We start from the raw sequence: 66,954 nt of genomic DNA, 5'->3' as shown, positions 1-66,954 counted from the left end.
CCAACCACATGGCAATAGATTCTGAAATTTTACCACAGTAATCTACACTCATGGTGGATAATTTCATATGAAGAAGTCAAAGGCTAAATCTGAGTTCTTAGTGGAGATAAAAATTAAAAGAATAAAGGAAGAGAAAGTGCTCTCACCTAACAAATCCACTAAGTGTTTAAGTGCTCTCACCTAACAAATCCACTAAGTGTTTAAGTGCTTGACGCGCTAAAAGCAAGCGCATAATTTAACCCTGAAAATATCGTTAGTAGTATAAGCAAATAGAGATCGTTCTATTCCGGGGATTGAGGGTACACCTGTCATTGTCAAACAATTAAACAATTAAAATTAAAACAAAGTATAATATTCACAAATATATTCACAACTATAAACATTATTTACGAAAAAAGGGGGGATTTTGTTTTTGGATTTTCGAAAATAAAACTAAGTTAACAAAATAATTAAAATGCAAAAACATAAAAATATGAATGGAATGAGAGAACAAAGATCAAAATTGAAACATATGATTAAAATTGATTCAAACCCTAATATTGTTCACCTAAGTCATGAGAAAGGAGTTGATCATGTGAAACGTTAAAAGCAAACAATTTCCCATATTTTACTTTTCAATGCTAATTAACCTAAGCGAAAGCACCTAGATCAATCCTATCAAACATGCATTCAAGCACTAGAAAGCTAGTTAATCACAACATGTTTAATGCATTACACATAAAGAAAGGCTATCAACTCAAGTGTACAACTTAGTATGGAAAAGTCCACCTAATTGCAATCCTCGTTAATTAATTTCGATCTTTGTGCAAAACCTTTACTACTTTGATTTAAGTTTACACAAAACGAAAAGTCGATTTCATGTTCTTAAACCTAGCAACAATTATGCATAAACCCTATAAGTGTCGACCCAAATAAGATTAATACACAAAGGATATCTATAACGCAAATTTAATTAAGCAAACCCACATAAGCAACTCTCGAAGAACAATGATATGAATCTGAAAATATCAATTAATCATAAAAATTCCAAAAATAATACTTTGTTCATACATATATGTCAACTAGAACAAAACCAACGAAATCAAAGCAAAGGTTACAAAGGAGAATCAGATTACACCGTGAGATGGAGATGAGATGAACGAATTGAGGATGTAATCTCTTGAATCTCGAAAGCAAGCTTCAAGGATGATGATGGAGGATGATGCTCACGGCAATTCTTCTTCTCCCTTGGCCTTGCTTGAACTCGTGGCTTGCTCTAGAGGGTGGAAAGGAAAATGGAAAGGAAATGGAGAGACAAGGAGATGGAATGGATGAAGGAATGTGTTAGAATGAGAGGAGAATGTGTTTATATAGGGAAGAAAAAGAAGAGTGAAATGATGAGTGGAAGAAAAATAATAAAAGTGGATCTAAGTTCACTTGTAAAATATGGAAAAGATAGAGAAATGATGAAATGAAAGCAAAGTATGAAGGTGCAGCAACATGGAAGTGATGATGATCTATTAAAGAGATTGTAGAAGAAAAATATATCCAAGGAAAAAGAGAAAAGCATCTAGCTTTCTTCATGTGGGTAGGAAACATGAACATGTGAATATTGAGCTGGTTTTAGGTCAGTTTTTGCCCCTTTATTCCTTCAATTATTTCTCTAACAAGACTTCAGAATGAGCCTTCGACTTCTTCATAAAAAATGTTCCACTATGAGTGTAGATCATCCTGACAAATTTTCAGAGCTTTATTCTATGTGGTTGGGCCGAAAATGCTGCTGGACCTCTTACAGGTCCAGTTTTCCGGTTTTGCTTTTGTAGAAAATTGGGCTGATTGTTTGAAGGCCTTCCACTTCTATTTGGATCTTGCACTCTTCATATGAAATGTTCCTTTGGGTGTCTAGAATGGATCTGGAAGGTTTCAGCTCATTTGAAGTTCATTTGGTCGGGCGGCCGCTCCTTCTTCTTTGCTTGGCTTGGTTTCTCCTCGGAGTAGGAATATGTGTAAAATTGATCTTTTAGTACATTTCACCTTCATCTACTCCAATGTACCTACATCTTAATTTGCTCCCCTTGGTGTTCACAAGCTCCTCTTTCCATTTATGAGTTCATTTCCACTTTTTTTTTTCGGAGGTCCTGAAAATAGAAACTAATAAGAAAAATAGAAACTTTCCTAAAATGAAAAAAGGCAACTTTCCTAAACTGAAAATGGAAACTAACTAAAAATGATAAATAGAAACTACAAAAATATAAACTTTCTACAAATAGAAACTTTCCCAATCAAAGAATGGAAACTTTCCTAAACAGGGTTTTAATAAGGAAATAACGCAAGAAATGTAGGGAAATGCAGTTAAAACGTCGCATTAAAATGCTCCTATCAGTGCTCAAACCTAACCCATTATGATTTGTTTAAAGGCCAAACAGTGTTGCTTGGAAGCCTATAAATAGAGGCAAAAACAAAGACACAAGGAATTCCTTCACCCATTTCATCTTCTTTGTCTCTCCATTTCCTCTCCAAATTTCTTTTTCATTCTCTAGTTTTCTTGTTCTTCATTTTCAAGCCAAGAGAAAGAGAAGCCATGCAATACATCAATTTCCTAACCGCCATCCACCCTTGTGTCGTCCCTAGAAGATTGCTTGCTTTCAAGGATCTTCAAGTTCTTCGTCTCAAGGCTTTATCATTCATCTTTCAAGGTGTATTATATCCTTTCTCTTGTTTTCTTTGTTTGATTTTGTAAGACTATGAATTCTAGTTAACAAATAATGTTAAGGGCAAAGTTTAAAGCCCGTTTATATGTTTTGAAATAAAGTTGTAATTTCTTTGTGTTGATTTCTATGTTGCTTATGTGAGATTGCTTAATTGATTTTGGTTTATAGAAAACTTTTATATGTATGTGTTATTTGGTGGCCAACTTGGGATATATGCATGTAATTGGTGCTAGAATTAGGTAAACAATTCACCTAATAGTTTTGTGAACCTATTTCATAAGTAGTAAAAGCTTTGGACAAAAGTCAAAATCAATTAAGGAGGATTGCAAATAGATGAACTTTTTCATACTAGGTTGTGCACTTTGGTTGACATCCTTTCTTTGTTCTTCATGCATTGAATGTGTTATTGATTAGCTAGCTTTCTAGACTATGATTGCATGTTCAATAGGATTGATTTAGGTGCTTTCACTTAGATCAATTATTCAAGGAAAGTAAAATATGGGAAATCGTTTTCTTATTAACGTTTCACATGGTCAACTTATTTCTCATAACATTAGATAATCAACTATAGGAATTGTAATTGGATTTCATTCATATGGAATTGGTTTTGATCTTTGTTTCTTATGTTTCATTCTTGTACATGTGTTTTTATATTTTCTTTATTTTATTTATTTTAATTTTCAATTCTATAATTCTTAAACCCTCCCTTTTTATTTCGTTACTTGTATATATTTCTATTCTTTATTTTATTTTTATTTTTGTAAATAATACTTTTCTTTATTTGTTTCACAATTACAAGTGTACCCTCAATCCCCGGATAGAACGATCCCTATTTACCATATACTAACGATGACATTTTACAGGGTTAAATTGCGCGCTCATTTCGAGCGCGTCAGTTGTTGGTGTTGCAAGTATATATTGGTGTTTTAAATCTCTTCCACTATACAAAACTGATTATGTTGCAGTTGTTACTTCTTTATAGTTACTCCAGTTCAAGCCCAAAGTTCCCATATATTATAAAAAGGCTTGATTAATTCCCAAAATATATGCCTATGCCGCGTGTTACAATAATAATGACCTAAAAAGTGCAAATGAAATTCAACAGTAGCCAGAATGACTATGCGACTGTGTGGCTACGCCCATATGAGAGGTAGGAGCTTTCCTTTGAATCCTTTTGGCCACATTGTTATACCAAATAAGAATGAAAGCAATTACAAATCAAGATTGTAAGCCAGCAGAGCACATAGAAGAAGCATGTGACACATTTGAACCACAGAGGAAATGGAATGGTGATGGAGATGAAGACTGCAGTGACTCCAAAGAAAAGGCCGAATCGCTGGAGCACCAGAGCTGCTTGTTCGAAGTTGGAGCGAATACATTTGTCTACAAAGAAGCAAGTAAAGGCAAGGATGATGGTTAATCCGAGGAAGCAAAAGATTGCAGGGAGCTGAGAGTGGATTTGGGCGGAGAGGAGAGCCATGTCAATAGCGGATGCCAAGCAGAATACAACAAGTACCTTTGACCAATAATCTGGCAGGTGGTTGGGTTGTCTAGGCGCTGCTGCTGGTTGAGCCATTTCTTGGTCAGGAAGATCAGGAACCCAACCAAGTTTTTTAATGACTCCGACGACAGATACCTTTGCCTTCTTTAAAGTAACACTTCATTTTTGAGGTCTTCTTGCTCTTTGCTCTCGGTTGAATGTGTCACTCTCTTTTATAGCTATAGCTACTTCGGTTCACATCAGGGCTTTTTTTTTTGTAGTGGCTTTTCTTTGCACCTTCCTAAGGCTCGCACAATCGATAAGCAGGGCTGCATATCATATGAGCTTTTCTTTGCACCTTCCCTAGGGCCGTAAAATACTAAAATATAATGCAGATAACTGTTCATTGCACTCTATACTCCTCATCCTGCGGTTCAAAATGCTTTCCAACCTTAACTTCTCAATCACGTGCTGGTCCACAGTTGATAAGCAGGCCTGCATATCAGAATTTTCCAAATATAATAGCGTGTTCTTCTGGTGTGGAACTGGAACTTGCGTTGTTATCAACAAAAAACTGGATCATGCGTTTACAAAGGATAAAAGTCTAAGATACCACGAGTGCAATAGCCACCCGCCACATCAGCTCAGGCAATGGTATCTGCTGCACCCTATTGTTAAGAAAAGAGAGAATTTTACAAATAGTATCCTAGTTAAAAGCCATTCATCACTTTGATACATCAATTTAAAAAACTATCATATTAGTACTCCAATATTAAAATTCACAGCATTTTAAGTATAGTAGATGACATGACGATGTTAAACTCTATTTTTGTTGGGCTATTTTCGTCACTCCAAGTCTCAGTCTTTTTTTTTTCTTCCACTCCACAACTATCATCTTTCTCAGCTATTCTTAAGGTTATGTTTGGTATGGCTGAGCTTTTCAGAAAAGCTAGCTTATGCTTATTTCTGAGAATAAGTGGCTGAAAAACAAAGCAGCTGAGTGTTTGATAAACTGACTTTTTATAAGAGCTGTCAGTGGTAAAAGCAATGGCAAAGTGTTTGGTAAACTCAAACTGGCTTGTGCTTTTTGTTTGTGGAATGACAAATTGGACATGAGAGATTATTTTGTCTTGATTATATTGTTTGGTAATACAATGTTGTTCAAATGCTCTTGTTATTATTTTTAATCTTTATTATGTCCTTATTTAGTTTTGTTAACTTTTAATTTTTATAAATCATGGTGACTATATGATTAATATTGAATAATTTTAAAACTGTTGTAGTAAATAGGTAAATGTCTATATCATGGAGTATACACTTAGGAAAGTGGAGAATGTGTGGTTTGTATGGAATGCACATTGAGAGGTAGAGAAATTGTGTAGCAAATATACTAATGTATGTAGGGCAATTTACACTACTTTGTAACCCTATATAAACCCCCTCAATATGAGAGGAAGACTCACCAATTCACTCTTCAGTTTCTCTGAAACACGTTATCAGCACGAAATTGCTCTAGAATTAGAATCGAAATCGATTAGAGTAGTGAAAGTTCATGATCCGAACTAGGTCATTTTACCAACCTTACAAGAAACCCCTAAATCCTATCACATATCAAAGCCCTTGATCCCAGAAGCTCAGAACCGGTCTCAGAACCTCCAAAACCGGCCAAAAACAGCCTGAACCGGCCTCTGGAATTCCTGAACCGCTGCCGAACCGCTGCCGAGACCCCTGCACACCACCTGCCGAGACCTGCCGAGCAGCTGCCGAGAGCCCTGCACACCACCTGCCGAGCAGCTGCCGAGAGCCCTGCACATCACCTGCCGAGACCTGCCGAGAGCCCTGCAGACCCCCTGCCGAGCACCTGCCGACAGCTGCCGAGCCCCCTGCCGAGCACCTGCCGACAGCTGCCGAGCCCCCCTGCCGAGCACCTGCCGACAGCTGCCGAGCCCCCCTGCCGAGCACCTGCCGACAGCCTGCCGAACACCTGCCGAGCATCTGCCGACAGATCTGCCGAGCCATTTTCCGGCCACTTTTTCGGCAACTTTTCAGGCAACTTTTCGGACACTTTTCCGGCGAATTTCCGGACACTTTTTCCGGTCAATTCTTAAGGTAAACTTTTCTAAAAGTTCCCGTTTTTTAAAGTTTTTATTACTTTTCTCTTCTTTTCACGGGGACTTCCAACATCCCTTATTCTACCCCCCTTTCTTCTTCATAGGGGAGACCAAAAGGCCGAACTGTGGGGGTTCGTGCTCACTCCAAGCTTGGAGCTTGTAGAGTACTCCAAACTTAGAATTTGTTGAGAAGAAAACAATCGACCACATACATCATTGTTTCGATTTAATCCAAAACCCCTCTTGGAATCAAGATTTTCTTGGAAGCGACTACACTCAGAAAATCCCTAATTTCTTGAAAGCGATTACGCTCAGAAAGTTTATAGTTTTTCGTGGTAGCCTTTTTCGCTCCGAAACTAACCCTATTTTCTTGTTGTTCTTCAGGATGAGTAACCTGAACAAGTTGAGCTTCAACCCACTAGGGACAACAGGCGCAGGATACCACAGGTGGATCCGTGATATGCGCCAGCATCTTAAGGCTGATGGGATCCTGAGTACGATCCAAGAGCCAAGTCAGGACGTGCTTACTCCTCAACAAGCTCTTTCTTTTGAAGCAAATAGAGCAAAGAGAGAGGCTAATGAAGCAAAAGCCATCATTCTCATGACAAGGCACATGAATGACGCGCTCCAAAATGAGTACCTCAATGAGGAAGACCCAAGAAAGCTATGGGTAGAACTCGAGCAGCGTTTTGGCAACGTCCGTGATTCCCTGCTTCCCGACTTAGAAGAGAGATGGCAAAGCCTCCGCTTCTGTGATTTCAAGACAGTTCTTGACTACAATTCAGAAGCACTTCGTATCAAGTCTATGATGGAATTCTGTGGACATCAAATCACTGATACGATGTTGATCGAGAAAACTCTCTCTACCTTCCCTGTCTCTGCATTAATGATAGCTAAAAACTATCGAATTGATATCAATGCTAGACGCATCACAAGATTTCATGAGCTAATTGGTGTCATGAACGTAGCTGAAAAGCACGACAACATACTTGTGAAGAACTATAACTCTAGACCCGTGGGAACCAAATCAATTCCGGAGTCTAATTATAGTCGCACCTCCAAGGGAGGACGCAAGGAGCGAAACCCTAAAAGAAGGGATAATTATGGACGTTCAGGTCCATATTTTCGCCCTAAAGAGGAAGGAAACCGCCAAGATAGGCGTACACGGAACCGTGGAGGTAAACGTGTGAAGAGAGAGCGAGGCCAAGCCTCCGGTTATGGTGGTAACACCACCAATGGAAACAACCGTTTTCAAAGTGCTCCTAAAGCACCTCGATCAAGGGAACCTGACCATAATGATGCTTGTCTCCGATGTGGACTACCTGGACATTGGGCAAGGGCATGTAAAGCATCCCAGAATGTTGCAAACGCGTACAAAATGTATCGTGAAGCAAGGGAGGCAAATTACATGGAACAAGAAGATCAAGATGGCAATCTCGATCTAAGGGTGGAAGACGACAAAAATCAAAACCCAGAAACTGGCGATTTTGATTAAGTCTTTCATTTTCCAAGAGATGTAGGCAATCGCCACATTATCCTATAGTAGATGCCAATGGGATTAATCTTTCTTCAAAGTAGGCGTACTCAATGTAATTGTGATGTCTAGGAAGGTTTTGAGATAATTGGTACTTAAGCGAGCCTTTGCTCCACCAACATCTCTCTACTCACCTGGTCACCTTTGCATTGGAATTACCGAAATAAGTTAGACGACTACCATTGCTTTGCATTAACTAAGTTTATTGGATTACGCTTTCTTTGATGAAATAAATGATGATGTAATTCCGTTTGGCTTATTAATAAAAGTTGAGTTCTTTCCTTTATGACTCCTTTTTAATTACGAGCTTTTCTCTTAAGGAATTGATGAACTACAATGTCTCGCAGATAGTGCGACTACGCACACCATTCTACGACATAGGCAATTATTCTTGGAGATGTTGCCTACATATTCCACTGTGACTACGATGGCTGGGCCATCAGGTTTAGTTCAAGGACATGGAATGGCCCAATTCTTATTGCCAAATGGCACCTTGATTAAAGTCACTGAAGCTCTCTATGCTCCTAAGGCAAATCGAACCTTATTGAGTTTTAAAGATTTAAGAGCCAACGGATTCCATGCGGAAACGCATACTGAGAACGGAAAAGAGTTCCTTTGCATTACCTCTAATGATTGCGGACGAAAGCGCATCTTAGAGAAACTTATGTGTCAATCTAGTGGACTTTATGTCACTACAATTCGACCAATTGAATCCAATAATGTCATAAGAGAAGATCTCTTGGATTCTGACACATATTGGCTTTGGCATGACCGACTAGGGCACCCTGGTCGTGATATGATGCTCCGTATACTAAAGACTTCACACGGACATCCATTCTTCAGAGTGAGAAGAAGCAAGAATCGAAAATTGATTCCTGGACTTAACAAGACCGCATCAATTGCAGCATCTGGTGCTGCAGCCGTCTTGGGGCGCCATAGGGCTGCCCAAGTCCCATGTAATGACACCAACCATGAGCATAACGCCATGATTGTTCCTCCCAATGGCTACAATGCCATAGAAGGAGATGTAGTCACACATTTTGCTTCTAATAGCGCTACAGACGCTCAGGCCCAACCAAAATCCTCATTGGTTGCTTCTAAGGCCCCTCGCTCATTTTGCAAAGCCTGTTCCTTCGGGAAATTAGGACCGAGACCATCCTACGCAAAGGATCCTAAAATACTCATTCCGTTCTTACAGAGAATCCAAGGGGATATCTGTGGACCAATTCAACCATCATGCGGACCTTTCAAATACTTTATGGTATTGGTTGATGCGTCGACACGCTGGTCACATGTCGCGTTGTTGTCCACTCGAAATGCTGCTTATGCTAAACTCCTCGCCCAGATTATCCGTCTACGGGCTCACTACCCTGACCATCCAATTAAGTCAATTCGACTTGATAATGCTGGGGAGTTTACATCGAAAACATTCGATGACTATTGCATGTCACTGGGGATTGATGTAGAACATCCAGTTCCCCATGTTCATACCCAAAATGGTCTCGCAGAAGCTGCTATCAAACGACTACAAATGATAGCACGGACATTGGTAATGCACACTAATCTTCCTGTTTCTGCTTGGGGATATGCAATATTACATGCAGCGACGCTAATTCGTCTACGACCCACTGCAACCCAATCTTACTCTGCGTTACAGCTAGTGACTGGGTACGAGCCTGATATCTCGCACTTACGCATTTTTGGGTGTACTATTTATGTGCCTATTACGCCGCCACAGCGTACTAAGATGGGTCCACAACGACGAATGAGCATTTATGTTGGATATGAATCTCCAACTATCGTCCGCTATCTTGAACCCTTGACAGGCGATCTCTTTACCGCTAGATTTGCGGATTGTCACTTTGATGAGACAGTCTTCCCATCATTAGGGGGAGATAAGAACACAAATGTTCAACAGGAACGACAGGAATTGTCGTGGTCTGTCCCCACTATGTCTCATCTCGATCCCTATACCGCACAGTCCGAACTTGAAGTGCGAAGAATAATCGAGCTCCAGAACGTAGCAGACACTCTGCCTGATGCGTTTTCTGATGTTGCTAAAGTGACGAGATCACACATACCTGCTGCAAACGTGCCTGCAAGGATTGATGTCCCAAATAATGGACACAACGCCACTCCTATAACGCCAGGAGATGGCACCATTGCTCAACATGGCAATAATGTGGCATCTATGGCTGCAGGTCCCGCAAGGAAGCGCGGTAGACCGATTGGTTCGAAGGATACTCGCCCTAGAAAAAGAGCGAATGAGGCACAAATAAATCCTTTGATCATCGATACTCAAAATCCATCCCATGAGAATGTTCCGGATTATGGTTATGTCCAAGAGACATCATTGGGGGATGCCTCAGTGTCAGAACCTATCCATGAGAACATAGAGATCTCTGTAAATTACACTAGTGTACATGGGACGTGGGAAAGAAACTCCATCATCATTGATGATGTATTCGCGTATTCAGTGGCGCGTGAGATTATTGAGACCGATGACATCGTACCACGCTCCGTTGATGAATGTCAACGTAGAGCTGATTGGCCAAAATGGAAAGATGCGATCCAGGCAGAACTTGATTCTCTAACGAAAAGAAAGGTATTTGGCAAAATTGTACCAATACCACCCAACACCAAACCAGTTAGTCACAAATGGGTATTCGTTAGAAAGCGTAATGAGAAAAACGAGATTGTAAGATACAAAGCTCGTCTTGTGGCGCAAGGCTTCTCACAACGCCCTGGAATCGACTACGAGGAAACCTACTCTCCCGTAATGGACGTTATTACGTTCCGCTACCTTGTCAGTTTGGTAGTTTCCGAAAAACTGAACATGCAGCTTATGGATGTGGTTACTGCATATCTATATGGGGATCTAGATACAGAGATATACATGAATATTCCAGATGGAATTCAACTACCCAAATCAAGTGGCTCTAATCCACGGAGCGCGTTTGCAATTAGATTGAAACGCTCACTATATGGATTAAAACAATCCGGACGGATGTGGTATAACCGTCTAAGTGACTACTTGATTGGTAAGGGATATGTCAATAACGAACTATGCCCATGTGTGTTCATAAAAAGGACAAGTTCCGGATTTTCAATAGTAGCGGTTTATGTCGATGACATGAACATAATTGGCACCCTTGAAGAGTTAAGGGAAACCGCTGAACACTTGAAATCCGAGTTTGAGATGAAAGATCTTGGGAAAACACGGTTTTGTCTCGGTTTAGAACTTGAGCACCGTAGAGATGGTATCCTGATTCATCAATCAGCTTATACCCAAAAGATGCTTAGGCGCTTCAACACTGACAAAATTAAGCCTTCAAGCACCCCAATGGTTGTCCGTAGTCTTGATCCAAAGAAGGATCCATTTCGTCCAAAAGATGACGATGAAGATGTGCTAGAGGCAGAAGTGCCCTACCTAAGTGCAATAGGTGCATTATTGTACTTAGCACAATGCACGAGACCAGACATCTCATTTGCTGTAAACTTGCTAGCTAGATATAGCTCTGCGCCAACACGACGCCATTGGACTGGTGTTAAAGATATCTTTCGATACCTAAGTAGTACGATCGATATGGGCTTGTTCTATCCCTACAGAAAGAAGATGGATTCGAACCCATCAAGTGTCAGGAACGCCACACATGGTGGATTGCGTTCCCTCTCCCCATCCCAAAACGATATAAGTGTTTTGGAAGGTTTTGCTGATGCTGGGTACCTCTCTGACCCACACAAAGGTCGCTCCCAAACTGGTTATGTTTTCACCATGGGAAAAACCGCGATATCTTGGAGGTCTACAAAGCAGACCCTAGTCGCTACCTCTTCAAATCATGCAGAGATTATTGCTCTTCACGAAGCAGTTCATGAATGTATATGGCTTCGATCCATAGTTACGCATGTTCGAAGCAATTGTGGTTTGAAGTCTACCACAGATGAGCCAACAAGCATTTATGAAGATAATGCTGCTTGCATTGAACAAATGAAGCAAGGTTACATCAAAGGCGACAACACCAAGCACATATCGCCCAAATTCTTCTACAATCAGCAACAACAGAAGCTCCTCAAGATCAAAGTGAACCAGGTTCGATCTGAGGACAATGTAGCAGACTTATTCACTAAGTCATTGCCCAAATCCACGTTCGAGAAACATGTGGCAAGAATTGGCTTGCGGAAATTATCTGAACTCCCATGATCGTTGTCATCAGGGGGAGGCACAGACATCAGGGGGAGATGTCTACATGTTCGTCTCAAAAGCGTGAAGGGTGTGTTGTGCTCTTTTTCCCTTTCGACCGAGGTTATTTTTATCCCACTGGGTTTTTGTTACTCGGCAAGGTTTTTAATGAGGCAACAAGAGAAGCACCATATTATCCAGAAACAAACTCCACACTCAACACGCGTTGTGCTCTTTTTCTCCTTCGACCAAGGTTGTTTTTCCCACAGGGTTTTATTACTTGGCAAGGTTTTTAACGAGGCAAACTTAGAAGCGCACCTCCAAGACAATACTACTGACATGAAATATCCAAGGGGGAGTGTTGTAGTAAATAGGTAAATGTCTATATCATGGAGTATACACTTAGGAAAGTGGAGAATGTGTGGTTTGTATGGAATGCACATTGAGAGGTAGAGAAATTGTGTAGCAAATATACTAATGTATGTAGGGCAATTTACACTACTTTGTAACCCTATATAAACCCCCTCAATATGAGAGGAAGACTCACCAATTCACTCTTCAGTTTCTCTGAAACAAAAACCAACTTGTACAAATATATTAGTAACAAAATTTCCTGGAGAAAAAGCACTTATCAACAGATTTTCTGGCAATAATTTACATCATCTAGGCGTTCCATGTGAAACAAATTACAACAGAAGCATCAAACACTGCTTACAGGACATACTTGGTCTTTTGGTCAATAGTTTTACATGCTCAGTTTTGTCACCAGTGAACTATATCTAACAAAAGCTCCTACTTCTCGTAGCATCTCGGTCTTCAAGGCCTCTCAAGAATGATCCAGTTGCAAGTTGCTCCGACGCATATCTCATGAAAGATGCCAAGATTAGGCATCTCATAACCATTACACCTAACCTGTCAAAGATTATATAAATCTGTCAGTTCTTGCTGCTTAAAGTGTATATGAGCCACAAAACAAGCAACTGGATAATGCACCAACTCATATACACACATTATACCTATCATATGAAGCATAAGCTAAAAATAACCAACTCATGTATATATTGTTATATTAAACATAAACTTCAAGAACATCATGCTTATTAAATTTTCGCCAATGCAGTCCCAAATCATTGAAATTCTGAACAGAGTGCATAATTCCCAATCCATTCGCAGCATCAATGCTTCCGACCATCTTCACTATTCAAGTAAATCACCAAGACCTGCAAGAGCTATACCAACAGAAGGAATAGAATTTCAAAGTTCTACAGTTCAATTGTGAAGAGCTATGACACCAAACCCACACATGATGAAACCCAAAAACAGCATAAATTCTCTTATTAAATAGTATTATGATGAATTTGAATTCATATTCCATGAAACATAAATAGGGGAACTAGAGGGATTTGCTGCAGCTGAAGATTCTCAGAACATACACTCAAGAATCTTCTTTATCAACACCGAATTCATATTTCATCAAAAATTACTTCTTTATCAACACCAAATCTTATTTTGATACACTCGATTCTCATCCATAATTCTAACCAACAATAATTTCAGTTGCACCAACTTAAGACCAGAAGGGAGTGTTGTGGAATGTGGACTAGTTAAGGGATAGGATTGATTCCCTTCAGGTGCAGTGATCATAAAGCTCCTCCAACTGGAACCTAATTGTTAATTAATTCATGGATACAATTCAGCTCCATTTCACAACAAGATTTGTGATCCCCTCAAAGCTGCCATGCAAACAAGGAAAATCTCGATAACCAAAGATCAATAGGTCAATAGGTAATGCATCCCGAAAAGATGAAGCCTCAGCTCAGTTATTTAGTATCCGATTCCATATATATATAGTTGTTATAATTAAGTTATATCTTGCTTGCAGCACAACTTTGTCTCCAAAATGATTCAAGAAGATATCATCCTCTTTGAGTTTTAGTGACGTTTTTCATGGTCTTTAAGCAAACATTCATCACCTTATCATGGTAGCATATTTGATTAAAACCTCTCTGAACAAAATTATAGTATTTCCAATCAGTCATAAATCATGTCATTAATCTGTGGAGGCTAGGGTACTTTTCCCAAATAACCTCATCACACTCAAACTACAAACAATATATCTAAGGACTTCTTTCTATTTCTTTAGTCTTTGACACCGAGACTAGCAACACTTCTCAATCTGCAATGTTATACTCATTTTATTTTTCAGAATCAAGCCTCATACTTTTGAGTTTAGACAATTATACAAATAACAAAGATGTTTTTGAGTTTCAAAAACCAAAAGACACACACATCAGTACCATTGGACTGGCAACAAATTATGATCACAGCAGCAAGAGAAGGACCAACAAGAGAGGCATCAAAGAACCCATACGTGCACACATTTTAATTGCATATGCTAAATAAGCTCAGTAAAGACCCCTGAAATGCAAAGCACAACCTTGAGTTTCAAACATCTTTCCCTCTTAACCACTACTCAAATCTTTCCACTCTCACTCTACATTCCAAAGCTAATGCTTCTCCTCAAAATTTCAACTCTTCATACTAAAAAACTCTGTTCCATACTAGCCATAACATCAAAAATTCGGTGGCTTTCCAATATTGATTTAGTAGCTATTATACCTAGACTTCAAAACTCAGGTAGTTAAATAACTATTTCCTCTTTTCGATTGTCATTGCAATTCAAACTTATGCATATATTCAAAGTAAAATATCACCCAATCATACTGTCCCAAATCAAATTTTACAGAAATATTCAAAGCACATAATAACTGTGCAAAACGTAAAATTTGATGAATTCCTGTAGAATTTTACCTGGGTCGGACTCAGTTGTGGACCAAGACAAGATCAAAAACACTCAACCTGAAACGAAATTAAACAATTCCACAACTTTAGATGAAAGAACTAAAATCAATGGTAATAGATTAAAGCAGTAGAATCCCCAAACTCAACATTCTATTAGGTCAAGAACAGCGCCGTTTGCATGGCTTGGGTGCGAAATGGAGTAGAAGAGAACTCACCAGAAAATCAAAATGACGTCAGTCCATCACGTATCTCTCTTCCAGTCTTCCTTCTCAGATTCTGAACCAATACTAATCCTTTTTCTCAGGTTTTCCTTCCTTCTCTACTTACTCCGACAACCATCCTGGGGTTTTGATCGACGTCTATGAAGGAGAGTGGCAGAGATGAGGGAGAAGACGCGAATGGAAGAGTTGGAAGAGCAGCGTTTTCACGAATGGTATTGGGCCATAATTACTCTTAATCCATGAGGGTACCCATTGGTATTTCAAAAGATTCATTAACTCAGCGCTACAGTAGAGACTGAGATTAAAATCAGACAGGGTGAGAGAGATGCTATTCAATTTTAGTTTGGAAGTATATATTGTCTCTGCCATCAATTGCTACGATGTCCTACTCCGGAAGGTCAAGGTACTACCTCTCAGATTACAAGGAGTCAAGGAGAGAACTTGAGAAACACTTTGCATCAAAGGGAAAAGTGATTGATTTCCGTCTACTGGTCGATCCATGGCAAGAGAATCTCGTGGATTTGGATTTGTTACCATGGAATTTTTTTTATGTTGCTGTGTTTGATTTGGCTAATTTTCTGGCTTTTGGTTTGAATTCTTGTTTTGCTTTCTGGGTTTTTGGTATCGCATGGATTGAGAGAGAGAGAGAGAGTCGTCAGCCATTAATCTCAGAAACCCAGGAGCCCCAGTGGCGTTTCCTGACCCCTCTGAACTTCTTTGATTGTACCATGATTCATTATTGACAGTATGTTAATTAACAAAATTCTTGTGTGACCATGCTATCATGGAACTTTTACCATATAATCAATAACTATAAGGCCTCGTTTGTTTCACGGAATTAAGGGCTTGGGAAAGGAAAGTTATTCCTTTCCTATGTTTGGTGTGCACAAGGAAATGAACAACTTTCCTTTAAGAAGGGAAAATATGGGGGAAAGTGAATCCTCTCATCCTCCAAAGGATTCATTTTCCCTTCCACTTTCCCTGCATTAATTACATGGTATAAGTACATTTATATCCTTGTTGAAAATTATTATTGACAATTTTATTTAAAAAGTTTTTGACATTTTGTAATTATATATGAGGATAAAAATGGAATATTAGTATGGTTTTGTTTCCTTTCCTTACACAAACCAAACATTAGAATGGAAACAAACATGCATTTTCTCCTTACTTTTCCAAAATTTCCAAACAGCGGAAAGGAAAGTTAGTGGGAAGTTCGTTTTCCTTTCCCATCAGATTTCCTAAGGAAATGATTTCCTTTCCATGAACCAAACGAGGCCTAAGACTTAGACCCGCAAGACATAGAGAATCTAACAATTATGTTGAAATTGTGTAAATGAAGATGTGGGATAGTTTGTTGAGTATAATATATATGGCATGGAATTAATGGATGGTTAGGAGGAAAAGAAGAACAGATAGCTAGAGTGAGAGTATTTTGTGATTAAGTGGGGGAAGAGGAGAAAAAAAAATTTGAGAACATGAAAAGATAAAATTGTCCATGAAATAGTTTATGTTACAATAGAGTTGACACCGTTATAGATGGAGAGTATGAAAATTGTGTCAGGTTTTAATGTTGAGGTACTAATATGATAGTTTTTAAATATCATGTACCAAAATTATGAATGGACCTAATGTAAGGTACTATTTGTAAAATTTTCTCTTAAGAAAAAGCCATTGAATCTGCTATCTAAACAACCAGATCTCAATCTTAATATTATTCGACCTCATCTCAATCTCTCTCTCTCCCTCCCTTTTTTTGTTTTTTGTCTTTTTTTTCCAGTCAAGCCCCGGAGGCGAAATAATATATTCATCACAAGTCAGAATATGTCGTTATATACTCTTTTGCTGTCATTTAAGGACATAGGCAGGCTAGAAGATAGTGGTAGTACCTATAGTGGTACATAGAAATAGACCTACTAATTACACAATCAAATACATAGAAGTAACGGGAATCTTCCATTGGTACTACGTTGAAGGCACTAGATATCTAGATTCCTAATGCAAGGAAAATTATTGTAATTAGACAGCAAATCTAAAAACATAGGGTTGGGCTAAGAGCAGAAACCCAGCCCAACAATTCGCGGCTCAATAGGGTAGTCACCAAGGAAATTGCTCTAAGCCCATCATCTTGGTTCGGTCCAGTCTACCATCTCCTCCTATGGACCCCGTCATACAGCATCGTCCGGCCAAGATCCGTCTAACCCATGTCGCCACGATTCGCAGGGCCATGCCATCTCATCTCGGCGATCCAAACCGCCACGACCTGCATCACCACTTCACCCAAGCCACGCCGCCGCGACTTGCATCACCACGGAAAAACCTATCCCCCTCACAAACCACACCGCCATCGATCAAGATCCATGACGTCGGCGATCCAAGAAACCCATCAGTGGGGATCGATTACCCCGTACAGCACGACCACCGCCGTCACCACCATCTCAGCCGAACCATCTGACAAAACCCGAGAAAATGCCTTCGACGGAGTCCCATAGGCTATAGATCTCTAATCCGACAGCAAACCCTATGACGGCGGTGAGGCCGCAGGCCAGCCTCGACGTCCGAGCGCCGCCGAACGAGAACAAATTTGCAATTTGAGAAGGACTTAGGGATTCTCTAGGTAAGAGAGAAACTCGTGAGAGATTCAATTGACCGTTTGATATCATCTCAATCTTAATGATTCAGTTACTGATTATATTGACAATGGAAATTGAAAATAATACTAGCTTTTTATTTAGACAAGGATGTGGTTAATTCCATTACCAATATATATTTTTTTGTCTCAAATGATTTTGTCTTGGGGCCAGCCTCTAATGGAATTTTTTTTTATTAGATTTGCTACTTGGTTCCAAAATAACTGTGTTTCTCATTTTAGAACTAAAATTTGGTGACTTAATTAATATCCCCCAAAAAGTCAAAATATTTTCCTGGCTCTTGGTTAGGGAAGACTGAAAACTCGAGCTAGAATTGCTTTATATATGAATAATATTGATATTAAGTGTGCTTTCTGTAACTCAAGTGTGGAGGATTCTAATCACCTCTTCCATTCCTGCATGGTCTCTCGAATATTTGGAATTTCACTAGCAATATTGCAAACCTTGCTTCTACTCCAAGTTTGTTGGAGTGGATCCAAGCTCTTTTCCAAAATGAAACCTCTTCAACTATTGAAGATTGACTGCTCATCTGCTGGTAGATTTGGAAGGCCCGAAATAGTCTTGTCTTCAAGTCTGCTATAGTACTAGATCCTCCCTCAGTTATTCATGTTGCTGCTTCGATTAGCGTTAGTTATAGACATCACAACCCTTCCTTTGTTGTGCACCATTCTTCAACAGCTGATAACAAGCGTTAGTTATAGACATCACAACCCTTCCTTTGTTGTGCACCATTCTTCAACAGCTGAAGTTATCAAGTGGAAGCCTCATTCAAGGCAATTTTTGAAGTTAAATTTTGACAGATCTATCTCCTCAAACAGTCATGCTGCTGGTGGTTTTGTCTTAAGAGATGATAATGGTCTCCTGATTATTGTTAGGGCTTGGGATCTTGGCCACTCAAATGTCCCCTTGACAGAATGCTTAGCTCTCAAAGATGGCCTGCTTGTTGCTCGTCGCTTCAACCACAAGCATGTCCTAGTTGAAGGTGGCTCCCTTCTTGTCATTAATAGTGTAAAAGGGATATGTGATGTTCCTTGGAAGCTCAAGTGTCTTATCAGGCTAGGGATATCCAGATTTGCTTCTTCCATGAGTATATCTCATTCTCCCATATTTTCCATATTGGGAAGCAAATTTTTTGGTGGATGCTATTACTTCTTGTGGTTATAACCTTCTCACTCTCTGTTGATTTGGATCAATCTTGTTCCTGCAGCAGTAGTTCCGGCTCCCAATGTAGATCTGCAAAACTTTAGTTACTCGAGAGGCTGCTCGTTCTAGTTTTCCGTTTCTCCTTAAAAAAAAAAATGTACGACAAAGAACAGGAAGAAACTGCATTAGCATGTTGGGCATCCATTAACATATGTTGGGCATCCATTAGCATGTTGGCGATGACCCTCTCTCTCTCTCTGTCTCTCTCTCTCTCTCTCAGTTGCCAATTTTCTATTTTTGTTAAAAGCATAAATATGTAAATTTCACAATTTCCTTTCAAAAAATAAATGTCACAATTTCTATTTATAGGAGTGTTTCTATTCATACCTCTAAAATTAGTATTTAGACATCTCAACTAAAATATCCGTAATGCTCACTATACCTCCCTAAATTTTCTAAAAAAGCCATCAACATATGAAATGAATGGTTATACTTCTGGAAATATCATAAAAGTGATTTCAATTCAACTCAATAATGAGGAATGTTGTTTGAACATGGAAAACAATAGAATGTGTTGGTCGAACCCATTGAATTTTTTTTTCTTTCATTTGTGTCTTAAATGGTAATTTTATATAGTTGACAAAAGTGAACTATCAATTATCACTAGCAATAGTTGCCCGCGCGTTGCTGCGGGAGTATGACTTGATTCTTTTAGTTTCTTGTGGGAATTACTGATGTATAATCGTAGACATGAACTTGTGGAAGTTGTTTAGGTTATGCAACTCAATCTCGGAAACTCACCAGAACATGGAAAGTAGTTTGATGGATTTCTCTCAGACAGAAGTCAGATTTTGTGGGTTTGATTATATTGTTATCATAAATAGGTCTATCTGTTACTGTAGAATACTGTTCCGTCCAAGTCAGGCGGCAAAATTTTGGTAGGATTGCCTCATAATCGTACCCAAAATTACCTGGCTGGTTTGGATGGACCAGTCCTCAATTGTTGGAGATAGCACTATTGATGAGAACGATAATCTGGAAAAGCAACAGATAAAGTGAACAATGAAGAGATTTACCAATCATACTTCAGATTTCAGAATAATAGACTATACAACGAACAGAACAAAGGACAGAGATAGAATATGGAATAATGATATCTAAAAAGCATACCAAGATTGTAGTGGCAAAATACACACCAGGCGTTTAATGTGATATGATATGTAATAAAGAACTGTATTGTAAAGATGACAGTTTATGAAGAAATGGAATTTAAACATTACTCACAAATTACTACATATAGTTAAGTCAATACAGTACTGATAGAGTATTTGATTCAAAGGAAGCTAGTACAACCCAGCCAGAGTAGCTGACACTGGTTGTCCAAAAAATTAACTGCTTCCATTGTTCAAAGATCATTAGATCTGTTATCACTGCTGAAACAACTGGAGCTAATTATCAAAAAATTGGACTGGAGTTTAACCAAAAAATTAATACCTCCAGTTCCCAAAAGATCCAGTTGTTTCGCTGACTATAGCTGTACACAAAATGGAGTCAGCGCAGGTATAATTAGATAAATTAAGTTACAGCTGTACAGAGGAGCAATTTAGATTCAGTCTGCCTTTTCTTTCTGAAGTTGTTCTTTGCTTGCTGATGATGACACTGATGATGCCAATATCATTGCTCCACGCTTGGTCTCCTTCTCACTTTAAATCAAAGAACACGTCGTTATTATTTGTAGAAATTGAAGATAGATCAAACAGTATAAGAAAACACAGGCACTACTGCAGAAGGCAGATTAATGCAATCACTTTATCAAAGTCATTTTATCTATGTAGAGTAAATTAGTTAAGTATTTAGTTGTGAGGAATTAATTATAAGGTGTGGCACGTTGACTACTTTGAACAGATTATAAGGTTTTCATAATAAAAAATGTTAAAGAATTAAATCACGAATTTATAGCAGATTTATAAAACTGTATGCAAAAGTTATTATCACACGTAAAACAGTGAAATTGAGATTGACTAATGCTTACTTCTTGGCTTTTTTCTCAGGCTCTACGATGCACAAAGATTTTCCACTTGCTTCAATGTTTCTTTTTCCTTCAGTTGGAAGCCGCTTCGGTGTTATAGTGGTTGGGGTTTGTTCCACCATTGATACAAATAATTATATGTTGTTGTCAGCTGTAAAAATAATCAGTCAGCTGTAAAAATAATCAGTATCATTGTTTTTAATTAATGTTTACCTTGGAATTTGGCCAACCTTAAACCCGTGAATACAGCGAGCACTGGTGGGGATAACTGTTTAACTCTTTCCATATCAAACTCTCTAGCTATGTCACCCCAGAAGGTAATTCTGATATCCTCCCTCCTGCATTTTTCAAAAGGTGGTTTTCAATTTCTTGTCAAAGCATTGAATATATGTAATGGATCAAGTAATCTGGAAATAACGTACCTCAAATTTTCTACAAATATTTCACATTTTGATTCCAATTTTCCAGTGTCTTTGACAGTAACTTGATGTTCTGGTATCAGTGATTTGATACAACCGTAAACATCCTGCATAAAAAATAAAAATAAAAATTGTTAGCATGATTTGACTTTTAATATAATGTATAAATTTAGAAGTTGTTTATTTAGAACTGATAAACAAACCCTTAAGTACTGTCTGAGTCCTCATCTGGTCCTCCAAGTTGTCAAAATGAAGTAAGTTAAATGAATGCTCTGGGATTGGAGGGAATGCATCCATTACAGGCTCAAACTTTGTTGACTCATTGAAACACACTTCTACCATGTGACCAGCAACTTTATATTTTGATACAGGTTTTCGGTTATAGAAATTGGTAATGTCATACACCTGTCCTTCTTCCATTTTGTTGGACATGTAAGGATAAGCAGATTCGGATATTAAACCGTGAATAGCATGTGCCTGCACAGACTTAGAAATGAAGAAAGTTATGTTAAGAGTTTTGAAACAATTATGGTAATTGTAAAAAGAAAATTGTAAAAACCTTGCCTCTTCGTCGACTAACAGATAATGGAGGCCATCGTATATGTCACTGTTATACTTTTTCGGTCTCCACAGTCTGGATGCACAAACTCTGATTTTGAAAGTAATCTGATACAGTCTTATGTGACGAAGCAATGTATGCTCTATGTTTTGTTCAAGCTGAAAATGAGAGGGAAACTGTATTAGAAGAGAAGGTATAAGTCGTGAAGGCACTTTGTTTCAATATTGTTGACATTGTTCATAGATTGATATTTTTGAAAGGAACTTACTTCCATGATTCAACTGTCTACAGTGGACCTGCAGAAGTGCATAAATAAGGATCCCATTGAAATAAAATAATTGTAAGTGGATTCGAATGAGTTTGCATTTAAGGTTCAAGTACAAAAAAAGAGTCTCGCTGTCATCGAAAAAAAAAAAAAAGAGTCTTGCTAATTTGAAGGCACAGAACATAAAACAGTTCAAAGTGTATCCAAATGTCAGTAAGAGTGTATAATATGTCCATGTACGTAGTTCAGAGGTAAAGTTGAATTCAGGAATCAGAGGTAAAGTCTACATTAGGACTGAAAGTTGATTCAAGTTGAAAAAAAAAAAAAATTTAGTTCTATGCAATTAATTGTATGCAAAGAATCCTGATATGTATAACTTTTAGGTTTTCAGTTCCATTTTACTGCTTCAAAAAAGAAAGTGAAAAAACAAAGGCAAAAGTAGTACTATAACATCAGAAAAAAAGAGATCAACCAAAAAGAGCAGTCTTAGCCCTCTTCCTTGTTTCATAACCTTAAACCATATATATTACTCTTACACTTTTTAAAATATTTTGATTGAGTCAGAACAAAAGAGTGTTCAACAAAGTAAATTATCTGCAGTGAACAGTCTGTGGATATAAAGGTCATACCTTGTGTATAATGCACCAAGTTGTTCAGATCCGAAACTGTAGAGCGAACAAAGTCTGTAAAATGTAAAAACTAATATCATCTAACAGAATCAAAATTAGAACAGAAGAATATTGACAAAAAAAAACAGGGATAAAATTTGTTTTTCACTGCAACCTTGTTATCTCAGATTAGTAGGCAGATCCAACTTTCGGAGCTGTTTCAAAACAAAAGGAGAGATCAGGATTGGGACTCTCGGAACCCATTAGTTTATCAACAAAGATGACATTAAATAAACGAAATCTCACCAAGCCTGATGTCGATTTTGATGAATAAGGATGTTGTCGGCTGAAAGTGGGTGTTGACGTTCGCAAAGGCTTCTCGAATTGGAATGATACTGCAGATGCTTCTTATACGCTGAACCATTCAGGGCAAAAACGTAATCCCAAATTGAATCCCTTTTGAATACTTCATTTTGTCTGGATGCAGGAACATCATTATCATCTGCACATGGTATTCTAGCTTCAATCTACTTTGTAGTTGGTATTAGCTTTCTCATTCTGTACAGAATGTCCAATTTTTACTTCAATTGCATAAGTGAATGAGTTCTAGGCACCATAAGAGATTGACGTTGCTTTCAATATGTGGATTGTCAGTAGATATTTCATTATGTTCTCCCTTCTTATATCATTTAATTGATAATTAATAATTATATAACAGAAAAATGTGAATAAGAGTTATAACAAAGTCAATTCTTGTTATAATGGGATAAATCGAGGTCTACTAATATATAATGGGATGAGTAAAATGTAAATCATAAATTATAAATTTTGGAATACATCTTTGTAAACTATATTTTTAGTATACTTATTTTGCATGTCGCTATTATTATTTATTAAAATTTTTAATCCATTTCTTGATGTGACTCTTGAAAGCGCTACATATAACTGTCCATGCGTAAAAACAGGTTCTGGTAAATATATGCCAACTTGATTCAACGATTGACCTTGACTTTTATTGATAGTCATAGCATAACATGGTCTAATAGGAAATTGTCGTCTTTTAAAAATAAATGGCCATTTATTCTCAGATGCAGTAAGAATGATTCTAGGTATCAAAAATTTTTGACCTACATTGTTTCCTGTTAATATTTTCGCTTCTATGAGCCGATCAAATAAGTTATTATTAATCTTGTACCATTGCATAAGCCAGATATTTGATTTAGATTTCTCAATAACATAATAGGCATTCCGATTTTTTAAATTAATTCATGTGATGGTAATCCGTTAAATTCAAGTTTATTCAAAAATTCTATTGGATATAAAAGATTAATGTTTTCATTATTTCCAGAATTCAATAAAATACTATCAGCACTTAAATAAGTTGTTTTGTCACCTGGTAATAGATTAATTGCGTAATCATTTATGTCTCGAACTGTGGCATTTCGCGGTGTAACAATTGCGCGCTCTCGCAAGTAATTGAAATTATTATAATTAATGTTAAAGTGCAAATAAGTTGCGAAGAAAATTGTCTCTATCGGATTTGTATAAGTATTAATAAGCAAATCATTTGGAATTTCAATCCAAGATGCATCTATATCATTTTCATCATTAATTGAACATATACGACCTTCTCCAATTTCCAATAACCAATTTGCAAAAGTTGAAATATTTATTTTATCTTCGTCTGTTAAATTTTGTCTTAATAATCTCATATTTTCTGTGAGATGAAATGTTTTAAATGCTGGCCAAAGATATGAACTATTCAACGAAGCTTCAATTATTTGTTCTTTGGTTCCTCCTGTAATCACTGATAATATTTGTCTAAAATCTCCACCTAATAATATAGGTTTACCACCAAATGGTTTGTTAACTTGTGTATCATTTGAATTAGACATAATATCACGTAAAGATTTATCTAGTGCTTCAAAACAGTGTTTATTAGACATTGGAGCTTCATCCCAAATAATTAATTCTGTTTTATCAATTAGTTTTGCGAGATGCGTACCTTTTTTTATTGGACATATTGATAAATTATTGATTGTCAAAGGTATTTTAAATCGAGAATGAGCTGTTCTACCATTTGGAAGTAATAATGAAGCGATTCCAGATGAAGCAACAGTTAAAACAATTTTTCCTTCAGATCTTAATTTACTTGTTATCGTGTGCCACAAAAATGTTTTACCAGTTCCTCCATGTCCATGGACAAAAAATGTATTACATGTCTTCTCTTCAATAGCCTTAATAACTTCATCATAGACAATTTTTTGAAATGTATTTAATTGAGTCACTAAATTCGCGTGTTCATGTTTTAACTGAAGACGATCATAATCTAATTCTTCTTTTAATAATCTATTATTTAAATCTAATATTCCATCTAGATTAGGCATTGGTAATTGATACTTCTTTAATGAACTTGATGATTTGTTAAGCATTTGTTCTAATTCATATAACAATTTATTTTTCAATTCAGATTCTGGCAAAATTAGATTTGGATTCCCAACTTGAATTCTGACATTATGTAAAATGTCATCACACATATTTAGCCAATATGAATTGAACAATGTTTGAGGACTTGCTACGTCACAAAATAAAATTATTGTAACAAAAAGTTGTCGAATTTCAAAAGCTGTTGCAGTATGTAAAGAATCTGTTAATGCTTCAGTCCATTCTTTGTCATCGCCTAATAAACCCAAAACTCTACAGGCTTCTTGGTAAGAAGTATATGTAATGCCATTAATAGTTTTTATTGCATCATAATCACAGCAACCTTTTTGAATATTTAATAACATTCTCATAAAATATAATTCACCTAATGTAGGCTGTATAGACGCAATCCGACCAATAGTTTGATGATGTTTTCGTGGGGTCCAACAGTTGTTCTTATTGTTCCAAACAAATTTAGTTGGAAATTCTGTGTAAGTTAATCCAGTCGCTTCTGGATAAGTTGAATTTGCTTTAAACCAACCAGTAAGCGTAGTATCTTCTGTACTTTTTTGATTTATTATTGATTGCAGAGATTGAAACTCATTAAAAACAATATTCTGTTCTAAAGGCATATGAATTTGCAAATGCTGCACAGCAGGATGTCGAGAATGAATTGAATACTCAAATAATCTCCATACAGATTCATGAGGAGTCAAATATCGACAATTAAGATAAGTTGTAATCTCATCATTTAGATTTTCATATAGTAAAACTCGAGCTCGATCTGGACCTTTATTAATGTATTTAAACAAATATTTAATCAACATTGACTGAGAACACCATTCAACATTAATATGAGCATTATATCTTAATAATAAATTTGAATTATAAGGAACAACAAAATTATTTCCAATATACACGTTATTTCTTTTTACAAATTTTGTATCATCATCACGGCGTCTATACACTGGAGGTAAATTTGTTTCAAGTTTGGTATTTATATTATATGGTTTTGGAAAAAATTTGGAACATTTTCCATCTCGCATGCAAGGAGATTTTGAATTTATTTGTCCGCAAGGTCCATGAATCATAAATTGACTGACAATTTCAAAAAGTCTTGGATTAACATTTTTATCTGGTAATTCCGCTGAGATAATAGAATCTACATCAGTCGTTGTATAACATTTATAATCTTTTTTTAACCAAAATAACATGTGAGCATGAGGAAGTCCTCTCTTTTGAAATTCTATAGTGTGCACATGTGCTTCAATTTCTCCAAAAGGTTCTCCAGACTTAATATAATTAATCATATCTTGTAATTTTACATTAAACATTCTGGAAATGATGTCAGGTCTATCTTCAACTTTATACCCAGGTTTCGTCTTTAAATATCTTTCTATTTCTGGCCACTTAACATTGCATGTAAAAGTTATAAATAAATCTGGATTACCATATTCTCTGCAAATTGCCATAGCATCTTGATAATTATTAATCATATCTCTAGGACTTCCTGTATGAGAACTCGGTAAAATGATTTTTTGTCCTAAATCACGACCTTTATTAATTCCTGCTGAATTAGCAGCAAAAATATCTTTATAAATTTCAGTTCGAAAATTCTTTTGATTTCTTCTGATCCAATCTAAACGATCTTCTTCAACTGTTGCATAAGCATCAACTAAAAATTGTTGAAATAATCGTCCGCCTTTTAGTATGGTATTCACTTCATTATTTCTATCTTGAATTTGATATGCAATATAAGCACGCATTGAAATTTTCTGTCTTTTGTTTGTATTATTTCCTGCAATTCGTTGCATCAATAAATCTATCTTATATCCATCTTCACCATATGGAAAAAGTATTGGATATTGCAATGCCATGTACTTTGGATGAATTTTAGAAATACGTTGTAAATATCCGTTATTTGACTCAATAATTATATCTTTATTTGAATTGTGCTCTCCAATATCACCAACTATTAAACCACCAATTTCTTCAGTCATTGGTTCTTCGTATTGTTTACTATCAATAGGTTGACGATTAAGTATACTCATATTTAATGAAGGTATAGAATGACTTTCAAATTTATCTCTCATTGTTCGAAATTCTTTCACTAATTCATTAATTTCATCAAACATTTTAATCAGTCCTCCAACAATGTCTGCTTTGATATTTGCATTTACATGACCAGGATCAATTGCATCCACACGATTTGAGACCTCATTTTTTGTATCATACACGTATAATTGAGCATATTTAGGACTTTCTCCATCAGAAGGTAATACAGAACCCATTAAATGATGTACTTGACCACTAATTTTAAAGACATAAGGACCTGATCCAGTGTTTATTTTACGATCAATTGTAGCTCCCATTGATGTAAAAGAAAACATTGAATTATAAACTCTGATATTTTCTCTAAAAACTCTGCTTTCTGGACCATTATTTGGATCTAATAATGTATCAAGAAAATTTGGCACTGGTTTGAGTTGCTGAAGTTTGATTTGACCTTTTTTGCAACAATTTGGATAAATCAGAGGCGCATTTGAAGATGTTTGTTTATTAGCTTCTCCAAACCAGAAACTTGCGTTGCAATAATATCATACATGATTATTATCACCTGAATCTTCATACGTGACGATCAATCCTGTGATCAAAATTTCACTTGTCATAAATAATTTATATTATAATCGTTGTCTCCAAACAATAACTTAAATTTGATAGGAATAACCTTCTCTACTTTTTTGATACACTGCCTGACCAAAACGATGCGACGATTGACCTGAACATAGAATTTTGTAAAAATTTATCTGCCTATGAATAAAAATCTTTTACATTTCGAGCTCTTAACTAATCATTAAATGCAAAAATTAGACCTTCAACTTCATCACTGTTCGGAAGTTGAGAAGAACTGCCTCTGTCTAAACATTGTGAGGTCCCTGCACCCAAAAATCAAAATAGATAAGCGAATCGTATACAAACTTTATCCACTGTTTTCAATTGCATTATAAATATGTAAATTTGCATCACCAGAAAAACTTTGATTTGAAATTGCAGCAGTGTTTTGTTGATTGCTTATAAATCTCTTGCGACATTGTTGAAATCGACTGGCATCATCATTCCCAGCACTGTATTGAGTGTCTAAATGTCGGTCCCTTTTTCTCATCCTCAACTCAGATGCTATAAACAAAATGCAAACAGTATTACTTATTTTGAACTTAAAAACAGAAAGCAGATAAACAGTTTAAATTCGATCCATGCTCACCACGCCTTGATCTTGGATGAATTTGATGGTCTTCGTCCCTACCAGAAACTGCGGTTCCAGTTTCAGATATACTACCAATTACAATTTGGTCATTAGATATTTCTAGGACTTCCCTTTCAGCATTATGATTTTCATCTTCATACTCCTGTAACAATCTCTTACTTCTTGTCCACCTCGTCTTTGGAGCCATAACTGCTTTCAAAAAACTATACATTAGCTTTAAATTGAAATAGTTTTGTTTTGAAATTTGAACATCTCAAATACAAACACTGGAATATCTGTTTCTCTTTCAATCGGAACAAAAATAAAACAACAAATAACCTAACGACACGAACACTTCCAATCATAGTTTAGCAATCATATGTAGTCATTCAAACTGTTCTCAAATTTATACCTGAATTCAAAGCAGTTGAACAACCTGACTGCACACTGTTCCAACAATCTGAGAATCAAGTGACAGAATTTAGAAATCCAACAATGGTCATACAAACTATAAACCGAGTACAAAAAAGACAATAATGAACACAGATAAAACCAGTAAATAAGAATAAGACTGTAGCATTTATTACCTGAATAAGAATAAGAGATCAAGATAGTGTTAACCAATACACAAAGGAACAGTGGCAGCAGAACGATGTGTAAACGCTTTTGCATATAATCTGTAAAAGTGATAGAAAATAACAATAAAATCTTGAAATTAATCACAAAACTACCAAGAGATCTTCTCTTATAAGACCGTAGTTTTAAAATAAACTGTGCGAACTTAAAACAACATACAAAGTGAAATTATAGAAACATTGATAGCCCTGCGTCACTGATCTAGAAACAAACATCGATAAAATAAAAGTCTCTCACACTTTAGTTCTAACCTTCAAAACCCAAAAAAAAAATATATATACACACACACACACACACACACACACACACACACACACAATTTAGTTCTAACCTTGAAAATCTTTCACTTAAAATTTGACTGCACAATTTAGTTCTAACTTTGAGGAAAAGAAAAAAAAATAGACCACTATATGCATCAGTTCTAACTTGATTAACCTTTAGAGAGAGGGCAAAAAAAAAAAAAAAACTCTTCGACCAAAATTCCCCTACAAATCAAAAACTCTCTTCGACCAAACTGTCTCTGCTGATCCTAGATTCTAGAAACCCTCACAAAAACCAGATTCTGTCATCTAACATTCTGAATAAAGCTGTTGAAAGACCAATGCATATCTTTAGTTAGTAAAGTTTTATTCTAGAATCAGATGATACTAAATTCATACCATTCAATTGCTCACTTTAAATTCATACCCATTTCCTAATTCATAAAAGCAGATTCGTAATTCGACACAACAAATGAATAGAAAACACATGACAAATCAATGATGAGCTTTTTCTTTTACTTTCCATATTAATCTAATTACAAAACAGCTTACAATGTTCGCATAAGAAAAAAACAGACCCATACACAAAGAGGAACTGTTGTATGAGAAGTTTAAAATTCAAAGAACAATGCACAGATAGAGGCTTTTACCTGAAGCTTTAGTTAGCTTTGGCAGACAGCAGATAAATGATTGTTTGCTTCTCTGTTGCTGCTAAGTAATTTGCACTTTTGAAATAGAGCTGAGGCTGCATACAAATAAATGAAAAGAGGTCTTCAATAAAAGAGAAAAGAATAGTGTATAAGCAAAATGTATCCCCCATCACTCCTGTTTTTTACATTTGAATAGGTAGAGTGAATTTAGCGATGATCAACTCTATTGGTATCCAGCAGCTAGAAACAGAAAGCAATAGCAACAGAGAGCAAAATCAAAGCCAAATCTTGATCAGGTAGAAACATGTAGATCTCAAAAATTGCATCAGAAATCATTAATCATCTAGACGAAAAATCAGAAACACCTACATCAACTTCCCTAATCTAATTCTCTTGAATCTTAAAAGATCTATCAAGGCTTGTGGCAATCAGCCAAGGGAAAAAAAAAAGAAAAAGAAAAATAGAATTATAACATGAACTTTCCTCAATTGATCACATTGAAGAACATGCAACAATCAAAGCATAAACCCATCACCTGATTGATCTAACACGTTTATCTTCTAAACCCAGGTACGATGGATTTACTTGTAGCAGATCACCAACTCAAAACACAATTATCCTGAAGTCAAACACAATGCAAAATTAATATAGCAAAAGAGAAACCCAACAACTAATGAAGACAAACCCATGCACAAATCTCAATCAGAACACAAAACCCCTCACCGATTGGTCTAGCACGATTATTCGAAACCCAACGACACCGAAACCTGATCAAGCCCCTTCTACATCGCATCAAAAGACAACAAATACCGTCAAATAAAGCCCAATTGCATCCATCTAAATCAAGCACAACATGTATTTCAAAGAAAAGATCCAGGCTTACCAACGACACCTCAAAACAATAAACTGAGATTTTGAGCAGGAAACGTATCTCTATCTGTTTGGTTTTGGATTTCAGTGCAAGGAGAGCGAGAGAAATTTGTTGATTCGAGTGGAGAGCAAGAGTGATTTGGACTGGGTTCACTGCGACGGGGAGAGAGAGGAAAACAGATCGATGAAAGTTTCGTGAAAAATCTTCGAGAGAGCTTTTTGGAGAGTCTGACGGGGTTGAGGTTGACCTTAGAAGGACATCAAGCTCGATAGGTGTATGGTAATTGATCACTACACGTGGAAGCTTGGACAAACTGATCAATACGTGTACAAAGCAATGGCAGCCTGAGATTGTAGGTGAAAAGCAAGAGCAAAAACGTCCTTTCCACACCCAATGAACAGGTGTGAACAGTTAGTTTGTCTTTCGTATATTTAGAATATGGAAAAAATGAGATGTCTAAATGCCAAGTTTGGATATTTGAATAAAAACCCTATTTATATAGAGATTTTGTACTGAGAATTTTTTACATCAACAGAAATTTACACGTCACAACGAAGAAGCTTCCTCCCCCTTTCCAAAAAGCGGCTTCGGCGCTCGAATTCACACAGCAGCCAAAAATCACCACCTTGGGCTTTAAATAGAGAAAGGCCCATAGCAGTTCACAGGCAGCTAGGTTGGGCCTACCATCTCTATTCTGTACAAAGACTTCATTCTTTTTCTCTCTTTTTGATTTGTACTTGACACAGAGACTGACCCTAAACAAATCAAAGACTGTTGAGTAGGTATTAAAAGCATACAATGTTTACCGGTAATCGGAGACAAGAAGAACGAACTGGAAGATATGGAACTTCAAGGCTGCAATACCTTCAGGTTACCTCCTCCTGCTATTTGTTCTAATTTTACACAATTGGTTTTTGCTTAATCTTCTTATTGAATGAAATTGTGCAACTAATTACATAAGCTGGAGTTGATTCTAATTTATTTCACTTGCCCGTATACTTCCCTTTTGTTCCAGGAATTGGTGACTCAATTTCAGAGTAGTACTGGTCAAGGTATGCTGTGTTTGGTAATCAATTAATTAATGTCTTTCTTGTTATTTCATCAATACTTGAAATTGATGGTGCATTTCTATATCTCTATAGTTGCGATGCATTGGCTTTAGCCTTTAGGTTCCATTGCATCTCACCGTATGGAAGGCTTCTGTTGAAAGTTGAAACCTACAGCTTATGTACTGATATGTATTTTGGGAAGTATGTATAAGAAATGGCTTGTTCATTCGGATTGTATAATCTTTGGTGGTTTGAAAATTGTGTCCAAAAATAGTCAGGCTGAGGCTATCTGTGTCATAAATTTTTTTAACGGCCCCTTATTCATCTGTTGGATATGTCTATCAACAAACTTCAGTTTTGTTCTTCCCTTGCAGAAACAGGTTAAGAGAAAATTGTAGCTAATCTGGCAGACTTTGCTTCTGATCTTTACAACTATACCTATTTGGGCCTGGTTTAAGATACTTGCTTTGATGTTGAATTGATTTAGCTATGAAGGTCAAATGTTCTGCATACCAATTGGAATTGGATCCCTTTATCTTCTATGCAACACATCTAATAAGGAAGAGATTATTAAGTACTTGATGTCATGAAGAGATATGCTGTTGCTGAAGCAGTAAATGTCAGCTTCAGTAACCTAGCAAATGTATTTTTGTACAAACGTGTATCTGAATAGAAATTTGATTCAGAGTAGTCTGTTATTAGATGAACCTATCAAGTCTGTTCTTTTTGTTCAGGAAGATAGTTCTTTGGTTTGGCTTTGTCCTGCCGTCCTCAATGTAATATGTAAATAGATCGAGTTTCAAGAAAAAATACAGTAACATGGTAAATGCATTTCTTTAATTGATGAAATTTTTGATTAGCTATAGACATTCAAGTTATAGGTTTCTTTATCAAATAGCATTCATAAACAGGATCATTGCAAGTTTTACTGGTTTGTTTATAGACCTTGCCAAGTCAATAATTTTAAGCTCATTTTTATTCGTGGTTATATTCTTCCTGAGAATAGGAGTTACAAAAGAAGATTGGTAAGTGATGGCATAGATGAAGCCTGTAATGCATTTGAACCACACGGCTGGAAACGGAATTGTGATAGATATGAAGAATACCGTGACTCCAAAAAAGATGCCAAGTCTTTCGAGCACCTGAGCAACTAGTGGGCAGTTGGAATGAACTGAGTTGCTAGTAAAGAAACAAGTAAGGGCAAGCAAGATAGCAAGCTCAAGAAAGTAGAAGACTACAGGGAGCTGAGAGTGAACTTGGACTGATAGGAGAGCTATGTCGATTGCTGATGCTTAAGCTAAACATACAAATGATCTTGGCCCAATCTAGGTTGCGGTACTGTGGTGCTTGATCAGGCGCTCCTTCTGGGTCAAGATGGGGATCCTGAAATGGGCTGATACTAATATTCTGAACTAGCTGGATCATTTTTCTGATAGCTGCAGTAAAGATCATTTCGCAGCCTACCTATTTTGAGACAGAGGGGCAATGGTCAGACCGTCAGAGATATATGAGAGAGCACGCAACTGAATATGAAGGAAAGAGTTGATAGTACCTAGCTTTTATAGAGAAGTGGACTTGACCAAGTTAACAAACCAAGCAGCCAAGCTCTTGTAATGGCGTCGATAATGGTCCTTCTAATGATAATGGTCCAAAAAAAATAATGGTCCTTTTCAATGAAAAGCTTTATGTTGCTACAGTTGCATGCCAGAAAGTGTTCTGATCCAAAGAAGTCAAGAAAGCAATGATTACTCAAATTCTTTCGGACGAAAGAAGGCCTGAAGCTGAAATTGTCGGATACATGCAAGCAGGCGACACCCAAACAAGATCCCACAAGTGGAAGCCCAAATAGTTTGATCAAGTTACAATGTGACTACGCTGAGTACACTGGGCCGTTAAACCTCGGCCCAAAATGAAATCTAGAGCTTGATGCATTTCATTGGATGAGACTGAAAATGCTAAAGCAGAATCTAGTAGGGCTGGGCACGGGCCGGGACGGGCCGGTTACTAAGTGATACCGAACCCGGTACCGAAAATATGATTCGGGACGGGACGGGACTTCGGTTTTTTAAAGTTGGTACCGAAGGTACCGAAACCGATCGGGATCGGGTCGGGCCCGGGCCCATTTCGGGATCCCATATATATATATTTTCCTATACTTACGTAATACCAAAAAAAAAAAAAACTGGAATGAAGTATTGCAGATTATGCAGTAATGCAATATAGCAACCAAGTCAAAAACTGGAATGCTTGTTTGCTCCTTGTTTTATTGATTTCTATCTCATTGATTCCTCCAAACATATGCTTGTTTGCCTCTTTGGTTTGCTGCCAATATGTTCTTCACTGGGTTGCTTCTGCACTTGGATGGCCTTATAAATTATTGGAGTGCTGCTGCTGCATTATTCTTCTATTGTTGGTGCTGCTGTTCTCTGCTTTTGCTGCTGCAACTTTTCTCACATTATGCTGCTGCAACTTTTCTCACCTGGTGCTTGGTTGCTACTGTCTTGTGCGTGTGTCCTACTGGAATTTGCATCATTTTGCTACTAGTTTGTATGATCATACAGACTGGAATTTGCATCCTTTTGCTACTAGTTTGTATGATCATATGGAAAACGTACACATGCACATGTCTATATTAATATATGCATATAAGCAGACCAAAAACTAAATAAAAAATTAAAGATTTAGTTTAATTAATTTAAACGGGACGGGACGGGATCACCCGGTATCGATTGGGTTAGTACCGGTACCGGGCCCGTTTCCACGGGACGGGACGGGACGGGCCCAAACAGTAAATTTCAGATTTTGATCCCGGCCTGTTACGTCCCGAACCTAGAATTTACGATTTACTTTCGTGTTGGACGGTAAATTGTTAAATATTTTCAATTTTGAACTTTTTGGGATGTTTTAGTGACCCTAAAAGTTGACTTTTTGTTCGGGTCAAAATTTGAGAAAATGTTCTTCACGAAAGTTGTAGGGGACGTTAAACCGAGCGCGGGCATATGTGGTTCGTAAAAATCGGACTTCGTATGCGAGAGTTATGGCCGAAATTGTAAAGTTACTGTTCATGGTAACTTTTTGATAAAAGTGGAAAGTTACCCGGGTGGGTTTCCATTTCTGGAAACCACCCCAACTCTTTCTCTCTCCTCTCCCCCGATCTCTCTTCCTCCGGTTCGGCCCTTCTCCCTCTTCCATCAATTCCGGCGATTCCGGCCACCATCCGGCGTGCAACCGGTCACCACAGGGGCGCCTCAACCCGCTTGTGATACCAGTGACCTGGGTTTGGGGAGTTTTGGACGGAAAAGCTCGATTTCACGCCGGGAAGGTAAGGTTGCAGTTTTGGGGATTTTGCCGATTTCCGGCCATTCCGGCCACCTCCGGCCACCATATTCACATCGAAGGTTCGGTTTTTGCAGGAGATCATTTTGCCTAAGGTCTTGCTTCTCAATTTGCAGTGTGGAGGTGGAATCGATCGAACCCGATTCTAGGGTTCTTGAGGTTTTCTGGAAAATTTTCCCCGGTTCGATTCGGCCACTTAGAGGTAAAATTGATCAATGTTGTAGTTGAGAAGTTGATTGGGTCTGTTGAGTTGATGTTGTTGCCGGAATTTGGTGGTCATCGGAGCAGGTCGCCGCCGGCGCGTGGTCCCCACGTGCCGCCACTGTAGGTAGCGCGTGGAGGCGCGTGTTGTAGGGTTTTAGATGTCATTTTAATCCCCTATACCAGTTAATGGTTGTAGGATTTAGTGTATGAAGTTTGGTTGACATCGGAGGATTTTCGGATTGAGATTAAATGGTATAATTATCGGATTACGTGAATTCGAACGTCGGAATTATTTCGAATTCACTCAAGAATTTATTTATCGATGATTGAATATTGATGGAGTTAAGAATGTGGTAGATTGTTGAGAAGTCGAATTTGTAGGAAGGGGGATGATTTTACCTTTTCAATTATAAGTATCGTAAAGTTAGAATCCGTCCTGTAAATTATATTTATGATTGTTATTCGTACAGGACGAGAGGAGTCTCCATACGAGGAGAATCACGAGCGACGTCAGGATTGACCGCATTTTGTGAGTGGACCTTTGATTTTAATTGATGCATGCAAATTAAATTCCGCATGTTTTAAGATATTGATTTATCAACTTAATTATCGAGCATTTTATTTTGGTTTGGTTTATGATTGATTTTTTGGTTTGGAACATTTGAATTAAATTTCGTTATGCTCGATTTGAGGACTTTGACTCATGCGGATCAATTTATACTATTTATTTATTTCTACTCGACGATTTGAGATTATTAATGAGTTTTCGAGGAAGTATAATTTTATACTCATTTATACCCTATCTATATTTGAACTTGAGATGAGCTTGGCGTGCGGGGCCACGTCTTTATACATTTGGATTCGTACTTTGTGAAATAAGTGGGGAAATGATACAGTTTTGCTTGGCTTTCGACTATCTTCTTTTTCACCATACGCGGGTCATGTGCTTAGGTCTCCTCCTCACTTACTTTGTGTTTGTGGGTGGCAGTGAGGTAGCTTTCTCCTCCTCACGTGGGTGGTAGTCGAGGTTATATTCTCCTCCTCGCACAATCTATGTGCGAATGGTAGTTGAGGTTATTAGTTCTCCTCCTCGCACAATCTATGTGCGATTGGCAGTCGAGGGTAGGTAGAGCCTGAGGGGCTCCATTCCCGTATGGTGAACCCATTTCCCCTATGTTCTTCGATTGTTTTTCTTGACTAGCGGGGCTAGTCGGTTTTTCTTAATTATTGCATGCATCAGGAGTTTTATGGAAATAAATGTGGAAAAGTATAAAACCCTTTTTCTTTCAATTATTTATTTTTGTCCACTCACGCTAACGTTTTTATATACTTTTCCCTGGGCCCTTCGGTTTCAAATGCCCAGATTGCAGTACTGTTGCTCGGTGTACGAGAGTGAGCCATAGTTACCGCACCTGCTTCCGCCATCACATTCTGTAGGTTACCTGGTTAACCTACTGTATTCCTTGTCTTTTTATATTCCTAGAATGCTCTGATTACTAAGGGATGTGTGACCCAACTTTGATGTATTATATTTGAGGTCTATGACCTAAATTTGGTGATTGTAGTAAATTGTATCTTTCGGAGTTTATGTTTGATGTGGGTAGCTGTGAGTTGGGTTGTTTAAATGTGGGAGCAGGGTGGCTCCAGGAGTTGTGGTTGGATTATTAGAAGTGAATTTAGCTTTCAACAGGATTTTGGGTTACCCATTTTTAAGGAAGGTTATGCCGAAATTTTTGGTAAATCTTCTTTAAAGGTGGGTCCCGCAGGGCCACTTCGGATTCCAGGGTGGAATTCGGGGCGGGTCCTGTCACGGCCCATACCGGCAGATTTCGGGACGGGACCGGGACTTCGGTTTTGGGTGCCCACCCCTAGAATCTAGAGGAAGAGCTAAAACAAGAACACAGTTACATCAGTGACAAAGACGTTTATCATTTCCTTCCCACTAAGAATGGAAGTAATTCCAAACGGAGTAGCCATTTGTCCACTTTTTGTTAATTGATGCTTGTTAGAATACATAGATTTTGTAGAAAATCCTGGTATCATTTCATTATCTGAGGTTCAGGCTCTACGTCCCCCTTGTATTATGTAATTTCATTAATCAAAAATTAAAGACAACCGCACCGATCCTTTTCAAAAAAAAAAAATAATAATAATAATGAAAGTAATTACAAAACAGGATCATAAGCCAGCAGAGCATATAGATGAAGCAGGTTGCACATTTGAACCACAAGGGAAATGGAATAGTGATGGATATGAAGATTTCCGTGACGCAAAAGAAAATGCCAACTCGCTCAAGCACAAGAGCAGCTAGCTAAAATTTGAAGTCAATAGATTTGCTCAAGAAGAAGCAAGTAAATGAAATTATGATGGCGAGTCCAAGGAAACAAAAGATCACAGAGAGCTGAGAGTGAATTTGGGCGGGGATAGGAGAACCATTTCAATCGCGGAGGCCGAGCAAAACACGACAAGTAACTTGGGCCAATCTAGGTTGTGGCATCTAGCTGCTGATGGTTAAGCCATTTCTTCATCGTCTAGATAATGAAGCCAGCCAAGTTTTGCTAGAATTTGGAGGGCAAATGCTTTCAGATAACTTTTAGTATACTTCATGTTGTTGGGCTTGTAATGTTCTTCAATCATCGTCTCCTTTTATATTGGGCCAGAAACAGTAATAGCTGAATTCACAGATCACCCGTCCGCACAAACCACCACTTTTCCATATTCCCAATCAGTCCCCTTCTCTATTCTCTCTGGAAACGCAGAGGCCAATAGGAATGAAGGGCTCTTTCTTTTCAGAATTTCTATCAAGGTAAAGATTTAGTTATGATGTTTATATGTATGAGCTCAATCTGTTGTTTGACTCAGTTTCCCCAAAAGGAAACTCTCTGCGCGCAAGTGTAGTAGAAACAAAAGTTCTCAAACTTTATGAGTAGGTACAAGTGTACAACAGCACACAATGTTTACCAATGATCGCAGACAAGAAGAGTGAACTGGAAGATCTAGAACTTCAAGGCTGCAATACCTTCAGGTTCACTCCTCCTACTGTTTGTTCTAATTCTGCACAATTGGTTTTCGCTTAATGTACTTGATAAATCGAAATCATCAATCTAATTACGTATGCGGTAGTTGATTCTGATGTTTCACTTGGCCATGTACTTCACTTTTGCGGCCGGAATTGGTGACTCAATTTCAGAGTGAAGGTATGTTGTGTTTGATGATTCAATCTCTTGTCTTTCTTGCTATTTCGATGATACCGGAAGCTTTATGATGCATTTTTACGGCTCTTTAGTTAGGATACATTGACTTTATGTTCCATGGCCATGTGGATCGCATGGCTTCTGTTCAAGTCTTAAACTTTAGATCTGGTTTTTTCCTTGCAGAAACAAAAGAGAAAATCGTTGCTAATTTGGCAAATTTTGCTTATGGTCCTTACAACTATACCTATTTGTGCCAGGTATAAGATACTTGCTTTGATGTTGAATTGATTTGGTTAAATGCTCTGCATACCAATTCGGCCTGATGAGAATTTCATAAGATTACATACGGCTCAATGTGGTGGAACTTTTTCTGGACTGCATAAAACAACCATATGAAAAGCTTGTGGAATTTAGGGTAGTTGGGATCTGCAATTGTTGCCACGGTGAGTCTACTGTCTACATGTTATATCCTTTTGCTGATCCTGTCAGTGGGCTGCAGCTCTTAGTTTCCTTAACTAACCATAAAGTTAGTGTTAAAACATCAGTGTTTGGCATCTAATTTAACTTCAGTATCTTAAGTGATGCAGATCTGGCCGATGAAACAATTATCACTCTGTGTGGTGGGATCCCTGTTGTGATACAATGTTTATCAAGCGCAGTTAGAAACACTGTAAGTAGGAAATTGTAGGCAACGTCACTTCAATTCCATCTAAAAAGTACCTTATTTTTTATATGTAAACTTATGTGTGCATCTTATACTAAACTTTACTTGATTTGATGTGTGAATAATTGAAAACTTATTGATTAGTAGGTGAATTATGCAATTGAAATCACTTTATTATCTGTGCAACGCATCAAACAAGGAAGAGATTATGAAGCCAGAAGTGGCTGATGTCATGATGTATGCTGCTGCTGAAGCAGCAAATGTTGGCTTTAGTAGTCTAGCCCAGGCATTTCTGGACAAACATGTTTCTGAAAATGAATTTTGAGACAGAGTAGGTCTGTTAGTTGAATGAACTATTGAGTCACATCCTTTGTTTGTTGTTTTCCCTTCTTTGGGCTAATGTTTTTTCGTGAATAAAATAAAACATCCTTTGTTTGTTATTAATCTTTCTGTTTCCTTTTTGGCATCAGGGTACTTGTAATATGAGAATAGTCTCAAGAATGGTACGTACAGTAAACTTAAGAACATCTATACGCAGAAGACAAAATGATGGTGCATGTATTCCTAAGCTTCAAAGCAGAGATAATGGTGAATGTATTTTTTTGATGAGATTTTGGAACTATATAAGCAGATGACTGCTTATACAACAGTATAATTCTTTATTAAACAGTATATGTGTACAGGTTCTGTGTTGAGTTTATTGTTGTTACTTCACTTACCATTTCGGCAATTACAAAAGAATATTGCAGACCAGGAGACCACATAGATGAAGCAGGTGACAAACCTGAACCACATAGGAAATGGAATGATAATGGCTATGAAGAAGGCAGTGAGTCCAAAGAAGATGCCAAGTCGCTCAAGCACTTGAGCCGGTGTTGGGTAGTTTGAGTGTATGAAACTGCTGACAAAGACACAGTAATGGCAAACAGGATTGCCAAGGCGAGAAAGTAAAAGGTTAGAGGGAGTGACGAGTGAATGGATTGTAATGCCATGTCAATGGCGGCTGCCCAGCAATACACTGCAATAATCTTAGCCCAGTCTGTGTTGCGGTGTGCACAGCTGGCTCGGCTACCACTGCTTCTTGGTCAGGACTCAGGAGGACCATCAAGTGGGCCAATTTTCTGAAGTACTAGGATCAGTTTGGTAAAAAACAACTTTATGCAGTTCATTTTGGCCCGGGATAAGTCTCCTTTGCCTATGGTGTGACTAATTGTGGGAGTTGCTCACTTGCTATATATAATTTCAAACATACAAGGACAAAGGAAAGTGAATGGAAATGGCCCCTGCTAAAATTGCAGCTAAAAAATTCATCAAGGAAAGACAAGAGCAAAAATGTACGACGACCTCATTTGGACATGATTCATTCTATAGGATCATACCTATGTGCCGGTGTGCCCTTTATTTCTAAAGGAAGAGGATGCTAAAGCCAGAAAGTACTACGTTGAAGGACAGGAGTTTAAAGCAACAAAAGTACTACATAGAAGAACAAGAATCTAAAGCCACAAAGGTTAATTGGTTGGCTGAGATTGTCTACAGCAAAAATATTTAAGAAAACATTCTCTCTTAAACCTTAAGAAACAGGCTAATCACTCTTTAGCCTAGAAAGAAATTTTAGACTCTAGGGATCTAATCGTAAAAGATATGAGGTGGATTTCTGGCAATGTTAAGGATGTCAATTTCTTGACCTTCAATTGGGCTTTTCCGTTTCTTTTATTGAATGTTGTTGATCAGAATATTATACCTCATCTCAATCTTAATGATTTAGTTGCTGATTATATTAACAATGGAAATTGAAATATTACCAGCGTTCTCATTATTTAGACAAGGATGTGGTTAATTCCATTACCAATATTCCTACGGTCCTACCTGCCTTGGCTATCACTGCTTCTGTGTCATGAGGACCATGAAAGGGGCCAAACACTTGAAGTACTTATTACACAATTACAGCAAGAAACGTCACTGCCGTATTTGACGACAAAAAGATTAAAAACCCTTCCTCTCGACATAAATCATTAAATCATATCTTACCCAAACAAACACGAAAACGCCACTAACAAAGAAAACTCACAGAAACGATGGATTGGAGAAGGAAATAATAGTGAAAAAGATGGACTAATGGGAAAGTACAGACATGGATGGGGAAAAATGTAGGTATACGTACAGTAGCCCCATATAGCTGTCGACGGTCGTCGGGCTGCAATGAAATCCAATACCTCTTTTCATTTTGTCAGAAAAAAAAAAAAATTATAATAATTCAAAAGAGGGAGAAGAGAAGTACTGGTGCGCATTTATGGTGGATGAGGGATTAGCCAATTAGATTCCTCCCAAGTTTCAGGAGACGACACGTGCACGTACTTTGCATCTTGGGTTAATTTAGGACGTGGGACCCTCGTACGCACTCAAAATTAGGATGACAACTGTTCTTTTTATAACAACCTCAATTTAGAGGAGCCGCTGATTAAATCATGTTCATGGCTGAGTTTTCTTTCTATAACTAATAATTTGGAGGAGACTTTAACTGCTATGTGGAAACAAATTAATTTGCCTCATCTTAATTTGATGGCTATTCTCATTATCGGTCTTTCATTCAAGTAATCTTCCATCCTTGTAATTCCAGTGGTTAAGGTTTGAAGGATTGAATTTGCCAAAAAAAAAAAAAAAAAAAAAAGAGGAAGGAATTAAAAGTCATATATTCACTTATTCAGGTTGACAGGATTTACTGATCACTCAAGTAGAGTATTGGATCAGATCTGAGTCTGATAGAGGTTGTATATTATATCCAAGAGAGAGACGATCGAGTAGCTCTATAACTAACTTTTGAATGCAGAAAAGGTTGCTTTTCCTTTAGGCTTCAAGAGTAGCATGTTTTATCTTTGTAATGAAAAATCGCTTTATTTTTTGCTGAGATGGGATTTTTTTTTCTTTGTTGTTCACCAGATTCTGCCAACTTTTGAATAAATCAAAACAATTATGTCACTTTTCTTATCTAATCTTATAATTAGCTAATATCAACAACGTACGACTTTCTTCTTTGCTTATGTTTTATGATGTAAAATATAAACAAGAAACTTTGGGTTTTGAAGAAACATTCAAACAATGTAGCCTCACACCCCACATATATATCTAATTCCTGAAGCAACATCGATCCTTGCTTGCAATGCGCTATTACATCGTCGGATCGGATCCTTCACCCCTCTCCTGTCTTTTTACAACTCCTATTTTTCCAATAATATAAACCAACATGCAACAATGAGGAAGTGAACTTGCATGTAAGATTGTTATGCCATCTTTCTTTCTTTCTTTTTGATGAAACAGGCTATCTTTCTTTTGGGTTCACTAATTATATAAAACAAGATGCGGCACTTCGTTTCCTTCAGTATAAAACCCAATCCACTTACAGGCCGGAAGTCAATCCTCTCCCATTCATTTATTTCTTTTTTCATCCGGTCACTACTAGAATAATGTTAATAGACATCATGTCATAGACATCAGTCAGGAATTCACGCGATGTAAAAGAGATTTCTAACATCAGTTCTTGAAAATTCGATTTCTATTTGTATAATTAACATCGTTTATCATTTTGGACCGATGTCTGTGTTTTTTTTCTAAAATTTTGAAAAAGCGCGGAACGATTAAGTTACAAAATTGATGGGGCGGGGGAACACAATTTTTGTTGCCTCCAACACTCACTCAGTTTCCCACTTGACTACACTTGGTCAATTTTCTCTCTCAAACCCTAAACACCACGACACCCAACGAACACCCGTCCTCTTCTTCCTCATCCTCCGTCTCCGACCAGCACCCGACTGCTCTCTGCCTCAGCCTTCGCCTCCACTCTCCTCCTTCTCCTCCTCCGCCTCTGCTATCATCCTCCTTCTCTTCCTTTGGCACATGTGTTATCTCATCTCTCTTCTCAAATTCACCATATCCGCCAAAGACGCAGTCCACGCTGGAGCTCCGCCTTGCTCTTCCTCTCAATTTTGCGCGCATTACCGCCATACAAACGGTGCGTTTTAACGAAAGGACCAGCACGTCCTGAACGACTTCGCTGCACCCACCCATTTGACAACCCCGAACCCAGTAGCGACTAAGAGTAACAAGTAACAACAACAGTCCCAAAGAGAGGTGCGATCTCATGTTGGCCACTCTACGCTCCCGATCGTCGTCCTCACTGCCTTCTTTGACAATGGAGGCTAGGGTTTCCATCTCTGCACCAGGCCTTCTCCTCCTCCTCCGCCGCCGCCGCCAAGGAATGCCTGCTTGATCTCCAGGAGGTCGAGACGGTTCTCAGCGAAGTCAAGGCCGACGACGTCAAGGTCATACAGACGAACAAGCACTGCAAGTGGGCCGATTTCATGGTCCTCGCCACTGGAAGGTCCACCTGGCACGTCAAGAACATCGCCCAAGCCCTAATTTACAAGGCAGGTAATTCGACTTCCAACTTACTAATTTTACCTATTTCTGATTGAATAGAGTAGAAATTGAAGCTTTAGTAGAAAAAATTTGAGTTGTGAAATTTCTTATATGAATGATGAACTTGATCACTATCTGATTGGGATTCCATTTGTTTATACGAGTAGTCTATGCAAAAGCAGAAAGGAGCTCAGCGCGTGGTGCTTCCCACTGTTGAAGGGAAAGAGGGAGGCAAGTGGATTGTCATTGACTTTGGTTTGTGCTCTGCTCTTTGGTGTTTCATCATTCACTACTAGAAAAACTAGCCAATGCACACAGATGGGATTCACACAGATAAGATTCTGTGTGAGAAACACTGCAATACACACAGATATCTGTGTGAAATATATCATAAAAGTGGGGTCGTAAAAATTCACACGGATTTTCGTATGAAATTTACACGAATTTCCTTATAAATGATGGTATACACAGATATCCGTGTGAAAGTTTATTTATATTTTAAATGTGTGTCAGAAACTCACACGGATATCCATGTAAATATTTATAAAATTGAATAAGTGTATTTATGTTTAGCACATAATTTCCAGCAAAAAGTGAGCTTCACACATACCTCCGTGTGAATATTTTTCAATTGTTTTTTGCAAATTTCAGTATTATTTTCAATTACTTAAAATTGTGGAGGCTGACCATAGTCAATCCAATAAATGGTTATTTATTCTTAAAAAAAAATAAATCATAAACTCGTCTCTCTCCCTCTCTCTCTCTCTCTCAAATTTCACTTTGAATTTCTCTCTCCTCTTCCGATTTCTCTCTTTCTCACAAAGGGGTGCAGATAGGTTATTAAGTTAATAACCACAAGGTGAGGCAAGTCCGCCACCAGCAAACACTATTCTAAAATCCTAAATCCTCTACAGTTGAGGCATGGTTTTCAATAATCAGTTTGCTATTTCTTGTGATTTTCTTGCTATCTCTTTGAGTTGCTGATATTAATCCTTCAATCACAGCTTTACGGAAGCTGTCAAGTACAGGGTGATCTGAAGAAGAGAGAGATCTATGACTGAGAAACCAGAGAAAGGTTTAAGAGAACAAAAAACATGAAGAAGATGACTTTGAATCAACAGAGTTTGTTCTTCATCGATTGTAGATCTGCAGGTAAAGGCATGAACCTATTCAACACAGCAATTTGCATCCCTCTTCACTTGATTTGCTAACCGTATTGTGACCAGAACGGTAATTGCCCCGAAACACGATGGACTATTACGTCAATTCCATTCCCCCACGAGATGCATACAGCCAATTCCCGTACGTCACCTACCAAGCCGGCAGTCCAATGACGCCGGTGACGACCGCTCCACCAATCACGCCTCTGATATCAAACCCCATCTCACCTCTCACTCTCTCCTCAGTTTTTTCCATCAACCGAGAAAACGCAACCCAACAAAATTACAAAACGGTAACGTTTTCCATAAAGCCGGTCAACCTAAACCTCTCAAAGCACTTCTCTCTCCCATTCTCCCTCTCTCACACAAAAAGCACTTCTCAGCCACAAAAACCTAAATTCTCATATCGCCGATTCCCACATGGCACTCCGATCAAATCCCTCCGCCTATAAGTCAGTCTCCATCGTCGACATACTCGCCGATTCACCAAAACCCTAGCTTTGTTCCAATCCTCTTCCCTCTGAAATAAACCCGATTTTCGATTCGGTGTTCTCAGATCTCGGCTTTTTTTTTTTCTAGATGGATGGAGGAGGACGACGAGATGCATTCACCGGTGTCGGCGGGGAGCGGATCCCCGGCGTCGCCTAGAGTGAACGGTCGGATAACGGCGCTCATGGTGTTTGATGTCTCTGATTCAGAGAGATGAACTATTAAAAATAAATATATGAATTATTTATAATAAAAGTTAATGGAAGAACTAAAATAAATATCTGAATATATGAATTATTATAAAATGATGAATTGCATTTATTTCGAAAATTACTAATTAGAGGATGGGAAAGGGAGTGAGACCCACTAAATGCATTCACACGGACATACAATTCCGTGTGCAAATAGTATTAGCAACGCCAGTAATACGTACGGATTTTTAATCCGTCGTTGTACCGTGTGTATTGGCGTCTTCACACGGATTTCCGTATGCAATACTATGATTTCACACGGATTCTCATCCGTGTGTGATGGGTACTTTTTCTAGTAGTGATTGTGGTGCTCTAAGAGCAATGTTGATTTTAAATTATGCACAACTTTGTTTGGTACAATTGCATAGACCCACATTGGAATAGTTGGAGAACTAAGAAGTTCATATATTCACATGGCAGCAATTTTTTCTGGCCATCGATATTGTGACTTTGAGATGGCATTAATAGGATACAGTAGTTCTATAAAGTGCATTCTAACTAGATATCAGAATAACGAATTCTATTTCTGTATTTTCTATTGTAAATTTCTGAAACTACTTTGAAATCTATAATACAGTGTTCACAATGAGTGCACAGTGATTAAGTCCCTCGCTGATGTGGGACGATATGTTTTCTTTTTTTGGTTTTTTTCATCCAGTACCTAAATACTTGGCGTATTGGCCCCCTAAAAACAGAGACAGAAAAAAAGAACAGATTGAAAATTTTCAATACCCTCATAGTTACGTACAGCACTCTTTCACATGCATAACCCTCGCACGAACAACTCATCAAATAGGGAATGAAGTTCACCTTGCTGCCATCTTTTACTTTTTGGTGCTTGCATTCTATGATAATTAGCTAGCTAGGACTTTGTCTTTTTAACACAAATTAATACGGTGGATGGCGAAATCTGATGCGGAAGTAGAGAACGTTTTATGCGTTGAAATACAGGGATTTGAAAAGTTATGGACAAAAAATGAGTGCCGGGTGTTTAGATATTTACTGAGTTTATGTAGAAGAAATACCCAGTATCCTTCCTTTTTTTTTTTTTTTTTTTTGGGGAGAAGCATAAAGCCTTCATTCCTTGAGAAAATAGTTTGCAGCTATATTAAACGAGTTAGCCTCATATCCTAGAAGACCCAGTTAGGTCAACTTACATCCCTAAACTTATCATTAGCGATAACAACATGAGCAAAGAGGTTGACCTCTAACCAAGAAAAACGCCCATTTTTCTGGATTACATGCATAACATGCAATAGGATGAGCAGCTGATTTCCATCTCTTATTATTCCACCTAATAATACCATTATACCAAGCAGCGATATGAGATCTAATCTCGTCAACCATCACTCCTTCGGCCGCAAAGCACCTCTCCTGTTCGCACTGCTACTAAACAATCAGTTTCCAATTGAATCACAGTGCCCACCACTCCAGAGTCCAGACCTACCTTTACAGCAAATATAGCCAGGCAAACAGAAAGTTTGACCTCCTGGACCTAGTAAAGCTCCACTGTCCTACACTCCTACTCTCCACTTCTCCCTCACGTAAAAAAAAAATAGGGCTAAATACAGATTATTACCCTGTAGTTTGGGTCCAAAATCAATTCAGTCCCTGAACTTAGAATTTCATCAAAAACACCACTGCACTTTTAGTTTTGATATAATAGGTCCAATTTGTTAGTTTTCCTACAATTGAGTTATTTAGCTTGTTAACGTGGCTCATATATGGCCTATGTTTTATGATGTGGTGTCGAGGTGACCTGCATAGTCAATTTAGGTGTGAGTCATACTATTAAACATAAATAGTTTTTCAACAAATAATTCAACTATAACTTGAACCCATAACAAAATATTAACAAATTTGACCTATTAGATCAAAATTAAAAGTGTAGGGGTGTTTTTGATGAAATTAGAAGTCCAGGGACTGAATTGATTTTGGACCTAAATCACAGGGTAGTAATCAGTATTTAGCCCAAAAATATATATATATATATATATTGTTTAAGGATATCTCTATTTGTGTTTAATCCAAACTCTAGGTTACTTGACCTAGTGGTAATAGGGTTCAATTAGAAGAATCTAGAGATTATCTTTCCTTGTATGATTCTATCTCTATGCATTGTAATCTTCTATATAAAGAGGCCCCTATTATCAATGAGAATACACAGTGATTATCTCTCAATTTCTGATTCCCTAAAACATGTTATCAGCACGAACCCTAACCCTGAAACCCTAAATTCGTAACCTTCAAATCTCGGAAACCACCACCGCCTACCTTGAAGCCCTCAATCCCAGGAACCCGGAACCGGTGGCGCCACCCCTAGAACCGGCCGGAATCCACCTGAACCGGCCGTTGGAAGTGACTGAACCGACCCCAAAGAAGAATCCTTTGGTTCCCTACCGGGTTCACATCCTTTCGGTCCACTTTTCACAGCCATCCTCTATCAGAAGTTGCAGCACCACCCCAGATTCCGGGAACCAAAAAAATCCTTCCCCGAACCGGCCATTAAAATCCCGAACCGGCCAGCAGTATCACTGCATCCTTGAACCACCACCGATCTGCCCTATTCTTTGTTCCAGTCAGCCCAAGTCAGTGACAAGCCCAGAGGAAAACAGAAACCCAGAAGCCCAGTTGTAACAGAAGCCCAGAAGCCCACGTGCCAGAAAGAAGGGGAACAACACCTGGCCCACTGACGTCATCCCACCTCAGCACTGCTTGCGTCAGCGTCCAGTCAGCACCAGCGTCCACGTCAGCACCTGAAGTCAACCCTCCGGTCAATAGGTCAACGCCGGTCAAGGACCGCGACCACTTTTCCGGCAACTTTCGATCATTTTTCCGACGACTTTTTCCGGCCAGATTTTCCTGCGGCTTTTCCGGCCAAGAATTTCCTACCATTTTTCAAGGTAAATCTTTTCTAAATGTTCCCGTTTTTTGAAGTTTTCTTTTATTTTCTTCTTCTTTTCTCGGAGACTTCCAACATCCCTTCTTCTACCCCCCTTTCTTCTTCATAGGGGAGACCAAAAGCCAAACTGTGGGGGTTCGTGCTCACTCCAAGCTTGAAGCTTGTAGAGTCCACCAAACTTAGAGTTTGTTGAGAAGAAAACGATCGACCACATACATCGTTGTTTCGATCTAATCCAAAACCCCTCTTGGAATCTGATTAACTTGGAAGCGACTACGCTCAGAAAAATCCCTAATTTCTTGGAAGCGACTACGCTAAGAAATTTAATAGTTTTTCGTGGTAGCCTTTTTCACTCCGAAACTAACCCTAATCTTGTGTTGTTTTTCAGGATGAGTTACCTGAACAAGCTAAACTTTGTTCCACTAGAGACAACTGGCGCAAGATACCATAGGTGGGTCCGAGATGTGCGCCAACATCTTAAGGCTGATGGACTTCTGGAAGCCATCCAAGAGCCTAGTCAGAACGTGCTCTCCATTTAGCAAGCTACTGCTTTTGAAGCAAAACAAGCTAAAGCCATAATTCTCATGACAAGGCACATGAATGACACGCTCCAAAATGAATACCTCAATGAGGAAGACCCAAGAAAGCTATGGGTAGAACTTGAGCAGCGATTTGGCAACTTTCATGACTCCCTGCTTCCTGATTTAGAAGTACGATGGCATAGCCTCCGCTTTTGTGATTTCAAGTCTGTGCTTGATTATAACTCGGAAGCTCTTCGTATCAAGTCTCTGATGGAGTTTTGTGGCCAAGCCATAACTGATACGATGTTGATCGAGAAGACTCTCTCTACCTTCCCCGTCTCTGCATTGATGATTTCAAAGAATTATCGGATTGATGTAAATGCAGGACGTATCACAAGGTTTCATGAGCTCATTGGCGCCATGAAAGTAGCTGAAAAACACGACAATATTCTTGTGAAGAACTATAATGCTAGACTCGTGGGAACTAAGCCTATTCCGGAGTCTAACTATAGTCGCGCCCCCAATGGAGGACGCAAGGAGCGAAACCCTAAGAGTAGGGACAATTCTGGACATTCTGGTCCATATATTTGCCCTAAAGAGGAAGGAAATCACCAAGAGAGGAGTGCACAGAGCCGTGGAGGTCAACGTGTGAAGAGAGAGAGCATAGGTCGTCCAAATCGCCCCTTAATGGCGCCTCGATCAAGGGAGCCTAACCATAATGATGTTTGTTTTCGATGTGGATCAACTGAACATTGGGCCAAAGCATGTACAGCACCCCAGAATGTTGCAAACGCATACAAGACGTATCGTGAAGCAAGGGAAGCAAATTACATGGAACAAGAAGATCAAGATGGCGATCTCGATCTAAGGGTGGAAGACTATAAAGATCAAGACCCAGAAACTGGCGATTTTGATTAAGTCTTTTTATTTTTCCAAGAGATGTAGGCGATTACCATATTACTTTTGTAGTAGAAGCCAATGATATTAGTCCTTCTTCAAAGTAGGCATACTCAATGCAAGTCTGATGTCTAGGAAGGTTTTGAGATAAGTGGTACTTAAGCGAGTTTTGCTCCACCGACATCTCTCTACTCACCTGGTCACATTTACATTGGAAATACCGAAAGGAGTTAGACGACTACCATTGTTTTGCATTAACTAGTTTATTGGATTAGACTTTCTTTGATCAAAGAAACAATGATGTACTCCATTGACTTATGAATAAAATCTCGAGTTCTTTTCATTATGACTCAATTTTGATTCTGAGCATATTACTTTGTGACTACGATGGCTGGGCCATCAATATTAATTCAAGGACATGGAATAGCCCAAGTTCCACTCACCAAATGGCACCTTAATTACTGTCACGTAAACTCTCTACGCTCTTAAGACAAATTGCCCTATGAATAGCCAATGGATTCCATGCAAAAACCCATGCAGAGAACGGAGATGAATTCCTTTGCAAATACTTCTAACGATTGCGAACAAAGGCGCATCTTAGAGAAGTTTATGTGTCTTTCTAGTGGACTCTATGTCACTATTCGATCTATTAAATCCAATAAAGTTATGAGAGAAGATCTCTTGGATTTAGACACATATTGGTTGTTGTCACGACATGATAGGTCTTCCTGGTCATGATATGATGATCAGTGGTCGCTTCTAAGGCATCTCGCTCATTTTGCAAAGCCAGTTCCTTCGGGAAATTAGGACTGAGACCGTCCTACGCAAAGGATATGAAAATACTCATTTTGTTCTTACATCAAATCCATGGGGATTCTATGGACTGATTCAACCAACTTGCAGACGTTTAAATATCTCATGATGTTGGTTGACACGCAAACACGCTGGTCACGTGTCGTGCCACTGTCCACTTGTAATTCCGCTTATGCTACACTCCTAGCACATATCATATGACAACGGGCTCACTCCCCAAATCATCATATTCATTCATTTGGATTTGACTATGCTAGTGAGTCTACATCGAAGACTTTCGATGGTTATTGCATTGGGACTGATGTTGGACATCATATTCCCATGTACACACCCAATTGGTCTCGCAGAAACGACTACGATGATAGTCTAGACATTGGTAATGTGCAGCACTCTCTTTATATCCGCTTGAAGTGATGCAATATCACATGAAGCTATGCTAATTCGTCTACGACCTACCGCCACTCAATGTATCTCTGCATTACAGCTAGTGATTGGGTACAAGTATTTTGTACTTACGCACATTTGAGTGAGCCATTTATGTGCCAATTGCGCGGCCACAGCGCTCTATGATAGGTCCTTCCTGACGAATGGGCAACTACGTCCGCCACTTAATGCCCTTGCCAGGCGATCTCATTACTGCTAGATTTGCGGGTTGTCACTTTGATGAGACAGTCTTCCCATCGTTAGGGGGAGATAAGAACACAGATGTTCAGCAGGAACGATAGGGATTGTCGTAGCCTGTCCCCACTATGTCTCATCTCGATCCCTATTAAAGTGACGAGATTACACAAATATGCTACAAACATGCCTGCAAGGAAGGACGTCCCTACGAGAGGACGTAGCGCCACCCTACATGGAGGTAGGCATGGCACCAATGCCAAAGAGAGTGGCACTCTGGAGTTATAGGTCATGGCTCCAACTAGGATGCGTGGGAGGCCCGTGAGTTCGAATGATACTTTGGCACATTCCAATGCTTTAATCATTGACACTCAAAATCCGTCTCATGAGTATCTTTCGGGTTATGGTTATCGTTGCGAGACGCCTCAACTTCAGAACCTATTCCTGAGAATATAGAGCTCTATGAAAATTACACTAGTGTACATGAGACGTGGGATAGAAACTCCATCATAATTGATGATGTAGTTGCGCATGAGTTTATTGAGTCTAATGATATCGAACCACGCTCCGTTGATGAATGAATGCCAACGTAGAGAAATTTGGCCTAAATGGAAAGATGCGATCCAGGTTAAGTTGGATTCTCTAACGAAGAGGAAGGTTTTCGAGCTAGAGATGCTAACACCTCCTGACATAAAACCTATTTACTAATGGGTCTTCGTTAGAAAGCATGATGAGAAAAAGAGATGGTAATCTCGCCTTATGGCGCAAGACTTCTCACAAAACGCCCTGGAATCGACTACGATGAGACATATTCTCTCGTAATGAATGTCATTGCACTCCACTACCTTGTTAGTTTGGTAGTTTCCGAATAATTGAACATGCAGTTTACAAATGTGGTCACTACGTATCTCTATAGGGATCTAGATACGGAATATACATGAAGGTTCATGGTGAACTTCATTTACCCAAGTCAAGTGGCTCTAGACCATGGAACTCGTTTACAAAGAGGTTGAAACGCTCGCTAAAATGACTACTTGATTGGGAGGGGATATGCCCACGCGTTTCCATAACAAGTTTCGGATTCCATCGCTGTTCATGTTGGACATGATCTTCATTAGATGCTCTTAAAGACTTAAGGGAAACTGCTGAATACTTGAAATCCGAGTTTGAGATGAAGGATTTTGGGAGAACACGATTATGTCTCGGTTTAGAACTTGAGCATCGTGTCGATAGATGCTTAGGCATTTTGACAAGGTCAAGCCTTCAAGCACCCCTATGATCATCCATAGTCTTGATCCTGAAAATGATCATCTTCGTCGAAAGGATGATGACGAAGATGTGCTAGAGGCAGAAGTGCCTTACTTAGTACAATTGGAGCATTGTTGTACTTATCCCAATGCACAAGATCGGACATCTCATATGTTGTGAACTTGTTAGCTAGATACAGCTTTGCGCCAACGCGATGCCATTGGATTGGTGTAAAAGATATCTTTTGATATTTGAGATGTATGATTGATATGGGCTTGCTCTATCCCTACAAAGAGATGATGGATTCGGATCCATCACACACCAGGTACGCCGCCAACACTGGCCTGCGTCAACTATCCCCATCCCAAAACGACATGTGTTTTGGAAGGTTTTGCTGATGTTGGGTATCTCTCTGACCCACACAAAGGTCATTCCCAATCTGGTCAAGTGTTCACCATGGGAAAAGACCGTGACATCTTGGAGGTCTACAAAATAGACCCTAATCGCTATATCTTCGAACAATGCAGAGATCATTGCTCTTCACGAAGTGGTTCGTGAATGTATATGGATTGGATCCATAATTATGCAGGTTCGAACAATTGTGGTTTGAAGTCTACAACAGATGAGCCTACGAGCATTTAGGATAATGCTGCTTGTTTTGAACAAATGAGGCAAGGCTACATCAAAAGCGATAACACCAAGCATAATCAGCAACAACAGACTCTCCTCGAGATCAAAGTGAACTAGGTTCAATCTGAGGACAGTAAGGCAGATTTGTTTACTAAGTCATTGCCTAAATCCACGTTCGAGAAACATGTGGCAAGAATTGGCTTGCGGAAATTATCCGAACTCCCATGATCGTAGTCATCAGGGGGAGGCGCAGACATCAGGGGGAGATGTCTACATGTTCACCTCGAAACGTGAATGGTGTGTTGTGCTCTTTTTCCCCTTCGACCGAGGTTATTTTTGTCCCACCGGGTTTTTGTTACTCGGCAAGGTTTTTAACGAGGCAACGAGAGAAGCACCGCGTTTGGACAACACAAGGGGGAGTGTTTAAGGATATCTCTATTTGTGTTTAATCCAAACTCTAGGTTACTTAACCTAGTGGTAATAGGGTTCAATTAGAAGAATCTAGAGATTATCTTTCCTTGTATGATTCTATCTCTATGCATTGTAATCCTCTATATAAAGAGGCCCCTATTATCAATGAGAATACACAGCGATTATCTCTTAATTTCTGATTCCCTAAAACATATGAGTTTTTCTATTGGAACCTCCAAATTTACTCACTTGACCTCTATGCTCTTTACACCTCTTATCAAATTTTCAAATACTAAATCTACTCACTAAACCTCACTAAACTTCCTCAAATAACCTCACTCATAAAATTTGCAAACAAATTATTATCTTTAAAATAAAAATTTAGTCATTTCAAGAAAATGCCATGAACTATTCTGTTTTTTTTTTTCTATTTTAGCTGTGCAAAAAAAAATGAAGAAAACATTTGTTTTTATTCAAAAAAAAAAATCATTTGTTTTTTAATTTTTTTTCTGTATTTTTTGTACCACATGATTATTTATTTATATTTTGCAAATATAATGGATTGACTTAGATTTAGATGATAAATCATATGAGGATTTATTTTTTTTTCCCTCACCAATATGCGTTCAACATATATATCATACATTTTTATGTCAAATGATCTTAATCATATTTTTAATTCTTATTAAATATATATGAATGCTTTAATGAGTATGTAGTGAAATTGGAAAATGAAAATAGATAAGGAAAATAATAAGAAATACAATCTAATATTATTGAATTGGAAAGTTTACATAAAATAAATATAATATTTTTTGGTATAATTATTGTCCTTAATAGTCATTTTATAGTAGGTTATATATGTCCTTTAATAATTCATAATAAAGTGAGGTCAAGTGAGCAGATTTGGAGGTTCTAATAGAAACTCTGAAAACATATATATATATATATATATATATATATATTATAATAAATTACATTATTTTATCTTGAAACATCTCACTTTTTTTTTATTAAGACACTTTTTTTTTATTAAGACGGTAAGATCACTCAAATTGTACGTCTATCAAAACCGGTTATATTACTTAAACGGTCTAACTTTTAATAAATTGTTGATACATATGCAAATAAAAAGAACCGAAACACCCTTGGTTTTATCTAATTATGTTGTCCACATGGCAAAATCCTCTTAATTTGACAAACCTCTCAGTAAGAGAATTTCTTGGGGTTAATACCACACGTTCTTATTAACACCCAATTAACCAAATGAAACATCATGTACATGTATTCTATTTGTGTTAATTAAAAATAGGAAAATGATTTGTATTAACACCCAATTAACCAAATGAAACATCATGTACATGTATTCTATTTGTGTTAATTAAAAATAGGAAAATGATTTGTGGCCTCAATGAGGCCTAAGATTTATGGCCTCAATATTAGGTGCCATTCCATGTCACCTACACACATCACCTATTTGTCAAATCATGCCATGTAATTATTGAGAAAAATACAATTTTAGCCTTCCAAAATCTAATAACTCCAAGTTATTTTGATTTTTTTTCTAAAAGAAAATATTATTTTGTCTTTTTTTTTTCTTTTCATTACACTCATGCTTAGATTTAAATAACAATGTCAAGAATAGAAAATATTTCATGTAATTCAATCAATAGATTTGCACATACATTTGATCAATAGATTTGCATAATACATGTATATGAGTTCAACCTTTGTTGCGTTTCTGTAAATTTTGAAAATGTAATGTGAAAAATACATAGTTATATCATTATATATGTTCTTATGTTCATTCTTTTCTCTTTATGTAGCTAGGGTTTAAATGTTATATTTTAGTTTATTATTTTCTGTTTGTTTATTTTCCTTATATTTAGATTGTAGATGATAATTAATGAATGCTACTAACATGAATTTTTTTTTTCGTACCTCTTAATTTAGACATATGTATTTTCCAAATTCAATTTATTAATGCTATTTTTTTGGATGAAATTAATCAATAACGTTATTACCTATTTCTTGACACCTAATTCAATATATTTATGCTATTTGGAAAGAAAAATTATAGGAAAGAATTTAAATAAATGAAGAAAAATATTGGTTAAAGAATTTGTAGACATATCTCTTCAATTAATGCATAATTAATAGCTGATTTTTTTTATCACCTAATTAAATTCATTAATGTAATTCATTCACCCCTAACATCGAAAAGGAAATATAAAAGGGTAAAGTTAGTGTTGCAATAGTATGATGTGGCAAGATATATTATGTGAAATTGAAAATAAAATTAGTATTTACTTACATGGCATGACACCTAAGATTTGAGGCCATAAATCTTAGGTCTTATTGAGGCCCTATATCACTGCCCGTAAAAATATTGTATATACACATCAGAAACAAAATAATTCAACTTGAGGAATAATTCATTTCACCTTTTCTTTCACATACAAGAGTGTTTTTTTCTTTATCGGCCACTTTTCAGATTGACACTAATTAATGTTAAATCGTACAGCGCCCGAATGCCTTTCAATCATGGAATATTGGAATTTCTATAGCAGCTAAAGACTTACGGGCTTACGGCAACACGTGTATCACAACTGTAGGGCCTACAAAGTAACCATGCAATTATAAGTCTCAAGGAATTCGAAATCCATTTATAGCAGCTTGTAGAAATCCAAGATCAGCTAATGCTTTGGTTGCAAAGGGTACAACTCGTCGTAAAAGGTCTACATACAGCGCATTTACAGTAATTATCTAAAGTTATTATTGAAGGAGATTCAAAGTTGTTGATGGATTGTATTTCTAGAAAAACAGCTGTTCCTTGGAGGTTTCAAGTGCTAGTTAGAGACATCAAGATGTTGACTTCTACTTTTCAGTCTATTATTTTTAGGCATATTTATCAAGAAACAAATTTTGCAGTAGATCATTTTGCCTCTTTGGCCTACAACGATACTAGTCTTAGAGTTTGGTTTTCTTGTATTTTCCTTTCAATCTGTGTTCTAAGTGTTTCATTTGGATCAGATGGGAAGGGGTGTGGCTCGTGGTTTTATTCTGTAAACGTTATTTCTGTCATAAAAATAAAATAAAATAGTCTACAAGTTAGACGGGAATTAAGACAAGCTAATTATCCTAATCAGCTGACTAAATACTTGATGCTTATTATAACCCTATCAGCGCATAACTGGGTTAAGCTCGCCTTTGCCTCAACTCTATTAACTAGTCCTTTCCCTAACTGGCAAATGCAACATGCAACGTCCACCCGTGGGTCCATCGATCAGTCGCCCCGTGGGGCACTTTTCTTTGGTAGTTCAATCACTCCATATATGTGGCAAACATCAACACTCCTTCTCTTCACATTCACATGCTTGCTCTCCTTTCTTTGTTCCTGGCTTTCCATTTTTTCGCCACCAAATAGCTGCTAGCAAAATGAGTTTTGCTGCAGCTATTACAAAACTGCTGCAGCTAGTTCAGAGAATGCTAGCAGTGGCGCCTGATGATCAAGTTCCACGGCACCAAAACTTAGACTGGGCTAAGATAATTGTGGTGTTTAGCTTGGCATCAGCAGTCGACATAGCTCTTCTATCAGTCCAAGTTCACTTGAATCACTCCCAACTTCCTATATTTTTCTACTTTCTCGAGCTTGCTATCTTGCTTGCCTTTACTTGTTTATTTACAAGCAAGCAAGTTTATTCCAACTGTCCACTAGTCGCTCAGGCACTCGAGCAGTTTGGCATCTTCTTTGGAGTCAGTGCCTTCTTCATATGCATCACAGTTCCTTTTCCGGCTGTCTGGTTCAAATGCATTGCATGCTTCATCTACGCAGTCTCATGGCTTGTGATATTCTTTTGTAATTATTGCTTCTGTGCTTAATGAGACCAAAACATGAAAAATGAATGACTTGGCAACAGAGGTCCATAGTAGAACCGGTCAATCACCACATATTAAGCCTCTGCAGTCTGCAACCTTCCCAAGTGTTTCCTAACCAGGATTGCCTTTTCTATTGACGTAATTATATATTGTTTGATTTTATTGTATCAGATATCGTGTTTTAGTTTTAGTCCCTGGGACCTTTGGCTTTTCTTCATTGAATCAAAGAAATTAATTTTAGTACATTATGGTGTTTGCACTTACCGAGCTGATTTGGTTGCTTGGCCCAGTTTAATTTTTATATGAATAGAAATTATCTGAACCCTAATTCCATCATTCCTAAATTCCATTCAGAGTGATCCTGGAAGAAATATCTGCCTATAGGATCGATAATTTTAATTTCGTGCAACTTACATTCGACGCAGTTTGTTTTCTTGTCCGTTTTCGAGGATGTTGAACTTGCGAATATATACCACCTCAATTTATCAAGAAATGAAGAAGCCCAAAGGAATAAAGATCTTCATAAGAAGATGAAGGACTTCAAGGATAGTATCACACGACTTTAGGAATACCTTTCAGTTTCTCTTCGCTAGCTTAATAGTAGTGGAGGGAAAAGAGTGAAAATGAGGGTTGTGCAGTTTATATCATCGCACAATAGAAAGTGGATACAGATTTTTTTATTTTTTATTTTAAAGAAAGGGTAAAATGATATTTAAAATTGTACAAAAATTAGAGGAGGTCGAATGCTAAATTAGGAAGTCTGAATTAAACCACTCTAATATATATGATTCTCTTTAAGAAAAAGGAAAATAATTTGTGGCTTCAATGAGGCCTAAGATTTATGGCCTCAATCTTGGTGTCACGCCATGTCACCTACACACATCACCTATTTGTCAAATCATGTCATGTAATTATTGAGTAAAAAGACTATCTTATGCTTCCAAAATCTAATGGCTCTAAATTATTTTGGTTTTCATTTAAAAATAAAATATATTATTTGTTTTTTTTTCTTTTTCTTTTTTTCGCTATATATATATATATGTTTGTGAATATATATATATATATATATATATATATAATTCGTCAAAAAAAAATTATATACAAATATATGTGTTTGTGTGTATAAATATATATATATATATTCACAAACATATATATGTATATATAATTATATTATATATGTATATATATAATTCGTACAGAAATTTATATATGTATATTCGATGTAGAATTAATATGGTATAAATATATATATATATATATATATTAATTTCATAATTTCAACCCACAAAATTAATAAAAAAATTGATTAAAAAAAAAGTCAAATTTAAAATTGATTCCACAAAAATGGAAAGTAAATATATTAATATTTTAATTATAACCCATCAAATTTGGTAAATTGAAGTAATATTCAACTCTTTTAATAAATGAATTTAATAAAATTAATGGAAGATTAGTTTACCTTGCACTAATAAGTTAATTAGAAAAGTCAAAAATTAAATTGGATCCACAAAAATTGAAAGAAAATGTATTGAAATCGTAATTAAAACCTATGAAATCTGGTAATTGAAGAGGTAAGAAAATATCATTAATAAATTGAATTGATAAAATTCTAAATTCCATCATTTCAAAATTTCTCGATAATTTAATATTGTGGCATCCAAACGCAACATTAGGAAGTGTTCCTTAAAGGTCAAGTGAGACTTCATTAATACAACTATTCGTTTATTTTTACATGAAAAAACAATCATAATGTTATTAATACTATGTAGAAATTCAATGAACAATAGGTGTATAACACAGCAATAATCAAAGAAAAAGTGCAATTAAGGAAGGTGTAAAATGGAGAGGATTGTATGCACGTAGTGCACTATCGGTTATTTTAATCTCTAAAAAAAACAGTCACTCATCTAATCCACTCCTTTATATATTTTAATATAAAAAAAATTACATCCATTCATATTGCAAGTACCCATGCACTAACGGTGTATGGAATACACTCTCGGTGTAAAATAGAAGTCATCGTCCACATTAACATTAAAGTCAGCTAACATGTCTTACACGAACAAATAAGTAATAAGTAGCTAATAATAAGCCAGTAAAGTTTACTTGAGACTTTTCCCTAATGGCATATTTACACTGAAATAGAAATCATCATCCACACTGAAATTTAAAGTCCACTAACATGTCTTACAGTAATAAATAAGTACTAAGTATCCCATGACGAGCCAGTAGAGTTCACTGGAGACCTTTACATAATGGCATATTCACACTTAAATAGAAACCATCATCTATTGAAACTGAAAAAGCTAACATGTCTTGCACGAACAAGTAAGTATTAAGTAGCCAATGATGAGCTGGTCAAGTTTACTGAGGATCTTTTTCTAATGGCATAATTACACTAAAATAGAAGTCATCATCCACATTGTCTTACAGTAACAAATAAGTACTAAGTAGCCAATAATGAGCTAGTAAAGTTCACTGAGGACATTTTCCCAATGACATAATTACACTAAAATAGAAGTCATTATCCATACTAAAATTTAAAGTTAGCTAGCATGTCTTACACGAACAATAAGTACTAAGTAGCTAATAATGAGCCAGTAAAGTTTACTGGAGACCTTTCCCGAATGGCATATTCACAATAAAATAGAAGCCATCATCAATTGAAACTTAAAATAAGCTAGTGTGTCTTACACGAATAAGTAAGTACTAAGTAGCCAATAGTAAAGTTCAACGGGAAATCTTTCCCTAATAACATATTCACACTAAAATTGAAGCCATATATCATTCACATTGAAATTGAAAGTCAGCTAAGTACTAACATGTCTTATACGAACAAAAAAGTACTAAGTAGCTAATAATGAACAAGTAGAGTTCACTGGAAACTTTTTTCTAATGACATATTTACACTAAAATAGAAGCTATCATTCACATTTAAAAATCATTATTGTATATTGAAAAATTTGGGATCAACAAAACAAGTATACTTTCAAACATTAATTTCCTCATGTGCAACATATTGTATTCCATATTAAGCAATTTCTTTTCCGATATCAACTTCCCAATCAATTTAGATATCTAGGTTTTCAATCACCAGATTTTATGAGTTAAAATTACGAGTTAAATACATTTTCTTTCCATTTTTGTGAATCCAATTTAATTTTTGAGTTTTCAAATTAACTTGTTAATGTAAGGTAACTAATCTTCCATTAATTTTATTAAATTTATTTATTAAAAGATTTAAATATAGGGAAATGATGCAAAATGTCATATTAGAGTATGAAATGATAAAAAAATCACCTAGTTTCCCACTAGATAAAAATGTCCATAACAAATTGTTAGTAATATTAATATAGTCCTTATAAATAATGAGGTGATGTTAAAAAAGGTCAATTTTTAATTTTTTTGATTCCAAGTATGCCCTTAAAGGCAATACCCCGTTTATAACTTTTCATTCAAAATTTTAGATATCTAATTTTCTCGGAGATTCTCTGTTCGAGTTTCTCTCTCCGCCGCCAGCTTCCAATTGATCTTGGTCTCTCTACGACGATCTGAAATCTCAGTTTTGGATCTTCAATCCAGAGCTTTGTTCTCTTTTTCTCGATCTCTAGCACCATCGCTCTTCGCCTTGATCAAGTCATTTTTTCTTCTTCTTCGTCTTCCGCCGTGATCAAGCCGAAACAGGTCGCCCTTGGTGAGAATGGAAGGATTGAAATTGCAGGGATCAGATTATGAACAAGGCGAGGTCCTATTGGTTCAGCGAGAAGGCCACCAAGGAGATCTCCTCCGTCGACGATGACATCAAGGTAAGCTCACTTCTCTCTCCATTTTGATTCAACTTGTTTGATCTAGTTTCGCGATCCTGAATTGTTGTGTTTTGGATCAGAAATTTGAATTCGTTAGCTACTTAATTGAGTCATTAGATTAATTCATTTAATTATTGTTTAATTGAATCTTAGGTTGATTGATTTCCCTGTTATATGTGTTAAGATGATTGAATCTTAGCTGTAACGCATGAAAATTGTATGGTCTTGCTTCCCTTGTGGATGGGATTTTTGTTATAATTCATCATCAAATTTCTTTGTATTGGCATGTTGTGCCTCATAATCTCCAAGCTAGTTACTTTCTGAGATTGTGGCTTCAAAACTGTGAAACCATAGAGGGAATGGAAAGGTCGTATTTGATGCTGCCAGCTATGTCATTTATTTAGCTCATTTTCAAACCTAACATGATGTGTTTGTGGTGGTTCAAGTCTGGTGTGAGATGCTGATATATTGTTCAACTTCTTTTCTTGATAATTATATGCAAGGGGGTTTATTAGTACGTCGCAGTATCTCTTTCCTTTATAGGCTTGTCAAAATTATGGATTGTTTCACATCTTTAGCACATATTAGGCGTTGTCAAAACTAGGTACTAGAACATACATGCCAGGCCTAAAAGTGTTTTGAAGTGTGGCTCAATTGAAAATTATGTTTTTTTGTTATGAGGGAAGTTTGTCTACATGAAGCCGTTGTTTTTTAGTGCTTGGAAGAATTATTGTTGATGCTTATCATTCTTTGAATTGGTTTAGTAGAATTTTCAAACTAATGGGCATTGTTGGATCAATCATATTTAGGAACATAATCGGCTAACTTTGAGATAGCAGCTCTAGGGTTAACTGATTGATTTTGTTGTATTCTTGCTTCCTTTTCTTGATTTCTTATTACCCGATGGTGGATTTAGAAGAGATATCAAGTGTGACTCAATTTAATCCTTGTCAATTGTCTCTGTTTGCAGGGAATTTATGATGATATGAACTTGGGATTTTACCTTGTTGCATATGATGACATTGGGGGCATTTCCTACCAAAAGGCTTGCGACTTGTCTAGTCACATTTGCAGTTTCACTCGGGTTATCAGTAAGCACCCAATCTTTTGGTCTACAGGCCCTACTTTTTCCGAGTCTCCGTTTGTCCCAAAGGAAGAAAGTTTATATAATAGTCGCATACATATTCGACAAAATGCCGTAGCAGATCACATGCACCAGCTCACAAGAATTGAAGTGGTCTCTCGGATTCTTTGAAGTTGTCGGTTACTTAATACTTTTACACCTAATAGGCTTTTTAATTGGCCTTCCATGACGCAGTAATTTCCTTTGTTGAAGTTAAGACATTATATAATAGGTTTACTGTAATCATATATCCTGAATTTTGTCTCCAGCAATTTAGTTAATGAGTTTCAGAAACTATGTCATGTATTTTCTTTGCAAATGTAATGTATTTCCATCTAATTGTTTTTCAAATAAAGTGGTTATATCTATTTTAAGACAAGGATAGAGTCAAACAACACTTTTGTATCTCTAGTGCATTTTCATAGATGGAATAAAGAGAAATCACTAGAATTTTGTTGGTGATTGTACACTTTTTTGTAAAGTCACTGTTATATTCATGTCACTAGCAGGTTATATTGCATGTCACTGACCAAGTCACTATCAATCTCTGACCAAGTAACTGTTAACCTCAAGTCGCTGACAATGTCACTATTATATCCATGTCATTGACCAAGTTACTGGCCAGGTCCTTAGTTAGTGAGGTCACTGGCCAGGTCACTGTTAACCTCAAGTCACTGTTAATCACATGTCACTGACCATGTCACTAACCAAGTAACTGTTAGTAGCCAAGTCACAAGTTAATAGCCAAGTCACTGTTAATCACATGTCACTAACTAAGTAACTGACCATGTCACTAACCAAGTAACTGTCAGTAGCCAAGTCACAAGTTAATAGCCAAGTCACTGTTAATCACATGTCACTGACCAAGTAACTGTCAGTAGCCAAGTCACAAGTTAATAGCCAAGTCACTATTAATCACATGTCACTGACCAAGTAACTGTCAGTAGCCAAGTCACAAGTTAATAGCCAAGTCACTGTTAATCACATGTCACTAACTAAGTGACTGACCATGTCACCACCAAGTAACTGTCAGTAGCCAAGTCATAAGTTAATAGCCAAGTCATTGTTAATCACATGTTACTAACTAAGTAACTGACCATGTCACTAACTAGGCCTGGCATCTGAGCCCGTGACCCGCAAACCCGCCCGAAACCCGCACGAACCCGTCCATTTATTAAATTCGTGCTAAAAAAGCCCGCACCCAAAAAGCCTGCAAATTAACTGGCCTTGCGTGCTAAACCCACTGGAACCCGTGGAACCCGTTTACTTCAAACCTACTTCGAGTTTCGACCCTTTCCGTCATTCACCAAAACGCAACTCTCTCTCTCTGGAACTCAACCCACTCTGAGCACAGCAACCTCCCATTCACTTCCGTCACCCAAATCCCAACTCTCTCTCTCTCTCTCTATATCTCTCATCTCTCTCTGCGCGCCCAATTTGTCAAGGTATTGCATGGATCTGTCTTTTGCTTTGGGTTTTCTTTGATTCCTTGCAGTCTTTGTATCTGTGTAAATAGTGATCTGGGTTTGCTTCAATTTCTAGATTTGGTAATATGAACAGACTGAAACTTTCTGATCGTTTTTTGGTTCTGGGTTTTCCGATCATGTTTGAGCTTTCTGGGTGACTTTGGGAACTGAAAAGGCAGAGGAATTTTGGAGTTTTGTTTTGTTGAATTGGGGATTGGTTTGTGATTTGAAGTTGGTTTTATTTGTGCTTGAGTGATTAACTTCAAGCTGGTTTTGTATGCAAACTGTTGGTGTTTAGATAATGATGCCCTGATTGCATAGCTTGGGTTGTTTTGTAACATGAGTAATGTGTTTATTACTGATGCTCATTATTGAACTTTAGGAAGTACCTCTGGCAAAATCAGCTCTGGTTAGAGTTTCAAGCCGAAGAGTTTCGGGATCAGGTTTTACTTCTTTGACCTATGTTATCTTAGATTCCATTGTGTTTACTAGGGAACTTCAAACATGATTAGTTCTTGTATTTAGTAGCTTCCTGTTTAATTGTCCCACTGATTTTGCGTCGAAATTTACTGCTTTAGTTTGCTCTAAATGAAGCATTTGAAATTTTGCATCGAGTCGTATTTCAGAGCAATACTGGTGGTTGTCCAAAGAAGTTTACTTAAACCTATTAGATGGATAAAGGGTTGTACAATTCATGTTTTGCTATCCAGTTACACTCAGAAAATTGGATAAATTGGTTGTCAAATCTACTTCTGATTTGACACATTTTTTTTTTCCGTATGAAGACTGCAGACTTTATTCCATACTAACAATTTAGTCACACACTCGAAATTTCTTATATATATATATATATATATATATATATATATATATTCTTGTCAGCTCTTCTATTTGGTTTGTCAATTTTCTCTTTCCAACTGTTTATACATGCTATTCTAGGTTTGCAGAACAGCACATTAGTTTGTGAGAACTGACAGACTCTATCATGGTTAGGTGTATGGATTTCTTTGTATCTGTTTGTCAATCATGCCACCTGTTTGTTAGTTCTGGATTTGACATGATGCCATATATTTTTTGTACTCGAGGAATTGAACAACCCCTTGCCATCTGCTTATCAGTCTTCTGATTTTTTTCTTACATATTTTATATTAATTGATAGAATCATTCTTGTGGTAGTTCTATTGTAAACAATGTCTTTCTGCCAAAACAATCTCTCTTACTCCTTCCCTTATGATGTTCTTGCAGGCAAAGTTTGCTCAAGATTTGGAAGGTTTCCTGGACCGAGTTTAGAAAGAAGGATAATGACGTGGTGGTAGAGAGTTACACCTATACTACTGTTCCGGTTGTGGAATCACAATAGCCCTTTGGAATAAACAGTATATATGATAAAAGTTACACTTGTATTTGGTTAGAATTTGAGAAAGAAAAAGGAGTTGTCAGCACATTGTCATACATGTTGACAATGGCTAACTAACAAATACTAATTGTGCTTCCTTCGAAGTTACAGGAGCTGGGAAACTTTTCCATATTGTAAATAGAGAAACGTAGTATCCAATTTTAAATTTGTCATGTCGATTAGTTCTTTCACCACGATCATATTTCAGTTCTGCATGCAACTTATATAGAAGCCTTGTAGAGATATCTCTTCTTTCTTTCTTTATTTGTTTTTTTTTTTTTTGGTTACATGGAAGCCTTAAAAAGGCCTAGAGCATAAAAAGTCAAGTAACAGGCCTAGATCTAAAAACTTAATTAAGGTCATCGAAGAAAGCCTCAACAGATTGAGGTGGAGGAGGTTCGAAGAAGAGGACTCAGCGATCATGAATTCATGATCAAGACCAGATTTGGCCAAAGAATCAGGTTGAGACATGAGATGCCTGGACCCAAGGACAGTGGCACCAAGAGGACGAGTTTGCACAGGACAAAGAACTGCAGAGTCGGATTCAATATAAATGGGGGTGGGGAGGATGCGATTATCCAACGGATAACATGCCGTCAAAATTTAATTAGAAAAAATAAAATTTGTTAACTGGTTCTTAACGGGTTCCAACGGAAAACCCGCAAACCCGTCGGGTTAAGCCTGCGAAACCCGTTAACTTAACGGGTTTTTACCGGGTCGGTCCGTTAAAAACCCGGCCCGTTAAAAACCCGACCCGTACCCGCACTATACCCGCCCGTTGCCAGGCCTATCACTAACCAAGTAACTGTCAGTAGCCAAGTCACAAGTTAATAGCCAAGTCACAAGTTAATAGCCAAGTCACTGTTAATCATATGTCACTAACCATGTCACTGACCAAGTAACTGTCAGTAGCGGAATTGTCAGTATGAGGTTTATTAGGCTACTGTGCTCTACATAGCCAAAATAAAATGATGAAGATGTTTTTATAGATAATGAATCACTTTTTACATTTGACGAAAGCATAAGTCGGGCATATAATCTGATGTCCCTGGCTATAACATCTGACATAAAGAAGCATATGCTGAAAATGAAAATTAACAAAAACTGGTGCAGTAGTCTAATTTGGAAGCAAAAAGCTATATCTCATGACATAGCTTTCACCATGATACTCACGATTAATTTATATACACGTCTTCAAAAGGAAAGCTGAGCTTCGATATCAGAGTACCATAGGCCCCAACCAAAACAAGAAAAACCTATAAAGGAAGCCAAAGTCAGTTCAACACTACTAAAGACAAAACAACGATATAATTAAGTTCGTAGAGTAAAATTAGTAAATAGCTAAACTCACATTGCGGTCATGCCATCATAGCTCTTATTGGGTATCATGAAGCATTACCGGTAAGAGCCACATAATTAACACTTCATAAAGATAATTTGACACACACACACAAATATGAAGTAGACGATAGTGACGACAATTCCAAGCAATAAATGAAATTGAAATCAAATTTGTATCTGCACATAAGGTGAAGCTTCTCTAAGATTGGTGTGCATATATTAAAAAAATGATAACAATAACCTATATAAGTGAACCTACCAAATGTAAAATAGAAGGAATCATTCACAATACACAAATAGATCATAAGCCTCCAAAACATTGGTCCTTACCAATTATAGAAGCACAATGCATATCTGTATAGG

At 37.3% G+C, this 66,954-nt stretch overlaps 3 protein-coding genes and 3 long non-coding RNA genes across 14 annotated transcripts; 4 read left to right on the top strand and 2 right to left on the bottom strand.

Annotated features, from left to right (window-relative positions):
* Positions 1-20,063: 20,063 nt before the first annotated feature.
* On the bottom strand, positions 20,064-23,299 carry LOC112175130. Of its 8 annotated transcripts, none has more exons than XM_040510072.1 (10): positions 22,999-23,290; positions 22,868-22,907; positions 22,714-22,767; positions 22,088-22,115; positions 21,825-21,977; positions 21,464-21,737; positions 21,264-21,333; positions 21,055-21,179; positions 20,845-21,012; positions 20,064-20,515 (listed from the first exon to the last, which is right to left on the bottom strand). In XM_040510072.1, exons 4-9 carry the CDS (start codon positions 22,091-22,093, stop codon positions 21,005-21,007), a joined length of 636 nt encoding a protein of 211 aa, XP_040366006.1. In that variant the 5' UTR covers positions 22,094-22,115; positions 22,714-22,767; positions 22,868-22,907; positions 22,999-23,290; the 3' UTR covers positions 20,064-20,515; positions 20,845-21,004. The 8 variants fall into 8 exon arrangements, 5 of the variants coding, with proteins under 5 accessions (XP_040366006.1, XP_040366005.1, XP_040366004.1 ...); XM_040510071.1 differs by having other exon boundaries at positions 20,845-20,992; positions 22,865-22,907; positions 22,999-23,288; XM_040510070.1 differs by having other exon boundaries at positions 20,845-20,992; positions 22,714-22,783; positions 22,999-23,288.
* Positions 23,300-27,538: 4,239 nt separating this feature from the next.
* Positions 27,539-30,992, bottom strand: LOC112175545. 2 transcript variants are annotated; one of them, XM_024313229.2, is made up of 11 exons: positions 30,790-30,992; positions 30,630-30,688; positions 30,442-30,525; positions 29,907-30,001; positions 28,948-29,037; positions 28,773-28,820; positions 28,379-28,570; positions 28,144-28,293; positions 27,990-28,052; positions 27,845-27,895; positions 27,540-27,760 (listed from the first exon to the last, which is right to left on the bottom strand). In XM_024313229.2, the coding sequence occupies exons 5-11, from the start codon at positions 29,030-29,032 to the stop codon at positions 27,714-27,716; spliced, it is 636 nt and encodes a 211-aa protein (XP_024168997.1). In that variant the 5' UTR covers positions 29,033-29,037; positions 29,907-30,001; positions 30,442-30,525; positions 30,630-30,688; positions 30,790-30,992; the 3' UTR covers positions 27,540-27,713. The 2 variants fall into 2 exon arrangements, with proteins under 2 accessions (XP_040367882.1, XP_024168997.1); XM_040511948.1 differs by having other exon boundaries at positions 27,539-27,760; positions 30,093-30,525; positions 30,630-30,992.
* A 528-nt stretch (positions 30,993-31,520) lies between these two features.
* Positions 31,521-32,613, top strand: LOC112175842. Its single transcript, XR_002926671.2, has 3 exons — positions 31,521-31,647; positions 31,793-31,829; positions 32,201-32,613. It is a non-coding gene; the product is annotated as an uncharacterized LOC112175842 (long non-coding RNA).
* Positions 32,614-37,594: 4,981 nt separating this feature from the next.
* On the top strand, positions 37,595-39,942 carry LOC112175841. Its single transcript, XR_002926667.2, has 5 exons — positions 37,595-38,391; positions 38,557-38,563; positions 38,818-39,003; positions 39,148-39,230; positions 39,695-39,942. It is a non-coding gene; the product is annotated as an uncharacterized LOC112175841 (long non-coding RNA).
* Positions 39,943-60,954: 21,012 nt separating this feature from the next.
* On the top strand, positions 60,955-62,740 carry LOC112175450 (F-box protein At3g12350-like). The gene is made up of 2 exons (XM_024313130.2): positions 60,955-61,265; positions 62,236-62,740. The coding sequence occupies exons 1-2, from the start codon at positions 61,191-61,193 to the stop codon at positions 62,518-62,520; spliced, it is 360 nt and encodes a 119-aa protein (XP_024168898.1). The 5' UTR covers positions 60,955-61,190; the 3' UTR covers positions 62,521-62,740.
* Positions 62,741-63,703: 963 nt separating this feature from the next.
* On the top strand, positions 63,704-64,297 carry LOC112175621. Its single transcript, XR_002926551.2, has 2 exons — positions 63,704-63,833; positions 64,237-64,297. It is a non-coding gene; the product is annotated as an uncharacterized LOC112175621 (long non-coding RNA).
* Positions 64,298-66,954: the final 2,657 nt, after the last annotated feature.

The sequence above is a fragment of the Rosa chinensis genome, chromosome 7, assembly GCF_002994745.2.
Source record: "Rosa chinensis cultivar Old Blush chromosome 7, RchiOBHm-V2, whole genome shotgun sequence".
Taxonomy (NCBI): domain Eukaryota; kingdom Viridiplantae; phylum Streptophyta; class Magnoliopsida; order Rosales; family Rosaceae; genus Rosa; species Rosa chinensis.
This window is presented reverse-complemented; position numbering and strand designations above follow the sequence as displayed.

Coding starts and splice junctions, on each gene's coding strand:
- LOC112175130 (XM_040510071.1), bottom strand. Junction 21,334..21,463: donor GACTCAGACAGTACTTAAGG/GTTTGTTTATCA, acceptor CACTGATACCAG/AACATCAAGTTACTGTCAAA. Junction 21,180..21,263: donor ATATTTGTAGAAAATTTGAG/GTACGTTATTTC, acceptor TGAAAAATGCAG/GAGGGAGGATATCAGAATTA.
- LOC112175545 (XM_040511948.1), bottom strand. CDS start 29,032: ATGCAAAAGCGTTTACACATCGTTCTGCTGCCACTGTTCCTTTGTGTA. Junction 28,821..28,947: donor GATCTCTTATTCTTATTCAG/GTAATAAATGCT, acceptor CTTGATTCTCAG/ATTGTTGGAACAGTGTGCAG. Junction 28,571..28,772: donor TTCAACTGCTTTGAATTCAG/GTATAAATTTGA, acceptor TTTTGAAAGCAG/TTATGGCTCCAAAGACGAGG.
- LOC112175450 (XM_024313130.2), top strand. CDS start 61,191: ATGAACAAGGCGAGGTCCTATTGGTTCAGCGAGAAGGCCACCAAGGAG. Junction 61,266..62,235: donor CCGTCGACGATGACATCAAG/GTAAGCTCACTT, acceptor CTCTGTTTGCAG/GGAATTTATGATGATATGAA.